We start from the raw sequence: 72,089 nt of genomic DNA on the forward strand, positions 1-72,089 counted from the left end.
AATAAATGAAATGTAACAAAATAATTGGCCGATTTAGACTAGAATGAATAAAAAAACTCTGAACTTCCCATTTAAACCTTTTTATCTTATTTTTCATACGTCAATATTAAAATGTCAAAACAAACTCCCAACAATAAATTGATCCACGTTTAAGTCAAAATAAAAAATAAATTGATCCACGTAATTCTTAAAACAACAAAAATCAATACTCTCTCTGTTCAATTTCTAAGTTAAAAAAGATTTGATGTAAGTAATAAAGAAGGTTTTAAGTTATTAGGTTTGGTCATGAGTTCGATTTCAAACTCATTGTAAACAAACAAAAAAAAAAAGATTTTGAATCCCTTGAGGAGGTGTTTAGAAGTTTGATTCTTAATTTGAGGCTCTTAAATAGGTGGTGAGACGTTTGATTTTTGATTTATGCACATATGAAAAAAAATTAATTAAAAACTTCGCACATGTATATCATAATAACACAAAAAAATATGTTGAAAGATACTTGAAATTTTACTAAAGTCTTTATCTTTATCTTTTCTCACACTTTTTAGTTTGTTTTTTTCTCACAATTTTTTCTCTTATTACTACAACTTTAGACCTCGTTTTCCATTTGCACTTTAAGGACAAAATTTGACGATGGTCATCGAGGTCATGTCTGCCTTTAAAATTTCACAGGGCAGTGTCCAATAACTTTTGTCACTTGATCTAATAAACATGACAACAACCATTTGAGTCCGTGAAACCTATGCTTATAAGTACGGGTGGGAAAAAAAAAAAACCAAAAACTGAATCGAACTGCAGAACTAAACCAAACCAAATAAAAAAATAATTGAACCATAACTAACAGTTTTAAAACTAAAATAAAACAGTTTGGTTCGGTTCATGATTATCAGTTTGGTTTGGTTCGGTTCGGTTCTCTTAATTGTTCAGTTCTTTTTAGTCAAAAGTTAGTTATAGTTTGGTTCAGAACCATAAAACCAAACCATTTTAACGGTTCAGATAAGTTATATATATATGTCATTATGTATAATTGACATTTGACACCAATAATTATACACAAATATTAAATCCCATGCATGCATGTAAGGATTTTCATGTGTGGTGTGGGCCTATAGGAAGACTCTTTTATGTGCATGCTCCGTCCGGGTTAAAATTAAAATGGATGGTTAGTAGTATATGGGTCATCTTAAATCAGGGATGACATTAAAAAGGTTGACATAAGTCCCTTTCTTAGGTCAAATGATTTAATTGAGGGCCATGTATAAATGATTTGATGAGCTGTTCATCAACTAAAAAACAAAGAGGAGCGGATTCTACTCCCATTTTATAGCATTCAATTATTTCATGTTGTTAATCAGGGTTTAGGATTCGATCTCTGACTTAAAATTCTTAGGAAGAGTTTGTCGCTCATTTGAGTCCTACAAAACTCGAGAGTCATACCCGATAAAAAAAAAGAGACCAAAACTATAATGGCGATTAAAAAGAAATAGTCATACAAGCAGGGATGGATCTAGACATGAAAATATGGTTTGGCTAAAATCTTAAAGAAAATACATTATCAAAAAAAAAAAAAAAAAAATCTTAAAGAAAATGTGACAAAAAAAAAAATTAAAAATGAAGAAACATTGTACTAAATTATACTGAAAATAAGATATAATATTGTTAAGTGATGACTTCAAGTCAAATGTGATTTTTAGAGTCTTTTTAGTCCGCTATTGAGTTTATTTCTTTCTATTTAATGTTGATTTTAGAGTTTTATTTGAATAAATTTTTCTTTGAAAAAATAAGGTGGTCATGCCTTCATTTTCTTGATTAACCAAACTTTCTGCAAACTTTTGTTTTGTTTCAATGATTTAACGCAGTGCTGAGTTTTGGTGAAAAAGCAACATGACCACTATGCGGTATTTTAACAATATCTAGAGTTGTAGATGTCTAAATGAAGTCAAACTAGTTGCAAATGAAAGCTAACATCCATAACTACAACTTTAATGAAGACACCAAAATCCAATTCGGAGTGAAAAGAGCTCAATTCTGCCATTTTTCGCCCAGGCGCGAAAATCTACGCCCATACGCTCTTCACCATCAGTTTGCATGGTCCAGTTCTGCCTTGTCACGCCCAGGCATAGCTCTGATTTTCATTTGCCACGTCAGCCACGCCCAGGCGCAGCTCTGCTACGCCCAGGCGCAGATCCTGCGATTTTGAAGTCTATATATGCCCAAAAGTCATATTTTATTAGGGCTCAGAGATTTTTACATAGAATTGAGAGAAACACTTTGCTAGGGTTTGAGAGGAGCCGCCGTTCAACAACAATCATTGGAGTTGAAGCTTCTCAACATCGATCTTATGTGTAATTCTTTCACTTTTCTTGATTCTTTGTAATTCTTCATGAGTAACTAAATTCTCTATTGTTAGGGATGAGTTGAATTTGGATGAAAACTCTATGTTATGATTTGATACTATTTATTTGAATGAATTTAAGTATGTTGTTTATGTAATCTCCGTTCTTAATGCTTTTTATTACTTGATCACTTTTAAATTGATTTACGATTCACGATTTGAAACGAGAGTGAAATTTGTGAATGCTTGAGATTACATATTCTTGCCTTTGTAGTCTAGAGATGGATGCAAACCCTTGAAATCATTATAATTTCTGATATTCATATGCTTATTCTTAATTTTAAATTCACTAAGAGATTAGGGGTTATCTTAAGAATAAAGGTTTAATCACTAAGAGATTAGGATTAAACAATCTAGGAAATTGGTAACAACATCTTGAATGAATTCAATATTAGGATCAAATTAATAATATAGAGTTAGAACCCAAAGGATACTCATCCCTGACATTTTTATTATTATCAAATTTCAAAGTAACTTTCGTTGTTATTATTATTGCTATTGCAACCAAACAAACTGAAACCTTTTGTTCAATAGAGTAAAAATCACAATTCAACAGTATAACGCGATCTTTGAGTTCGACACTCGGTCTTACCGTTTTAAATATATTACTTGCACGATTTCGTACACTTGCGAAAATCGCCATCATTAAGTACAATACATTTACAACGAAAGTCGTCTACCATCCATTTGTTGAAAATGAGCTAAAATGACATCATTGTCAATTGTTGCAAGAACATCTCTTTCTATAAGAGTTACAAGACGGTCATTTAACCATTGATCACTCATTTTGTTATATAGCAGACTCTTTACTAAATTAATTCATAGCTGAAAAAATGCGTTCCACACTTGCAGTTGCTACCGGCAAGACTAAAACCAACTTCAAAAGCTTATAAACCAAATCATATGTGTTGCACTTATTTGTTTCCATAAGTTTTGCACAAAGATCTAAAAATCTTTTTAAATTTGCAAAATTTGTGTCATCTCGAACATAAGAATTAAAGTGGTACAATTATTTTCGTTATGACTAAAAATTGTATATTTTTTAAGAAGCTACTTTCTCCTACTTTAATTATAATCAAATATTCACTTTTTACAAATGATATTTTTTTTTTTGCATTAGTCCTCTGATTTCTGGGCGAAGGGAGTCCGATAATACAGAGTCCGGCCGCGAGGTTAGAAAAATCTGGCTAAGAATTGTTCCCACTAAAAAAAAAATGAAAAATCTGGTGTGGCTTTAGCCACACATAGCCCCTTAGTGTGTCCGTCCCAGCATACAAGTGGCAAGTAAAGGATACTCAAGAGTCATCTCTGCCGTTGCGTGTAAAAGATACCCAGTTAAAAAAAAAAATCATACAAGTGGCAAGATATTTTGCCCCTTAAGAACAATTTATGGTTGGATTGGTAATGCTCAATTTTTTTAATAAAGAACAAAAACTATAATGCCCAACATTGTGTAACATATGACATGACAAGTGTGAGAATTAAAATTCTTAGAGAGAGTTTGTCGTCTATTTGAATCCTACAAAATTCGAGAGATTTAATCTGTGCAGTTGCGTGCGGAGAATATCTAATTTAAAAATAAAATAAAAAAAATCATACAAGTGGTAAAAGATTTGCCCCTTAAGAACAATTTATGGCTAGATTTGTAATGCTCAATTTATGGCCAGCATTGTAGAACATATTACATCACAAGTGTATGAAGTAAAAATGTAAAATAAGTTACGGAAATTATAGAAGCAACGACACTACACATTTTCAAGGATAACAAATTATTTTATCAATCAAATCGTTGATAATACTCTCTTTAGTATCAATTATAAACATTTCATTTTTTTAAGTTTATTAAATAATTAATATATAGCCTATAAAATAGATTAGATAAATTAGTTAATCAATAAATCTATAGAATAATTTTTTATTTATAATTGAGATCGGAGAAAGTATGTTATACTCAAAATTAATAGGCTAAATTGCATTTTTGGCCCTCTAAGTTTCAGAAACTTGCAATTTTGGCCCCTTATGTTTCAAAATAGCACTTATAGCCCCCTAAGTTTCAAAAAGTTGCGATTTTGGCCCCCTATGTTTCAAAATAGCAATTTTGGCCCCCTAAGTTTTAGTAGTTGCGATTTTGGCCACCTATGTTTCAAAATAGCACTTTTGGCCCCTATCTTTACCCCTTTTGCAAAAGGTCAATTTTGATCGAGTCAAAGTTGATGTGACAAGTCACTTAAGTGACTCAGCTGCCACGTCAACATTTTTTTGTCATCTTATAATTAAAAAAACTAAAAGAATAAAAAAATAAAAGGAAGAAGTCACATGCTTTAAATTTATTCTTTCACTACGTTCAAAAAAAAAAATTTATTCTTTCACTAACACACATATATAATCTCAAATCCTAAAAAATTAACCAAATACTTCTTGACGTTTATTCGAAAGGATTTTTCACTATACGTAAAAAAAACCTAATTCCAAATCCAAAAATAGGAAATAATGGAAATTGAAAACTCTTTGTGCTTTTTGTTGTCTTTTTAATTATGTAATGACTTCATATATGTAATGACTTGATTTGTTATGTCATTTTGATTTAGAAAAGTGTCTTGAACTTCCATTTAGAAAAGTGTCTTGAACTTTCATTTTGCAAAAGAGGTAAACATAGGGGGCCAAAATTGCTATTTTGAAACATAGGAGGCCAAAATAGCAACTTTTTGAAATTTAGGGGGCCAAAAGTGCTATTTTGAAACATAGGGGGTCAAAATTGCAACTTCCTGAAACTTAGGGGGCCAAAAGTGCTATTTTAAAATATAGGGGACCAAAATCGCAACTTTCTGAAACTTAAGGGGCCAAAAGTGCAATTTAGCCAAATTAATAAAAACAAATCACTATAAAGTAAAAACATGTAGGGTTAAGTTTGAGTTTTTTACAAACTAACCACGGATAAAGTAAAAACTACTTAAGTTAACTTTAGATTGCTTAAATCATACATTAAAATTTGATCCCACAAGAAGTAATGTAGTTTACCCATTTTAGTTCACCCCACTATAGATGATCTAAGTAGGTTGTTTAGGTTTGATCTTAGTTTTTTGCATATAAAAAATCGATTAGAAAGAAGAGAATTCACCTTGTGTGTTCTATAAGTTTATTGACAGAAATTAGTTACTGTCAAATGATCGTGAAAACTTATAAGTTTGGTAATCCCAAAAAGAATATAGTATCATTACACGATTAATAAACTTCATTGAAGTACAAATGATTTGGAGTACTGAAACAATATTTAGCCAATACGTCACAATACAAGCGAATTCCAAACTATCGAGGTTTTAGGGCTCGTTTGGCCCAGTTTTTTTTAAAGTTTATGCAAACAACTTATGCAATTTTTATATATTATTATAAGTTTGTCAAGGTAGTTTATGATAAAATAGCTTATAAAATTACAATTTTCACTAGTGTTAACTTATAAAATAACATAAAACCTAATTTATATTGCATAAGCTGTTTGCATAAACTCTAAAAAAAGTTGGGCCAAACTAGCCCTTAGTCCTAGAAACCGGAGAGTTAAGCCCATAAAAAATATGCATGCAAAACTCTTATAAATTTAGCTTCTAAAATAGTTTTATGAAGAAGAAAGAAGTAATTTTTTTGCTTTTCACCACTAGTTTAATCTGATTTGGGGGTCAGTTCTGACATCAAGTGGTTCCAGCCCCCTCCTGGTCGCAATTGCAAGGGATCGAACCGTGATCCTCGTTACCAAGTTCAACATCAATCATCACTGAACCAACTAACGATTGCAAGAAAGAAGTAATGTTTAAATACAAGGTGATGCTTACTCTACCCCTTCATAATATGAGAGTTTTTACCCATCAACCAATGAAAACAACAAGTCACACAAGTTGATTTACATATAGTACCTACAACTAACTTATAACAAACTATGCATATGGTTTGTTCTCATTGGTTGATGAATAAATATTCCTAAATTATGTGATGGCTATGAAAGAAAAAAAATGACCGATGATGGTGCATTTGATCTAGTTATGGCCTATAAGTAAAGTTCAAATTTATACCATGGTTTTAAAAAAAATAGGGAAAATTACACCCACCTCCCCTGAGGTCTATTAAAATGACATTGACACTCCCTATAGTTTGAAAACTTACATTAACCTCCCTTAAATTTATATCAAATACACAAACACCTTATTAAGTAACACCGTTAACTTTCTGTTAACTTCTTATTTATTAGTTCAAGTTCTATTTTTTTTTTTTTACTACAGTTTGTTAAAAGAATCCTAGAAACCTTACCAAAAAAATAAAAAATCATAGAAACGTACAAATTTCTAAATCAAAACAACAATCACTAAGCAGGCACCACACACAATCACAAAACTAAACTAAACAACCTCCAAAACACTACAACAACTATTGACCAATGATGATATACTATGGTAACAAATGTTATGGCTCAATCCGAAAAAAAATTAGATTAATTTTCACTTCTATCTTCTTATTTTTGTTACTGATTCGTTGATATGTGAAAATTTTAAATAATATAGTGTCAATTTGTTGATACAAGAAAACAATAAATATCCAATTTATTGGGCTCGATATTGAAAGAAGGTTAGTGTTCTTTCTCCTTCTTCAACTATAGAGAAATCCTAAAATATTAAATTTAAATCAATACTGTTAAGAGTCCCACATCGGTTGAGATATGGCCTGACTAAGTGTTTATATACTAGAGGCAATCCTCACCTTACAAGCCGGTTTTGTAAGGATGAGTTAGGCCCAATACTCATTTCTAACATGGTATCAGAGCAAATTTGGTATCCACCTTAAAAGAAAATTTTCCGCTGCAGAACTCGCGAAAATTTATTTTTCTCAACTTTCATTTTCTATCGTTCTTTCTTTTCTATTTTTCCTGAGAAATTCAATTCTCTAGTCCTGTTAATTTTCCATCTGAGAAAATCACTTTTCTCATCTTCCGTTTGCGAATTCCGTTTTCTTGATTTCAATTTTGATTCCGTTTTGCGAATTTCATGATTCCAATTCATGTTCTAGATCCGATTTCTTGATTTCTTTTCGATTTGATTCTTGTTCCGTGTTCGATTGCGATTTTGTTTTAATCGCAACTTTATTCCCATCTTTTCCCCAAATCCTAGGGTTCTAGTGTTCAAGATTCTTTGCAATTCATGATTTAGGAGTTTCCAATTTTGGCACCTTCTTGTTTCTGATTTGAGAAGCAAAATTCTAAAGCAGATAACGTTTTCGATTGAATCTTTTAGATGTGTATCGGATTTCACTCTGAATTCATCAACTATATTCATCTACTTCAGAGGAAGGTTCTACATGTTGACTGCATGGTTATGTTGGATCTGCATCAGTTCATGGAACGGCACTGAAGCAAGGTTGTTCTGCTGAAACAGTTCTTCACGTGTCAAGGTTAGTTGCACCTCCACTAGGGAAGAACTGTATGGTGAATTGTTAATCTGTGGATTTTGTCCTCATGGATTATTGGTAGTTAAAATTGAGCATGAAGCACATATAAATGAGTTTGATGGTGAATTTTATTCTTGAAGTTTTTGCTTGAGATTCAAATTGGGATTATTGTTAATTCGTTTCAGAGTTTTGGGGTAAATTTTGTTCAAGATGGTTCAAGGAATGCGATTACATGCTTAGAGTATTTCAGTGCCATTACATGCTTAGAGACTGTTGCCTTGTCTTTGACACCTTTTACTTTAGAAATGTTTATGGCACCTGAATCTCTATGGTTGTTATGTACACGATGAGTGTGGTTGGTATCAATTCAATTTTGTTTAGTTGATGGGGCTAAATACATGCATTGGTTCCTTTCTTATGCATTGTGTACTGAAGTTGAGCCACTTCATAAATTGGTGGAGTGCTAGTTTGTGAATTATAGAATTTGTTGTGATGGATGTGTTTATACCCCTTTGAAGGAAGATTCACATTCTTATGGTTTTGTGGTGTGTTGAGTATGAATCCATTCTCTTGGAAAATTGCTTGTATCTGGCTAGTGGTCTTGTAAACAAACCTCCTTTGGAAATCCACAATCATGTTTCAGCATTGGATAATTGGATTTGGCACATAAATTTTCCTTATGTGGATTTGGTTTACTAACTTCAGATTTTGCCATTGTCAATGAAGAACAGTGAAGAATGCAGTTTAATCTTTTGACTCTTGTTGATTTGATGTTGTTCTTTTAGCCTTATTGGCTTTGTTATGAGTTTCTGCCCATGGTGGTTAAGACTTCATATGAGCTTCTGTCATGGATGGATAAGCATTGTTGTTTTGGGAGCCTCTGTTTGAAGATGTGATTGCTTCTAGTTTGTCTCTGATTGTAAAGATTGAAGACTAGTTTGAGTTCTTTAATCTACTCTTTGTTGCCCTGTTTTAGGCAGGTGCTTAGCCATATTGGCTTTGTTGCTTTTATGCTATCTCTTGAGCAGGTTGTATTTGCTTGCTTTGTCAAGTGGTTAGTTGGTTTTTTGATGTGCTATCTCATCTTGAGCACAACATTGGTATTGATGCTTTACTCTCTAGCCATCAACCATGCTACTTGATCTTTCTCCTTGATTTGTTGGTCCTTAGATGAGCTAATTACCTTTAGCACAACTTGAGTATTGATGCTTCACTTTGTAGACATCGGACCCTTTTGACATCCTCTTTTTTGCTTCTATCATGAGTGTTTGGTACTCTTGATGGTTAAGCTTTGCTGGCCTTGTTGATGTTAGCTTCTGTTAAGTGGATAGGCCTTGAGTTATGGCTCCAGCTTAATGGTTAAGCGTCTTGCCTTATGGCTTTGATTTTGGCCGATGTATTTCCGGCATCTCTCATTGTATTTCCTTTGGATTTGATGTACTTTTGTATTGCTTATCCCAAGCTAGAAGTGTTGTAAACACCTTCTAGCTTGCGGGAGGGTGTTAAAGATATAGTTAGTTAGTAATTAGGAGGATTAGTTAGTAGTTTCTTGATGCCTATATATAAGCTTTGATGTAATCTTTTACACTTACTTTTCTTATTTGTAATATACAAATAATGATTGTTGAACTAAAAAAAATTAACGGAAAATTAATGGTATTAGTAGATAAGGGATATATTTGTTTGTTTGATAAAAATTTAAGGGAGGTTAGTGTAAATTTTAAATTTAGAGGGGATGTTAGTATTATTTTAATAGATCTCTGGAAAGGTGAGTCTAATTTTCCCAAAAAATTATTTACATGGGCTCTCAAACTTGATAAATAAAAATCAACAATAATTCTCTGGAGATGTTTGTTGGTGCACCTATACATTTTCTTTCACCTCCAATCTCTATCTTCTTCCAAACTAAGGAGCTATCATATCACTTTGTCATCTCTATTTTTTTAATCGACAATGCTAATCAGTATTTCAGAAGAACTAATTAGAAAATTAAATATAATAAAAGAGTTTTAAAATCTATGTACTTTACATTTTAAAAATATAAAAAAATACCCTTTTTAAAATTAACCTTTTTTTTAATCAGTGTCCACAACACTAGTTAGTATAATCATTTTTTTATGGCTTAAATGCAGTTTTGCCCCCCCTATTTTGATTAAATCGGAATTTTACCCCCCTGTTTTAAAACGCGGACTTTTACCCCCCCCTGTTTTATAATTTGTTGGATTTTGCCCCCCCCTAAAATTCTGCTTTCGAGTCACAACTTTAAAGCTTCGCACACAACTCAATTTTGATCAATAATTTACCAAAAGGATACCGAAATGACCGTAATCGAGTTATCTTTCCACATAATCAAACCCCACTGAATTTGGAGTTACAAAGAGAGATTAATTACCGTTTTAGTGAAGGTATGTCCCTCAAAATTCTGCAAAAAATTTGCTTTCGAGTCACAACTTCAAAGCTTCGCATACAACTCAATTTGGATCCATAATTCACCAAACGGCTACCGAAATGACCGTAATCGAGTTATCTTTCCACATAATCAAACCCCACTGAATTTGGAGTTACAAAGAGAGATTAATTACCGTTTTAGTGAAGGTATGTCCCCAAAATTCTGCAAAAAATCTGCTTTCGAGTCACAACTTCAAAGCTTCGCATACAACTCAATTTGGATCCATAATTCACCAAATGGCTACCTAAATGACCGTAATCGATTTAGCTTTCCACAGAATCAAACCCCACTAAATTTGGAGTTACAGAGAGAGATTAATTACCGTTTTAGTGAAGGTCTGTCCAATTACTAATTTTGCAGAAATCTACTTGTGATCTTCAAATTCAACATCGTCTACCGAACACATCGTAACTCCAAATTCGACGAAATTGAAATGCCAACAAGGGTAATTTCGTTAGATTTCCATACATGTAAATAGTATTAAAAAATGAGCTACAGGGTGAGAGGAATGACGAGAATACCAGTAGTAGTTTCATACGATAATTAATTTGAACAGACCTTCACTAAAACAGTAATTAATCTCTCTCTGTAACTCCAAATTTAGTGGAGTTTGATTCTGTGGAAAACTAACTCGATTGCGGTCGTTTCGGTACCAGTTTGGTGAATTAATGATCCAAATTGAGTTCTGTGCGTAGCTTTGAACTTGAGGCTCAGAAGCAGATTTTGTGCAAAATTTTGGTGGGGGGCAAAATCCAACAAATTATAAAATAGGGGGGGTAAAATTCCACATTTTAAAATAGGGGGGGTAAAATTCCGCATTTTTCAAAATAGGGGGGGTAAAACTGCATTTAAGCCTTTTTTTATTCATTTATAAAAAAAACATATCGAAAAAATTTTAAATCGTCGTACTCAAACACAATTTAGTTTATATTTAAACCCCCAAGTTATTATTTTCTATGCCACGTTCATCTTTGAATGTATTAAAATTACAAACAAATTGACAAATATCTTATTTATTAATTATTTTTGGTGAACGAAGCCATTTATACGTAGTCAATTTAATTATCAAAGATGTTTTTAATTAGGAAAATCAGTACGTAAAATTATGAAAAAAAAAATATATACTAAATATCTATTTGCAATTTCGATAGATTTAAAAATTATTGCAATAACGAATTACACTATCAAATAAGTTGGTTAAGTGGTGATTGACGCTAAATTTGGTAGGGAGGATCATGGTTCGATCGCCGGCAACTGCGATCGGGAGGGGATTGAAACAACTTGATGTCAGAACTAACCCCCGAATCAGATTATGCGATCCATTGAGCCGAATACTGTGGTAAATAAATAAAAAAAAGGTTGTTTGCCCATATTTTCTACCTAACTTATTTCCTTCCATTTTCTTTTCTTTCCTCCCACTTTCTTTCCAAAACCAATTATTTCCTCCCGTTTTCTTTCCAAAACAAACAAACCATACATGACATGTCTCAAAAACGATGATAAGCGGCCCCAAGAACCCTAGTTTGTTGTCGGTGTCGTTTTGACTTTTGTCTCCTCAAAATAAAACTCACATCTCTGTTTTCTTCCTCATTTTCCCATTTCCCAATATGCACTCATCCTCTTCACATTGATTCTTTCATCTTTGAAGCTCTCTAAGGAGCGCTTCCATTTTCTCACACCCTTTCTCACCAGTAACCCAATTACTCTCCACCTCCACTAAGGTACTTTTCATTCTTCTAATGTTCTTACTTGTTTTCAAATGAAGGGTTTTTCTGTTTTGTTTTGGTTCATGTAATTTTTACGTTTTTGTTGAATTTTGTGTTTTTTTTTATTTATGTTTTTCCTAATTTTAATGATGTTACTGTGTATTGAAGCCATGGCCCATTTGCAAACTAGTCAAAAATCCACAATCACTGGTTTGCATATATATATCCATTATCCATTTTGCGCCTTAGAATTTCACATGTTGTTTGTACTTTATACTGTTGAACTTTGAATTGTGCATGTTTGGTATAATAGTTGATTTTCAGTGAATTGATTCCGTAAAATTGAGTCCGGTTAAAAGTGAGTTCAAGGTAAAGTGATTTATGTTTGAATACATTTGTGTAAAAGTGAGTTGAACGTTAAATTTGAGTGTAAAAATCAATTCTAGAATCAAAAGTTTCAATTTTTAGGTTCATGTTAGAACTAATTCTAAAGGCTAAATCAATTCTACTCGAGAGGGGAATGATGGTTAATGTATTATGAAAGCTGTTATGGAATGATTAACACATTAATGAAGGTTCTGTGTCCCGCTCTCCTGATAGATAGGTTAACAAATCGGGTTACATTGAGTGATCTATTGAATTGATTACACATGTTTGTCTAAATTTTACATTAACATTTCAGATTTATGTCACTTCTGCTATTCATGTCACATTTTTTTGCCGGCAAAAAACTTTCTTATCAATGCAAATGTCTTTGACATATTGCTGTTGATAAAATCCTGACAAGTCGCCGGAAGCATAAGTACATAGTGCTCTACATTGAACAACTTCTGTATTGGAACCTCCATTGTCACAAAATTATTACTCTTCATTCTGTCCTGAAAAATTTTCTTTTGGTTTTCACTACTTTGATCTTCTCAATGGAATAAATGTGTATGTTTCTTGATTGCATACGGCCTTAGGACCGACTAATCAAAGGGGACCAATCCCACCGCCCACTTGCAGGGGCCCCATTTAAAGCCAGAGTTTTTTTTTTTGAACTCCATATCTTTGACAGAATTATCACTTGACATTGCATTGAAAAAGAGTGCTGTCGGGTTTGTTGGCTAGAAATGGGATCTGGATTCACTGCAGTGGGAAAAGCACACATTTTCATGTAAATAGTGTTGGCTGTTAATCTAAGATTAAATGGTTTAGATTACAGAATAGCAAAATCAATTTTAAATGATCTTGATCATTTTGAGATCGGACAGTTGACATTGAAAACTGCGCGACGCAGTTAGTGTACCAAATCCAGCGGGATAGGAAGTTTCTGGTCCACACAAGTACAATTACAAAAAATGCAATTTTCTAATATGAATTGAGTGATTTATTGAATTGATTAGACATGTTTGCCTCAATTTTTATATTAACATTTCAGATTTTTTTTCCTGTTCATTATTATGAAGTGTAGTGAGTGCTACTTGCGTTGAATTGCATATGTTGGCGAAAACTTGTGAAAAAGGGGATGGATCTAAGTCCCTGGGTAAGATACTGGCAAGATGGAGGGAATATAATGCCCAACTTGAAGCCTCCTGCAACGATGGAGACAAGCCTGTTCGAAAAGTTGCAGCTAAGGGATCGAAGAAAGGGTGTATGAAAGGTAAAGGAGGGCCTGAAAACTCGCGGTGTAACTATAGAGGTGTTAGGCAGAGGACTTGGGGGAAATGGGTTGCTGAAATCCGCGAGCCTAACCGAGGGAGTAGGCTATGGCTAGGTACTTTTCCAACTGCCATTGGTGCTGCTTTTGCTTATGATGAAGCAGCCAGGGCAATGTATGGTTCTTGCGCTCGTCTCAACTTTCCTAATGTTTCGGTTCCCAGATTCTCCGAGGAATCTTCAAACGATTCTCCAGATGCAAATCACTCTGGTTCCTCAATGACAGTATTGACAAATACTGAATCCATGATAATACCAAATAACTCAGGGATAGGAGGTGACGACGATACTGATATGGAACCTGTTTCCTTATCCATAAGCGTCAAACAGGAGAATGAGGAAGGTGAATCAGGATAACTTTGTTCCTTCCTTCTTGTTCATGATGTACATTTTGCATGCTGTGATTTCGATATGGCATGTATATTTAGCTCTTGTACTGCTAATTATCAACTTAGGAGTAATGAACCTTGATGTTTAGACTTGTAGATTTGCAATTGTAATTTGCAAAACTAAAATGAACTTGGTTGGAAAGTGGCCTTATGCACTCTTGATAAGTCAAGTTTTACCTTATAAGATATGAAATGTATTCTACATTTCTTCGACATTTTGTTCTTGTCTCTAGTATATGCTTTTTACTGCATAACGTATGATTTGGCCTGGTAAGATTTTATTCAATCACTGATGATCACACTGATTTTTTTGGTAACACTCATCACAGTATCACACTGATTTGTATGGTTTGGTTATAATAGGATTGTATGAAATGGCTGTTCTTTGAATGGAATAGTTAATAGTATATCAAGAAGTTTTAATTTTTTTACCAAATCTTATAATAAATGTTTTTCATGATGAATCTAATGTGATATTTAAGTTTCACGACTTCTTATCTTTTACATGAAAAGTATTATTATATTTAATTAAAAATTAACTAAAGGTGAAAATGTTAACATTTACAAGAAAGAGATTTAAGTTCTAGAATTTGAACGTGTAAAATCTTAGAATTTTAGATATGTATAGGACATTTTCGAGTTCTACAACTTGAACAAGTAAATTACATGTTCGAGTTCTAGAACTTGAACGTGTAAAATCTTGAATTTTTATATATGTATTAGGGGTGCTTATGTTGACATCTACAAGAAAGACATTCCAAAGTTCTCGACCTAAAAAAGTGGGTGTGAGTCGTTGAGGGTGGATGTTGATCAACATCTTCCAAAAGCGAGTGTGAGTCATTCTAAAACCTTCGTATGAACAACTATCTCTATAAACAGCTGCAAATTTTAGATCCAACGGGTTCGATGAAACATTCGGTCCTGTTTAAATGCGTCTCTAAACGTGTCTATGAGATGGTTTGTCTAAGCGATTGTGACCTAGGGTGATCCGGGGTCCAGTTCAAAAAAGGTTTGTTATGAATCATATCAATTTGGCATATAGCAAATGCTAGATTTATTTATGCCTTTAAGAATAATTGTTATATGGTGGGAGCTGATAGCTCCAATGGCAAACAGTTGTTAATGCCATATTATACATGCTATGATGATTACTGATCCGCAGCTATCTAGTGTTAGTTATGACCAAAAGTTAGAATGATCGATGATATCTATGGTCCTATGAATGATAGTGATTGGAAATCAATGCATTAGTCTTGCCATCTTCTAATTTCCAGCTACAAAATGATGTCATGTCAGCTGTTTTCTTTCAAGTATTCCAAACTCTATTTGGAAAGTTAGGAAAAAGGATTCTTTGCATTTATATTCCTCTCCTCATATTTGAGTTTGACATAAATGCGATAAGTTTCTTAGGAATAAACCTACAAATTGAAATCTTGTGAGCTTAGTTCAGTTGATATGACATTATATTATATATGCATGAGTCGGAGTTCGAACCCTGGTTATCCTACCTTAAGGGTAGAATTTCTAGTCACTAGGCAACTTGACAAAAATAAAATTCTAAAGATTGCAAATTTCTCAGCATTTAAAAATTCTATATTCACCAAACTAAGATATTATGCTTACATGGTTAATGAGCTCTCCTTATCTCGCGGCCGAACTCTATACGAGATATCTTTTAAACGATTCGTTATTTGGTTGAATTTGTTAACGGTTAGAGCTAGGGATTATTGGAGGGAGGACCAAATTTTGTTTCAAAAGGTTGCTAGGGTCTGGATTTATGCTACATATGTTCAAAACTCAAAAGCATTTATATATTGCTAATATTTGTAGTGAATTTCTTTTCTTTCTAACTCTTGTATTTTTTGTCCAAAGTTGCAAATGAAAATTTGATGGATACTTTGAACCACCAAACACTTTAATTTCCTACTATACGTTTAGTTTTAAATGAACATTAAATGAATGATAAATTACAGTTAACAAAGACAATGACTTGAAGTCAAAATCCAAAGTATACAATACATGAATGAATGAAGGAAAAAGAAGATGCATAATAATAAAATACACACTGTGAAGTTAAGGTTCGGTTGAGACTTGAGAAGGTATTCCGCGTTATTTTTAATGCAAAAATAAAGTTCATTGCTGCTCTGCAATGTTAGAGTAAAATTTAAGGTGAATTTAAATTACCTAGCTCTTTTATTTATATCCCAAAACCAAACTCCTACTTATAGGACATTAATTATCTGTGGGAGTGGGACCCTTCATTGCCAGATGAACCTCCTATCAAAATCAGGATTTCGATTCCCTGCTGTTATTACATCTTATTACATCGCACAATTTCGTAAGTAATTTTGACCATTTGATTTAACGTCGAACAGTTTAAACTTTGAAGACGATTTTAACAAAAACTTACTATTTAAGATGCTTAAAGAGTGCCCCCGGAACACTATTTAGCATTTTTCATTTGATAATTGTGAAAAATGAAAAGAGTGAATTTGTGGAAGTAAGACCACTAGTTTTTCTATATTAATCATTCTCATCTAATATTATTTTTAATTATACAATTTCATATATAACTAATCTCAACTGTTGATTTTGATCGAACGACCAAGACGCATTCCTGAGTGATGTAGTTATTGCGTCGGATCCAAGTCCCAAAATAAGTTTCCCAAAGAAAGGATCTTGCCCTTCACCCCTTCTCTATAAAACCCCCTTCACCCATTGTGCATTCCCTCACATTTCTTTGCTTAACATTCACACTTCTCTTCAAACTAGAAACCATAGAATCTCAACTTATCCATTACCTTAAACAACTATTACAACATCACACATTAATTAATGTTCACAATGACCAAAGTTGCCTTGATTTTTCTCATGTTAACACAGATCTTCTTGGTAGCCATGGCACATGAGGTGTACTCTGAGGCACCATTGGAGCTCAAAAATCAAACTCAAGTCCATCCAAGTTATCACAAGAATGACACAATTGCTAACTCCACAGGGAAAATTTCATCAAATGAAGAGGGAAAAAGAGAATCTAAAGCTGAGGGACCAGATATTAGAAGGATGGGAAAACATCATTCATCTGACATGGCTGGTGGAGGTGTAATCATAGGTGGTCTAGTTACTGCAACTTTTGCTGTTGTCTTTTGCTACCTTCGTGTTACAAGGAAAAAGGATGATGGTGGTGGTGGTGTTCACTGAAATGCTCTGTTTCAATTCTTTGCTCTTTTTGATGTATACATTTTAGGATTAGTTTAGGGACTAGGAAGAAAATTGTGATTTGAAACAAATGCTATGTTTGAAGGACTTTGGGTTTATGGTGCGGTCGACAACATAACGTTATATTAAAATATATTTTTAATTTAACGATTTGCAGTCGATTGCACCATAAAACAAGTCACTGATGATATATTCGAGGATTGAAATATGATGTTCATATATTGTATTGCAGATACCATTTGGTATTGTTTACATTATACTACTATGTAGGGAATATATGAAATTCATTTTAAGATTTTTGTTAGATAAGTATCTTCTTCTACTTCTTCTTCTTCTTCTCCTCTGTGTATTTCTTTTGATTTGTTAAAGTAATTAGAGTATCTTAGAATTGGAAGTTGAGCGAGTCTAACTCAATCCTACTAAATTGGATTGTAAGGGGGTAATTTTCCTCGCGCGAGGATGTGTGTTTAAGAATTTCACATTAGTTATAAGAAAGTGCTCACCAATTTTATAGAGTATAAGTAAAGTACTTTCTTTCACAAGAAAGTGTTAAAAGTTGCTAAGAAATTCACATTGCCTTTTAACGAAATATCTGGTCCTGATTCCTTGTGGTTTTCTTCATAGTTAATCCATCTAGCACCATAACATTATTTTAACTAACATGGTAGAATGGTACAATATACAATGAGTTTGGTATTGTGAATTGGTAAAGACAGAAGGATTATAATAATTTTATAAAGCAAGAAGATATATATAATAGTATCTCACTCGTTACTTTTTAAGAAAAAACAGAAAAGGCTAATGTAAAAAGTTTAGTAGTCCTATATGACTGACTTGACCATCATGTACTCAATTTTATATGTCCCTATCCATAATTTAACAATTTTATTGAATTATTTTAGTTGTCCAAGAGGGTGGGACGGTAAATTATGACCGTATCAATTTTAACTTTGTAGTTAGAAAAAACTAAAGGTCGGTGCCTCAATCACGTTGTAGAGGGAGCCACTAAATATTAATCTGCATGACAAACTAAAAAATTATTTTCTCCTTTTTTATTTGATTTTTTTTTGGTGGACCAAAGTAAAATATATGCTAGTTCAATATGGTTTACATTAATATAGTTATTATTATCAGAAAATGTAATGCCAACAGCTCATACCTCATAGTATTGATTTAGGAACTTGACTGTTATATTAAGAACAACTTTTTCTTCTCCTTTTTTGAGTTTCTTTTGGGAGTAAAGAACAATACTACTACAAATGGCACATGAGCTTAATTTTAATTATTATTTCAATATATCATGAGTTTTTAACTTACTGTATTAAGTAAATATACTCCAAAAAAATTATTGTATAACTAACAACACTATGTAGGTTTATTGTTCACATTCAAGATTTTAATTTGGACCTTCCTAAACCATGGTGGAACCATAAAGCCATAACAACATGGTCAAACCTCCATGTAGACACAATACCTAAAGTTCACATGATTAATTCGAGTTTGGATTTTCTTCATTTTTTAAATTGTTCAATTATCTAGTTCTAAAAAAATTTAGGAGGTTTCGTCAAAAAAAATAATAATTAGGTGAAATTATTTGGGAGACTCCAAATTTAATTTATGATAAAATTAATTTTTGACCAGTTTTTACTTAGTTCGTAGTCAAATTTGAAATTATCATGTCCCATCTTCATGAGAATTAAAAGGCCATTTAAAAAAAATAAATTGTAGGGGTATAGCTAACAATTTTCTATAAAAAATTTCATCATTCTTAAAAGGCCATAATATTATCCAACCCAAAACATCCCAAAAAAATATAACTTCCACAAATCAAATCACTTTGAAAATCAAAAAACAAAAAGAAAGAAAAAAGAAAAAGCATTATTTCCTCTGTTTTCTCCCTCCAAAAAGAACCATTCTTTCTTCATCTTCTTCATCTTCTTCTTGTTCATGACGCAATCATTGATCAAATCTCAAACATGGCTTATTCATGTTGGTGTTGGTTTCCAATCTACTTCATAGCATCTATAACACTTGGTGTAATAGCAATCACTTCAGCAATACACTCAAATTCCAAAAACACCCCTCAAGAAATTCCATCACAAACTCACAAACTCTCATCAAATGCAACAGAAGCTCTCAAAAATTCAGGTTTCATTCTCATGGCTGATCTTCTTCATAATTCTCCACCATTCTATCTTCCTCCAAAAAACTCAACTTTCTTTGCTATCAAAGATTCTGCTATCAAAAACACTTCACTCCCTCTTTGGTTTCTTAAAAGTCTTCTTCGTTATCACACTTTCACTACAAAACTCACCATGGAAGAGCTTCTAAATAAGTCTCAAGGAGATTGTATAACAACCCTTTTTCGCGAAAAGAATGCTTCATTAACAAAGATTGAAACTTTGCAGAAAAGGGTAGAGATTAACAATGTTTTGATATCAAACCCTGATTTGTTTCTTGGTGAAGAATTTAACATTCATGGTGTTCTTGGACCTTTTACTTCTTTACAACTTGAAGTTTTACAAGGTGGTTCTGATTTCATTCGTTCGCCTAATTGTCGATTATTCAAGAACAACAATTCAACATATGATTTCAACAATGTTATTGAATGGAACAAGGTTGTTCAGTTACTTAGTTCAAAAGGGTATTCATCATTTTCAATTGCATTGCATTCTGTTATTGAAGGGATTCAAAAAGATTCAATGAGTTTTAGTTCTGCTACAATTTTTGCTCCACCTGATGTGAATTTACTTAATTACCCTTCAAGTGTGCTTGATAGATTTGTGAGGTTTCATATTCTGCCTCAGAAATTGACTTATAGAGAACTAAGTTCTTTTCCTGTTAGGACTCTTTTGAAGACACTTGTGCTTAATGATGATCTTGAAATTGATGGTGTTCTTGAGTTTATGTCTGGTGTTGTTGTTAATGGAATTGAGATTGTGAAACCTGATATGGTTGTTTCTGAGAAATTTGTTATTCATGGAATTTCTAGAGCTTTTAAAATTGCTGAGATTACTGCTTGAAGATGATGAAAGTTTAAGGGTCAATTTTGTCACAATTTGTATAGTTTCTACATTTTGATGTAATCATGTAAATTTGTATCATTTTTAGTTTCATTTGGTTATTCTGAATACATAAATTCTTATAGTATCTTGATTCCTTCAAGAGTGTTTTCATGTAAATTCTTATAGTTTGTTGCAACTTTTGATACAATAGATGTTCAATTCAATACTTTTACATTTCATGTCATGTGTCAATGACTTAATACAATTTGAGATCTCCTTTTGCCAATCGTCCGATTACTCGCGCGTCCTTCGCGTTTCCCGTTTTACTCTTATGCTACTTAAGTAGCGGATGTTATAAAGATGAAATTTTTTAGAAAAATGTCGTCCGCTATTTAAGTAGCGGATAACGTTCGCTACTTAAGTAGTGGCGAAGGTATTTTGGTAAATTTGTAGAGCGTACCAGAAAATGGATAAGGTGGTAAAAGTAAATCTAATACAATTTCATGTCACAAGTTGGGCTCATTTGCAGCAATAGATATTCATGCATATTTCAAGTATGATCACAAAACAAATTTAAATAGAAAAGACATGTAAAATGATTCAAATTAACTGTTGCTATAAATTTAGTAATGTAAACATGTTTGACATGTCTGATATTTTGAATGTTCCTTCAACCATCACATTACCTTGCGCTCACTAAATTGTCTGTTAAATAGTCTTTCTAAAGTTTTAGTAAATCTCTTTATTTTTGGATCCTCCTTGAAATAAAAAACTTCTATTGGAGATTTTAACTTTTTTTGACAAGATATTGGAGATTTTAACTTGATCTCACCAAAACTAAAATTTATTTATATTAATTTATAATTTATTTATTTAAACACACGCATGCACCAATCATGCACACGGGCGCACGCACACACTAGTGTTAGTGGTGATGATGTCGTGGTGGTAGTGATGGTATGGAGACTCAAAATGCTTAGAGTTCTACTACAAAAAACGAAAAACTCCATCTAGGTAGTATGATCAACACGTATAATTTACTTGATTGATCTTACAAAATGCCGAAGTTTTATAAAAAAAATGAAAAATTACGTTTAGGTAGTATGATCAAAACGTAACTTGAAGTTTTATAATAGACTCTATGAATTCATTCTCTCTTCTTTTATCCAGAACTCTATATTTTATCGAGATTGGATCTGTTTGGAACAATGGAAAGAAATTGGGAGGAAGGAAAATTACGCAAATCAATGCATGAACATGGACTAAAGTTGGTCCAAATTCATGCATTGATTTGCGTAATTTTCCTTCCTCTCACTTTCTTTCCATCATACCAAAAAGAAAGGGTTTCAGATTTTCACTACTTACTCGCCATTCTTATAGCTTAATGTTACATAGCTTAAGAAATTTCCATTCTTATATAGCTTAATAAATGCGTCAAAAATTGACAAATCAAGAATCTAATTTTATGTCTATATGTCTTTTATCGAGATTAAGAGTTTCAGATTTTCACTACTGTCCACTTATTGCATCGTCACATATTCCATTCTTATAGTAGTAGCTTAACAAATTTTGCATATATGCGTCAACATAATAACGGGAATAGACTAATTAATGATTAAGTTTTGGGATGAATGGTGGGCTTGTCTATCTAAGAATCTATCTTGTATCTACTTGGAAAAATCTGAATTTTTGAAATGGGTCTTGTTAACATGTGCCCTTAGATATACCAAAATAGAAATTCAACATTGAATGATACAAGAAATTTAATGCTTCAAAAGTCAAAATGCACAAATTAGCATTTAATAATTTCTATTTTTGCTTCCTTAACATGTGCCTTAAGGGCACAAGTTAACATTCTCCTTTTGAAATTAGATTGGACTGATCAGGATTTTTGTTTTTACATATAAAGGCTATAAGGTGACATTCATAATGATGATGACCATCACACAAATTATTTTAAAATCATATTTTTGTTATGGATATAGGATTTTAAAAATATGATTGGGAGGAGTCCAGAAGTCTTTAATCCCTGCGCGATACCATTATGGTAGATTAAGTAACTTGAGATTTTATGTTATACAATATATATACTTAACCAATCATAACTTTTCTGTCCCGACCCCCCTCATTTCTTTTCTACCCCCAAAAATCTCATTTTGCTTCTTACGGTATGAAATTTTTTTGCCAACAAACTTCGGTTTATATAAATCGAAGTTTTTAAACATGAAAAAAAATTCGGTTTATATAAACCGAAATAACATATACCCCCAAAAAGAAGGAAATTTTATGTGAAAATTCGTGTAGAGCTACCTGTGGTGAATTTAGCATATCTCTCTGAATATAGGTTGTATGCTAATGATTTTTGATCCAGTGTAAAGAAGACAAAATTTACTACAAGATTGCCACCGGAATTATTAAATTTCATTAAGTATAGTATGAGAAAATCTACCTACAAGTTTGAGAAAAGTTTCTATAAAATGTTGTAGAGATACCTGTTGTAAATTTATCATAGCTCTCTGATATAAGTCGTATGCTAATGATTTTTAATCCAGTGTAAAGAAGACAAAATTTACTACAAGATTGACACCGGAATTGTTAAATTTCATTAAGTATAGTATGACCTACAAGTTTGAGAAAAATTTATGCTCTGTTTCTGTACCAGTACCCATTATTTGGTCAAACTGAACCAACTGGATAGTTAACCATCATAACAAAAATTATATTTGTATTCTTGACACCCTAAGCTTTCCAACGAGTGGTCGTTTACTCAAATCGGACATCGTTTAGTATTTCAAATAAATTGTGGAAGTTGAGGGTCTCATGCAGAATTTATGCAGGAAAGTGGAAAGCTGGAAAAAAAAATTGGAACACAATATTTCGGTTTATATAAACCGAAATTTTTTAGCATGACAAAAAAATTCGGTTCGTATAAATCGAAGTACCCCCCAAGGGCAAAAACGGAAATTCAGAGGGTAGAAAAAAAATGGGGGGGTCGGGAGAGAAACCATCAACCAATCATATCATTAATGGGCCAAAAAAATTGAGGCCCCGATATTTTGGTGGCCCTGAGCTTGGGGTCTGGTTGCCCTGGCCCAAAACCGGCCCTGATTACTACTATATACTCATTCCATTCGGTCTTAAATATAAACAAAAGTCAAAATACTTTTGCTTATATTTAAGACTGGAGAGAGTAGGATCCAATGCAAATATTAATTTAATCTAAAAACACACCTTCTAACACTCTCTATATACTCTATAAAATCCTATATCCATAGCTGAGATGATCCACACCAACGTAACTTGTGCAAACCTTACTCCATTTCAATGTCCTCTTCCTCAAATAACTCCATAGACCTTACTCCACTCCAAATTTTAGATCTATCGAAGCTTAAAATCCCTAGCAAAATCTATAACCACACAATGAGTGGAGAAACCATAAAATCTATAAAAAGCTTATAGAATCCTTGTACATGAAGTAAAAATACAACAGTATTAAACTATTACACATTTTTAATAAAAATGTTTATTTATAACATAATACAAACACAATGTGAATATGTCAACAAAGAAATGAACTTTAACATGAGGTTAGTAAAATTTTTGTTTATAATTTTCATGAGTCCATATTAAAATCTTTAAAATAAATTAATTATATTAAGATGATATGATATTTTATCATTGATCGATTTATTTTTAGTAAAATTGCGGGTAACGGGTATGGGTACTTAGGTACCCATAGGATATGGGGACAGATACAAAGATTGTTACCCACACGGGTATGGGGATGAGTACTATAGTACTTTATCCATAATCTACCCATTGTTATCCTTTGGCGCCCTGCACAGCCAGCCCGGCAGAACTCAATAAATTCAGAATATAGTTTTTAAGATTATTTTTGTCGGTCATCATTATAAGTAAGAATGTATTTTTTAAATTAATTAAAATTGATGTATATTTAATCTATATTATATATTAAATTTACTTATTCAACAAACATAAAAAATAAATTTTTATTTATAATAATAGTAAGCCATGATGAGAGTAAACAACATATACTTTCACATTTCATGTCATGCAAACGGTGGATTCATTCATGAATAGCGTGCGTAGTTTGACGACGGTAGAATATTCTTGACGGTGTTGATTGATATTAAAAAAAAATTTAATTTTTAATAAAATTAGAATATATTCAAACGTTCAAAGTTCAAAATATATAAGATAGATCTTAATATATAGTTTGATGGTGTTTCCAACAACTTCAACTCAAAGAAATAGTTGTGTGCAAATTGACATGTAATAGAGTCGGTGAGCATATATATTATGTAATGTAACTAATGAATATTGGATAAATTTAATTAATTCTAAATTTCAAGGAAAGTTCCACCCACGACTGAATTGATCTTGTCTTGCTGTAATAAATCCTAAACAATTTAGTAAAAAAAGGTTCATGAACTGACCTACGTGCAATTGTTCCCCCACGGATCCAAGGAATGGAGTACCACTCATATGTTTAACAAGTCCCCAAAAATCCTATTTAGCATGACCTAATACTTTCAAGTTATATAAGGTGAGAGTTACGCTATTTTTTAATAATTTGTAATTATTTATCTAACAACTAATGAGAACAAACTACATAAATAAATTTACGTCTGATACCTTTTTTTTTTTGACAAAAGGGATTTACGTCTGATACCTACAATTGACTTTTGATTAATTTTTACTTCATTCTTATAACTTATTTTTATTATTTTTATTGTTCAGATAAATACTCCTAATTCACCGGGTGAGCTACTAGTACTAATACCTATTTATGACGTTTGACTATTAATTATTGACCATTGAGTTATTTAAATTAAAACATGCCTGCAAAAAGAATTGAACATAAAAAAGTCAAATATTGACATATCACATATTTAATTGATATTGCTACTAATTTTTTATAATGAATTCTAACTTCCATCTACAAACTTGATTTTAGCTCTTATGTTTATCATTCAATTCAATTTTACAAAATAAACTAATTATCAAAATCCATAAATGCATAAATCAATCCAATTATCTGTTCATAAGGATAAATAGTTGTAATACATGTATAAATTTTATTCCTCTTCTAACCAATTTCAAATACACAAAAAAGAAGAAACAAAATCATAATCCATAATATAAAAGTTAACAATGACTAAATCATAAACCATATTTAAGAAGAATGATTATAGTTAATTGAGTTCATAATCCAATGCTTCTTCAAGCAAAAACCATGATTCTTCCATCAATTGAGGACTCAATCTAAACATCAAAACACAAAACTCCATTTCAGTAAGTGCACCATCACCATCAATATCACCTTCTCTCATCATACTCAAAAGTTCATCTTCCTTCAAATCTTGTAAACCCATCAATGCAGAATTTTTCCTTAAACTCTCCAAAGTAATCACACCTTTGTCTTTATCCATAAGTAACTTGAACCCATTACTTAGTTCCTTCATTAATCCTTCACCACCTAACTTATTCGCGATCACCGGTAACAAATCTTCAAAATCAATTCCTTTGCCAATTCCATCCATCACTTAATCACTTATATCAATAGGAAAAAAAAATCACTTTTTTATGAAGAATATGAATATATAAATGTGAGTTTTTTGTTTGATGAGATTGAAGAATGAAAATTGAAGTGTTTATATAGATATATAAGATGAGGGGGTTCAAGGAAATTGATGAAACGCTTATGACTTAAGAGATGACAGCAAAGGAACAGAGATTTATTAGCTTTTTGGTTGTGAAGAACAAATTCAAACATAATCGCAATTGCTTCCTTGTTTCCTAGAAGGTTGTCGAGGGTATTTTTGTCAATGTAGATTATTAATCTAATCGACTTTGACTAGGATCTTTCTTGCATGTTTTTCTAATGTGGGCAATAAATTGGAAAAGGATTTACTTAACAACATAGTTATCAGCCGTCCGATAAAAAAGAAACGGTTGAGATTGTAAATAATTAATGTTATTAATATATAATTTAGACCGTCCAATCTCATTTTAATGAAGATGTAAAATTGTGTGAAATTACGTGCAAAGTGCATTGCAGTCAATCTAGACTGCGATAAATTGTGATATAATGTTCCTATGATTTATTCAAGAGACAATTTATATATTAAATATATGAATTGCTTAAATTTAATGATTATAATTATTCATGGTTTGTGTAAAAAAAAATTATTCATGGGTTTGATTAAGTAATTGTTAGATTGAACGAAGTGGTATGTTTTGCTTACTTATTCAAGGGATAATGAGCTTGAGAAAATTATATTGATTAAAATTATCAAAATAACCAACAAAATTGGTTCAAGTGTAAGATATTTGGTAAAAATGGAAATTGTCGTGAGTTCGATCATTGACTCTTGCGTATAAGAAAAGTTTATTTGGGAGTGGAAAAAATCCACCATATGTCTTCCATATTGATTTTCTAATGAAGATTGGTCATCGTCGCTATATAGAGTGGAGACATTATTAAATATGGTAAAGGACTTCATCCTTATTTAAATAAAATCTCAATTTCGTGAAAAAAAATATTATATGAAGAATATTAAAATATGGTAAAAGAATTCACAGCTAACTTTGAGGGAAGGGGATAATCTTATTCGAGGTGCATCAAACATTAAATACAATTATTAAATCTCTCAAACATTTTTTTTAATGGCAAAGATATCTCTAAGACATATTGATATTGAACTTATGTTAGTGGGTGTCTCTTCTTCTATACTAAATCCAACTTTGACGCATGAGAAAAGTTTATTTTAGTTGTGTTAGAAGTAGAAGTCGGATTTTACTTTAACGGAAAATACTAACGAGTGTCGTGGAACTACTCAATAGTAATGCTCTATTTTAAGATATGAATGATGGAGAAACACAGCGGTTAGAGGAGTTAAAAGAGTAAGACTAGCATTCAAATTATGGTGAAGTAGAAATATACTAATATTATCAACTAAATACTAATTTTTTTGTTTTGAAAAATATATAAAAGAAAATAGTACCCCCGGACACTAATTAAGCATATAAATAAGAAAATTTTGTTTTGAAAATTGTGCATTCAATACATTGAAAATGTAAAAAGTTATCTTATTAACATTAACTTTTTCTATTATTTCTATCAACATTATGCTAACTAGTGCCTCGAGGCACTTATTAAGGATACAAAAAAAATTACAATAAAAACAACATTTTTTTTTCATTTCTTATGAATATTAACGACATAAATTCTAATATAATTTTACTATATATATTTTTTTTATAACTAATTTTACTGTATTTAATATCCTTAACTATTTTCTTTTTTAATATATGAGAAAATTCCTAGATTGACTTTCATGAATATTTTCCTTGAAATAAAAGTAAGAATAGGAGAATTAAAAGCAAAGGCAAGGGTTGAATACCTTTTCTTGTAGACACGAGTGCTGAAAAATATACTAGGATGGAGTCGAGTCAGTCTTGCCCTTTGCCCTTTGTGTAAGGTTTAATTCGTTTCTCATTAATTGACTTTCACCAATTTTGACCATGGAGATTTTTGTCAAAGGGGAACCAAAAGATTGAATCAAATATACAAAAACACATGGTCATGTCTACCGATTATTGCCCCGTAAGTGGACGGTAGAATTGTTTCCTTCGAATTAATCGGTTCTTAAATTATATACTGAGTTTTAAAAAATAAATAAAATGTTTACCGGTTATTCACAAAGGACCTTTTCAGTCTAATATTATGTGTTTCAATTACTTGGTTAAATTTTTTTTTTATCTTTATAAATATATTTTTAATTGTTTTTAATACCTCTAATTTTTTAGTAAGTTTTGTTTCCAAATATTTTTTTGTCACAATTTTTAGTTCCCGTTTTTAAGTCAACTCGTGTATAACCTTTAAAATATTCTTTGCTTTTAGAACATTATAAAGATTTCTAATTTAATTTTTTTTCCCTTAAAAGTTCGTATTTAATTAATATTTTGTTAAAAATGTTAAATTTTTGTGGAAAAAATTCTTATAATATTAAAAATATGAATATAAAAATTTATTAAAAATATAAAGAGTACAGGAAAAATTATAAGGAAAACAATTCAATTAAACTTGAGGTGTGTCATCCTTTGCAAGGACTTAGTTTTTTTTTCTTCTTTTTTGTCTCATGTTACAAAAAAAAATACTGTATTTTTTCAATTAAACTTTTACTAGGATAGCAATTTGACCCATACCCAGTGGGCGCCCGCAAAAAAACCATAACGGGTAGGGTAAAAATCCGCATTTTGGGTGTGGGCACGAGCATGGGTAATTACTCGCAAAAATCAACGGGTATGGGTGCGTACCCGTACCCGCCCCATACGCGCATAATATATATTTATTTATTTTATATATATATATTATTATATACTTACATATGTATATCAATTTTAAAAAAAATAACACTATTAAACTATTACAAATTTTTAATAAAAAAGTTTATTTATAACATAATACAAACACAATGTGAATATGTCAAGAAAGAAATGAACTTTAACATGAGGTTAGTAAAATTTTTGTTTATAATTTTGATGAGTCAACATTAAAATCTTTAAAAAAAAATTAATTATATTAAAACGATATGATATTTTATAATTGATCGATTTATTTTTAGTAAAATTGCGGATAACGGGTACCGGTATTGGTACCTAGGTACCCATAGGGTATGGGGACATGTAGAAAGGTTGTTTCTCACGCGGGTATGGGGATGAGTACGATTATTTTTTTCAAACTGCGGGTATGGGAATAAGTACTATAGTACCCTACCCTACCCATTGTCATCCCTAACTTTTACCCGCAAAAAACTTTCCGTAAAGAAAATAGTAACAGACCCGTGAGATAGCATTTGTATATAATAGTTCTAATTTAAGTATAGATTTATATGTAAATTTTGATATTAAAAGTTAGCATTAATGTTAAATAAAAAATTTGATTCGTATATGATAGTTATTTTAAATACGGAAAATGTTGAACTTTTTAATACCAAGAATTTTTCCCGTAGACATTTTTTTTAATATCAAGAATGTTGAACTTTTTATTAGTGATCATTATTATATATATTGTTGAACTTTTGAAATTTTTATTAGTGATGATTTGTCCCGTATACAATAGTTAAAATTTATCCTGTGTAAAATAGTTTTTTTTTTGAAATTTTTATTAGTTATAACTTGTTTCAAATATGATAATTATTTTGAATTTTTTATCAGTGATAATTTTTCTAGTATATAATAGTTAAAATTTATATATCAGTTAAAATTTATCCCGTATAAAATAGTTTTTTTAAAATTTTTATTAGTTATAATTTATCTCACATATGATAATTATTTTGAATTTTTTATCAATGATAATTATCTCGTATATTGGAACAAATTTTCATATCGGACAGATGCAGTATATTAACACCGCTTTTAATGTATTAAACGGTGATACTTATTACATTGAGAAAGAAAAAAAAAACTAAATTTAATTTAATTGTTATTTGAAGTTTTTGATGGTCCACATAAAAAGGCAATTTCTTACCTATTTGCCTAAAGAAAGTATCAAGAAAAAAAATAACTCCAAAAATGATGGTCCACAAAAAACTTCCCGTAAAAATAGGAATAGTATGGAGTTTGAAGTCATTATAGATAATTGTAAGAGGTTGTTGTATTCATTTAATAACTTACACACTTATGTTCGGAGAGAAGCTAATCGAGTAGCTCGCGAATTAGTTCAGGCAGCTCGTTTATATGCTAGTCATCAAGTTTTTAATTATTAACCACCTTATATCGAGACTTTTATAATGAATAAAATGCACTAAACTCCGTAAAAAAAATCCCGTAAAGAAAATACCACATTAATTACTAAAACTACACATATAGGTACCACTTTGCCTAAATGATACCTATTAATTAATTTATTTCAGATTACTATCACTTAATCACATATACTATCTTCAACATCTATGACAGCCACATATTGTCATAAAAAACTATATGACAAACCATACTATTAATGTACCCATATGCCTTTATGAATTGTGGTCCTCATCATATTCTCTTATTTCTTTAATTAATTGTACAAATATTTGAGTGTGAAAATGCATCTTTTGTTTCTTAAATCCCTTATTTAATTCCACATTTTTTTCTTTAGAGCCAGATCTCACACTAAAACTCTAGTACTATTTTCCTCTGAATTATGATGGAGGAAAATAACTCAGCAACTGATTCCAATTTGAGCGTTCCTATCATAGACCTCATACACAACAATATCAATCGTGTAGAGGTAATTAACCAAATTAAAGATGCATGCAAAAAAGTGGAGATTTTTCCAAGTGAGATTAATCTTGAAATTTCTGTTGATGTCTTGGATGAGATGATTGATGGAACATGTAGATTTCATGAACAAGATATTGAGGTAAGGACAAAATTTTAATTATACTCGTTATTGGAAAAAGAAAAATCTTCTCCATGTCTTCGTTCCTTTCAATTTTTCCTTTTGTTTTCACGTTTAAGAGCATGTAAATGTAAGTTGAAAAGTTGTCTTCTTAAACAAATGTCATTTTTAAAATAATCAGTGTTTTTTATTTATTTATTTATTTATTTTGGTAGATTTTTTTTTATAAGCTATTATTTTTGGAAGATAAATAGTCATACTAGTGTTATTTAATTAATATACATATAATTAACCGTGTAAATGCTTTTATATTGATTGTATAAAATATATATAGATGCTCAATATGCAATAGAGAATCTCAAATTGAGTAATTCATATTTCCATTTTCTAACATCTTGTTAATTTTTTTTCACCACCAGTTTAAATCTGGTTTGGAGTCAGTTCCGGTATCAAGTGGTTCCAGTCCCCTACTATCGCAGTTGCGGGGGATCGAACTGTGGTCCTCCCACATCTTGTTATGTTTGCTCGATCATTTTATTAAATTTGTTTAAAATAATTTTACACCGACCATATTAATAAATTAAATTTTTATACTCTCTCCGAACACAAATATAAGCAAAAGTGCATTTTTTAGATTCATGGAATAATGGATGTAAAGTGCATTTTTTCTTATATTTGTGTCCGGAGAGAGTATGAAATATGCATTTAAGCAGTTATACCAGATTTTTAGTCAAAAAATAAAAAGTTATAGCAGATTTAAGAAAAAAATAAAGAGTCATACTTAAAAATTAATTAGCCTATGACAAATCTAGATCTTAAGAATTTTTATCAAGTCAAATTTAGACCTTTCTTTCTAGCTATTCATACCCCCCTATTTTTCATTCATGCAAACCATGTGGTAAACAAGTTAAATTTGCTTTGTCTTTATGTAATATTTTTCTCACTTTGTATGTTAAATTTCTTCTTTCTTTTTGTTCTTGACGGTTTCGTTTCCATAGTGAGGCTTCATCCATATTTTTTTTTATTCAATTAAAAAGTCTCACACAATCCATTAAAATCCATTCAAAGAAAGAATCCATTCAAATCTATATATTTTTGAATACTACAAGACATTTTATAAATCATGAGAAATCTTAATTGAATACCAACAGATTTCGTTGGATTGAAAAAAAAATCTTGATTGTCTTAATTGAATACCACGAGATTTATTTACATTTTATAAAAGTCTTGATTGAATACCTCAAGACATTTTTATTATAAAAAAGTCTTTTAAAATCCATTGAAATCTCAATTCAATACACCCAAATAACAATCAATAAAAATTATTCAATATTAATAGTTTTACACTATTTATTTTTTTAGGCAAAAGTTTTACACTATAAGAAACCATAAAATATCATAAATATGGAAACTTGGTCATATGATATCAAAATTATATTTTGTTTATGCTGTTGTTATTTTGGTGGGAAGACTTTGGTTGCCAACCATGGTTTTCATGGCTGTGAGTAGTTTAATTTCATTTCTTGTTATGGTTATCTTCTTTGAAAAATGATTAATTGATTTTTATGGTTACGGTTTTGGGATTAAGTCTTAATTGATTTTTAGGGTTAGGGTTTTGGGATTAATTTCTATATTCTTTATTGTAGAGATTGTAGATATTGTAGATGATGGTTACTACTATTGCGTTGTTATGTCTGGCCAACGCACGGCATAACCCTGTTTTATAAACAGGGCTATGTAACATCTTGTTATGTTTGGTCGAGCATTTTATTAAATTAACAAGACAGGGTCTGTAATCATGTTGTGAATTCAATGTCAAAATATATATAGCTTAGAAATACCAATCTGTTAACCTTACATGCTAATACAAGAAGAATGAAACCATGAAGTTCTTCCAAAACTATGAATTACTCCAACATTTATACTAGCGACCTTGTTGATAACTAGTATCAAATTGCATATTGATTTCTAGTTTGCTAGAAGAAGAACTAGATGATTGTTGTTTGGTCATAAAAAAGGTTGGTTGTGTTGGAATTGGGATGATTGAAGTTTCACTGTCAAGCATTGTCAAAATATTTGACATGGTAGGTCGATCACCTGGTTCATCTTGTACACATAAGAGCCCAATATGTGCACACTTAATGAATTCATTCTTATTGCAAGTTTCACTAATAGCAGAGTCCATTAAATCCAGCAACTTATTCTCTGTCCATAATCTCCATGCCTAAATAAAATGTTCATGAAAAGTATTTTAAGTCGATGTATATAGTAGCATTTATCAAAACAAAAAAAAAAGTAACAAGAGTGTAGTAGAAGAAACATACATAACCCAAAAGGCTAGAAATTTGTTGGGACCGAAAGAATCCCGTGTTCTTTTTACCACTGAGAATCTCTAGTAGGACTATACCAAAGCTAAAAACATCTGATTTGATTGAAAAGAATCCATCCAAGGCATATTCTGGAGCCATATATCCGCTACCAAAAAAAAAAAGGATCGTTAAATGTAGGATTTTTTCGCAAGCATGTCTAAACAAAACTTAGAAATTATGAATTAAACATTTTGTATTTGCGTAAAGAACTTACTAGGTTCCCATTACTCTTTGTGTGCTTGCTTCAGTCTCTTTTCCGCCAAATATTTTGGCAAGACCAAAGTCTGATATCTTTGGAATCATCTCCTCGTCTAAAAGAATGTTGCTTGTTTTAAGGTCTCTATGAATCACTCTCAATCTTGAGTCTTGATGGAGATAAAGCATCCCTCGGGCAATGCCTATAATAATGTCAAACCGCAATTTCCAATCCAAAAGTACAGTTCTTGTTCGATCTTGCAACATTTCACATTTGAAAAAACAACGTTAGTATAAATTTATGAGTGTAATAATGAAAGTACCTTTTAAGTAAGTTATATGTGGAACTAACTAACCAAATATAAATGTGTCCAGGCTCTTGTTTGACATGTATTCATATAGTAGGATTTTTTCGGCTCCTTTAACACAATAGCCCCTAAGCCTAACAAGATTTCGATGTTGAAGTTTCGCAATCAAAACAACCTCATTTTTAAATTCGTGTAAGCCTTGAGTTGAAACGCTTGAAAGCCTCTTTATAGCAATATCTTGGCCTCCAGGAAACCTTCCCTGAAAATAAAAATCCAAATATTATCAATATTTTGCTGGTAAGAGAGTTAAGTTAACCGAACCAATTACCTTATGGACAGGGCCATAACCTCCTTGTCCAAGCTTGTTTGAATCTGAAAAATTATTTGTAGCTAATTGAATGCTTCTAAAAGTATAATAAGGTACTTCAATGCTTTCACCATCATTTTCTTCTAAACTTCCTAAGCCAATCAAACCTTTCACATGTTTTTCACTGTTGTACAAACTCTCCTGAATTTGAATGCTCACCTTATCTGAACTCAGTAAAGAGAAGTATAAAGTTATAACTTTGCTTACATTAAATGTATGAGAAATTCTATTTGAACATCGCTTTCAATTCAAAATGCTAAACCATAAATGATTACCGAGCTTGTGGCCTATTTTCTTTCTCCGTACATAAGCAAACACCATTGTACATGTTAGGATAATGATGACTATACAAATTACTGGTAGAATCAATCGCATTCGATTTGTTGAATGGTTTCTTGATGATTCTGTCCAAAACAAATGCAGAAAATAAGAGGGCACATATATCATTATAATTACACACTCAAAAACGCTTTTCATTCCGTACTAAAAAAAGTTGAAATATCGACAAAAATTTAGAGATGAGAATATGACCAATTAAAAATTAACCTCGGGTACAAGTTAAACTTGAGGCGTTCCACAAATATTTTGAATCACAATAGCACCTTGTTTCTCCTCCATTTTTTGCAATGCATGTGGAATGGGGCCAATTTATGCATTCAACATATTTATCACAATGTGGTTCGGGAGCCGGTGCCCAATCGAGCTCTATTTCATCTTTGTCAGAACACCAATTAATCACACTAAAAGGTGAACTAGTTTGATAACTACTGGAACTGGAATCACCACAACGATTTGTATCATTCGTTTGGATATAAAACTTTCTACCACCTTCATCAATAACGGTAACTCGATATGATTTTCCATCTGACAACATGAAACTAAGCTGGCCTGTCAATAAGTTACAACTGAATTTGTTGTACATAGGGTCTCCACATTTTGGCCCGGTGCTTAGAGGATAAGGAATTATATATGTGCCACAAGGTTCGCACGATTTTGCAGTTGATTCTGCACAATAATGAGTAATGATTTATCTATTGTAAAATTGTTATCTTTTAAGAATATGATATGTGAATTAAAAAATACATAAATTACCTATATCTGATCTCTTCACTAGGATTGAAAGATCGCGACCATCATCTTGATCCTCTTGAAGTGTAGGCAATTGTCGTGTCCATATCCAACATGAAAAGATGCTGCTACGATCACTATATGTAGCATTATTATACGAATAAGCATTGCACCGAGAGACAGAACACATGTTAAGGCACATAGATTGACAATTTGCTTCTGATTCTGATTGCAATCCTATGTCTGGATTTCCCACTTTTATCTTTGTTAAGTTGATGAATATCATTTCATTGTTGGCAGTGGCCATGACCTTTGGGAGACACGATGTTTGCGATTTTCTAACACATCCTTGGAACCGTTCTCCAAGCTGGTAACGAGGAGCATCATCCGACAACTTACGAAATCCTGGCAAACACTTACATGGAATCCAATTATATTTGCTGCAGCTGCTAAAGTTACCACAATAGTTATGTATGTCGCATATATCCGATGGCTGCCCCCAAATTTTCATCCATTGAAAGTTATCCTCCCACTTCCAAAATTGTATCTCACCACTAGAATTCATCACCAACCTTGATTTATCATAATTAAAAATTTGTTGTGTCATGTTTTTCTTTAGTAACTTGCTGTAGTTGGAATGTGAGGTGGTGGTGTTCTCCAACAAGCCAAGAATTATGTGAAACATCTTATCTAAATTTTGTCCATCAAATTCCCAGTAAAGTTGTGAATGGTTGTTTACTCTATAGCTTTTTTTCGCTTGTTCAAAAGCGAAGCTTCCACTTTCTGGATCATTCTCATTTCTCCAAGAACTCAAAGTTAAATTTATGTTCATTTTCATACCAGGAAGAAATGTATCTGTTGGATGTTGGAAGCTTTGCCACAACATGTAACCATCATCATCCATTAGTACTAGGTTTCCAGAATCCAAGAGCTTCACTAACCTGTTTCTTGATGAGGAAACTTTTGCTAATTCTGTGGACCAATAACTCTGTGATGCATCTGCTACTACAAGATTTCCATCCTCAGCAATTTGAAAAACTCCGTCTGAATCGACAATAGGCTTGTTTCTGTTGGCTACCCATACCACTGTGTTTTTTTCTTCCAAATTGCGATACCATATTCCCAAGTATTTCTTAAGACTAGTTGTGTTGCTACCACTTTCATTTGGTGAAAAAAAACCAAGTTGAAATTTTTTTCCAATTGAAACAAGACTCTCTTGTTGAGATATATTGTTGCCAAAGTTCAAAGTATTTCTAGCTGAACATAGTTGAAAGCATAGCAGCAAAAAATTAAGTGAAAATAGAACAATGTTTGTCATATCTAGTAGTACAAGATAATTACTTGTTCAATGTTTTCTCTCGGATTAGTCCTTAATTATAACCAGTTGAAAGGGTGATATCAACATCTTAGATGCAACTTCTGATTTGCTCACTCACTTATTCAATGATGAGAAATATCAAATATTTGAATAGTCACAACTTCAACTTAGAATTATTCGGACACGCTTATTAAATAATACTGTGATTTATGGCCCGATTGGATTTGACTTATTTTTGATCTTATATTAATTCATAAGTTTTATAAGTTGTTTTCTCATAAACTACATTAAAAAACTTATTTATTTGCATAAGTTATTTTGCATAAGCTAAAAAACAAGTCAATCCAAACGGACGCTTAATTATTTTATAAATTATTTTATACTTTTTACTTAGGCTTGTGAGAACAAGCAAATGTATTAGGCTTGCACTAAATAATAAAACAAATATTATTTTGTAAATAAAATTAGCAAATATAGAGTAGAGAGATATTTTTGCAACACACACACATGCATTTGTTTCTATCATTAACCATTAAACTTTATGTCCTGAGGCCTTAGCTTCGTGATTAGGAAGCTGATTTGTGAAAATCATCATAATCACCGTATCCTTATTAACCATGCTAAAAAATAAGACATTTCATATGATAATTTTAATTGTATTGCGTTTGATTTTAAAACTATTCTGGGACTAGGCAAATTAGAGGCCAAATAATTAACCAAAAATGGAAATTTTATTCCCCACTGAACCACGAAACTACTTGTTATCAACTAAAATGATCTTTTATCCACCAAACATCCTACGAGAAAAAATTTGATTAATATCTTAAATGTTTGTCTTGTGTTATTATGTCATGTCATGTCATGTCCATTACTTATATTTGCATATCAAACGGACACATTAACCCGAATACTATAAGGGCTCGTATGATGGCTAGGATAAGAGACAAAATATGATAATTGTATCATATTCTGTTTCAATTCAGTCCAGTTTTTGGCGAGACAACAAAATATGATAAGGTAGTCCTGAAACTTATCATTTCATGTCTTTGTAATTTATATGATTATCTTGAATTTAAAATGGGTTAAAACCAGTAGCATATGATAAGAAAATAAATTACTAATTTACCCTATAAAAAATATTTATTTAACATATATAATAAAATTGCTTATTTGATCATAATGTTATTTAAAAATATTATAAATTTATTTTGTGTGCACCCAATACCTCATAAGATAATTGTTATCGTGTTTATATCATATCTAGCGATTCTGTGTAATTCTAGACATTTTATAAATGTGAAATAAGTGTTAATATTTTGCATTTGAGTGGTTATTTAGATAAATTAATTACCGCCTCCGTCCCCTTTTATAAGAACATTTACTAAAAATTACGGATATTAAGAAAAGTTTTTTTTTTTGAACGTATATATTAAGAAAAGTTGTTAGAGTACTAATTTTGACATAAAAACGTGTTACTATTACTAAATTATTGTCCTTGTGTATTAATACATTCATTGTTTATTTTTCATATTTCAATACAAATTGATAGTATTAATAAGTGACTTTTTTTTGTGTAAAACGGTCTTACAATTAAGGGCGGAGTGAATATACCATTAATATTTTTTTCGCCACTAGTATCCGGCTCACTGGACTACCTAATTTGGTTCGGATGTCAGTTATGGCATCAAGCGGTTTCAGACTCTTCCCAATCGCAGTTGCGTAGATTAAATCGTGGTCCTCCATATTAAGTTCAGCGCTAATCACCACTGAACCATTTAACCATTCGGGAATATACCATTAGTACTCCACTTAACCATCTAACAATTGCGTGGAGTATTTAATTAAGGGTGCTGTTAACATGTGCATATAGGGCACATGTTAAGGTTTCTATAATTAGAAATTTGCATTTAATATTATAAACGAATTTAATGCTTAAAAGATATAATACACATGTTTTGAGAAAATATTTCTATATTTGTATTCTTAACATTTATCTTAGATGCACATGTTAACATTTCCCTTTAATTAAAGGGAGTATACAGACAAGGATTAATGTGGAATTGTGATGGTCAATGCATCATATTCAAGTCAATGTAAGAATCTTAGCAATTTTATTTTATTTTCTTATTAAAATTAATCTTATAGCCACTCGTTGATCAGTTGATGGCTTGATGCTAATATGAAGTCAGTCAAACCAACTTACTTTTCTTCTTCAATTGTCCTTTCCTTCGTGGGGCATAAGCTCATCCTTGGGTTTTGGTCTTGGACTATTTTGTTTTTGTTTAGAATAGAAAAATAGATGTTTTCTCTCCCGACCCCCGTGTTTTTTTTATACTTTCTGAATTCCAATTTTATCCTTGAAAAAACATCGGTTTATAGAAATCGAAGTTTTTTTTTGCCTTGAAAACAATTTTCGGTTTCTAAAAACCGAAATTTACTCTGAATTTGCACTAGAAAAAATTCGGTTTCTACGAACGGAATTTTTCTACAAGGGCAAAATTAGAATATTGGGGGGTATAAAAGAATCACGGGGGGTCGGGAGAGAAAGCATCGGAAAAATATGGATGAAAACTCACTGTGGAAACGAAATGCGGGCCCCAAGCAAAGCCAGCCCATCTCAAAGATTATATGTCCTTAAGTTTGGGGGGTCTAAATAGTAAGCCCAAATTCTTGGCCCAAGTGTTTATTATAGCTAGGAGAAAACTTGCATGCTGTTCTAACCATCCTGTTTTTACTGTTCTCCACTCAAAAATTGTCACGTGTAATATTTATTTAAATTATTTAAAATAAAATAACACTGTTTTCATCATCTCCGTCTTTCTTTCTTTTTTCTTTGGCTTAAATGCAGTTTTACCCCCCCTATTTTGAAAAATGCGGAATTTTACCCCCCCTATTTTAAAATGCGGAATTTTACCCCCCCTATTTTATAATTTGTTGGATTTTGCCCCCCACAAAAATTTTGCACAAAATCTGCTTCTGAGCCTCAAGTTCAAAGCTACGCACAGAACTCAATTTGGATCAATAATTCACCAAACTGGTACCGAAACGACCGTAATCGAGTTAGTTTTCCACAGAATCAAACTCCACTAAATTTGGAGTTACAGAGAGAGATTAATTACTGTTTTAGTGAAGGTCTGTTCAAATTAATTATCGTATGAAACTACTACTGGTATTCTCGTCATTCCTCTCACCCTGTAGCTCATTTTTTAATACTATTTACATGTATGGAAATCTAACGAAATTAACCTTGTTGGCATTTCAATTTCGTCGAATTTGGAGTTACGATGTGTTCGGTAGACGATGTTGAATTTGAAGATCACAAGTAGATTTCTGCAGAATTAGTAATTGGACAGACCTTCACTAAAACGGTAATTAATCTCTCTTTGTAACTCCAAATTCAGTGGGGTTTGATTATGTGGAAATATAACTCGATTACGGTCATTTCGGTAGCCGTTTGGTGAATTATGGATCCAAATTGAGTTGTATGCGAAGCTTTGAAGTTGTGACACGAAAGCAGATTTTTTGCAGAATTTTGGGGGACATACCTTCACTAAAACGGTAATTAATCTCTCTTTGTAACTCCAAATTCAGTGGGGTTTGATTATGTGGAAATATAACTCGATTACGGTCATTTCGGTAGCCGTTTGGTGAATTATGGATCCAAATTGAGTTGTATGCGAAGCTTTGAAGTTGTGACACGAAAGCAGATTTTTTGCAGAATTTTGGGGGACATACCTTCACTAAAACGGTAATTAATCTCTCTTTGTAACTCCAAATTCAGTGGGGTTTGATTATGTGGAAAGATAACTCGATTACGGTCATTTTGGTAGCCGTTTGGTGAATTATGGATCTAAATTGAGTTGTATGCGAAGCTTTGAAGTTGTGACTCGAAAGCAGATTTTTTGCAGAATTTTGGGGGACATACCTTCACTAAAACGGTAATTAATCTCTCTTTGTAACTCCAAATTCAGTGGGGTTTGATTATGTGGAAAGATAACTCGATTACGGTCATTTCGATATCCTTTTGGTAAATTATTGATCAAAATTGAGTTGTGTGCGAAGCTTTAAAGTTGTGACTCGAAAGCAGAATTTTAGGGGGGGCAAAATCCAACAAATTATAAAACAGGGGGGTAAAAGTCCGCGTTTTAAAACAGGGGGGGTAAAATTCCGATTTAATCAAAACAGGGGGGGCAAAACTGCATTTAAGCCTTTTTCTTTTTTTCAATCTCTATTTTTGTTGTGCCTCAAACAACAATCCACCGGATTCAATTCCCTGTGACCTTCATCACCTTGTTCGGATTTGAATCTTGCGGCGGCCAACGACCATACGACTAACGCCGATAAGGACAGTTTGCTGTTTGCTATCAGATTCACAGCAGCGACGGACGAACGAACACGGAGCGGGATAGAGATTTCCCTGGTGCCGGATGGAACAATATAGGAATTGATTGAGGAAGCGGAGAAGATGAATAACATCATATCTAGCCATCGGAAACATAACGCCAGAGTCAAGGAGAAGAAGTGTTGAGCATATTGTTGAAGAAATATTTCATTCTTATTATAGTCTGCTGAGTTTCTTTTTAATTTGTTTTTTAGTTGCAACAGTGGGGCATTGGATTATGGCACATTTGATTGATTTTCACAAGATGTTTTATAGGACAATTATAATTTTCACCTGCACTGCAACTATGGTGAAAGTAAGATTGTAGCAGAATTGTGATAAGGATGAATGATGAAAGGGGTTGAACGAAAAGAAAAAAAAAAGTTAACGGAGTTATTGTGTGATGTGGCAAAGAGTCCACCTGGCACACTATGATAGGCCAACAGTAGGAACAGGATATTTGGAACTGTACCTAAGTTTTATCCTTATAGCTATATTTGAGGTCCCGAGAAACAACTGCATTGTTTACGGTTGTTTTTATTGCATGTACTAAAAGTACTGCAATAATTATAAGAGACTTACTTTTGTCATCTTATCGATTCTAGGGCGCGTCCTACGAAATTATCAATATATTATGTCCGCTATTTAAGTAGCGGATTATATGTAGGAGGGTGTTGTTTTCTCAAAAATCTCATTTTTATAACGTCCGCTACTTACTTAAGTAGCGGATGTTATATAACATTTATATTATCCGTTACTTAAGTAGCAGACGTTATAAAAATAAAATTTTTGAGAAAACAACACCCTACCAAGATTTTTATAACATCCGCTATTTAAGTAGCGGACGTTATAAAAATTTGAAATTTTGAGGAAAAAACACCATGCCATGAATTTTATAATGTCTGCTACTTAAGGCGCGAAAGTGTAAAATGGGAAATGCATATAGGAGGCGCAAGTAACCGGTAGAGTGGGAAAATAATTCTCTAATCATAAATGTCATATACATCATAGGGTCTTCACAATATCTTGAGCCATTCAACTTTGAAAAATATCTTTATCCAATTTTGTTGAATTTATCAAAAGATGCTTAAGAAGGATTTTTTTTGGAGAATGTTAACATGTGCACCAAAAGCACATGTTAAGGAAACAAAAATAGAAAGTATTAAATGTTGAACATTAAATTTTAACTTTTTAAGCATTATATTTTGTATCATTAAATATTAAATTTCTATATTAATATACCTTAACATGTGCCCTATATGCACATGTTAACAACACCCTTTTTTTTCATCCTCCAATAGGCCAACAAGTAAATATAAGTGGGGTCCACAAATCAGTAGGATCCACTTTTAATAGGTCCCACTAATCTTCACTTGTATCTATCTTTTTTCATATCGAGGAATAATAAATAGAGTGAACCTAAACTCCTTTTAAACTAAGCTCCATACTAGATTCCAAATATAGTTATGATTGGTTTTTTTATTGTTCATTCTTTCGATTGTCCATTTTAAACTTGCTCAGAGATAAAATTTTCCACTCTTGGGATGTCGTTCTGGTTTCTCCATGAATGCAATGATAAAAATTTTGCAGCGGTTTACAAAAAATTGTGATCATTTCTTCATTTCTTGTCCATTTGAATCTTCTCATAGGTCCAAGCTTTATCAATGGATGGGTTTGATATGTGGTAATGCCGCTGGGTGTGTGAGCATTTTTTGGGTTGATGTTGGTTGTATTGTTTCTTGGTTGTATCGGGTATCTCATGTACTCCCTCTTAATATACTCCCTTCATTCTTATATATAAGAAAAAGTTAACTTTTTAGATTCATTGTGGAATTGATGTATCTAGACAATAATATAATCTAAATACATTCATTCTACGATGAATCTAAAAAATGAAATGTTTCTTATGTTAGGATTTTTGGGTCACAATAGTAATATTACATGTGTTAGGGTCATTATGTAATTAGCCAAAGCATCAGTGGTCTAATTAATAATATATAAGTCTATGGCTAAAAGCATAAATATCATGAAAGACAATTTATTGTGTAGATACCATAAGTCAATATCTAATTTGATGAGGGGCCAAATTAGAAATTTGAAATAAATAGGAAATAACCCTAAGGTTATTTATAGGGGTTATGGTCCCCAATTGCAGAATAACGTGAAAACGGCGCTCAGTCAAAAAGTTCTCTCTTCATCCCCATCAGAAGAGGTTTTAGGAGCCAATAAGGAATTCTGCGGTTGGATGATCACACATACCCGTGACCTTTGACCTTTGATCTTCACATATGGCGAACTCAAACTCAGGTACGCTTCCGCTTATGGCTAAAGTATTTTCTTGATGATTAACATGATCGACTCTAGGGTTTATGAATCAATTGAAAACTAACAAGTGGTATCAGAGCCTATCATGTTTGATCATTTAGAAAACAAGATTTTATACCAATTTAATTTTATTGGTCTCTATTTGGTTTTCGGCAATTTCCGTTCAGTGTGTTTATTTGCTTTTCGTTTCATGATTATGAGTTATATGCACTGGTGACTGGTATACTATGTTTCGGCTGATTGCTTTTGCAACACAGTTTTATCTTTCGGCTTATGTGATTTAATTATAATCACTTTGATTTTTATCATCATTATTTTATTTAAATTTTGTGCTGTGGTTTGAACTCTTGTAATAAAGTCATATGAATTCAGCCATGATTTTGTGATGCACCGTCGATATTCTCGATATGGTCTTCAATTAATTTATTTTTGTTCATAGTAAAATAATGATGATTTGGTTTTATTCATGATGAGGATTCAAATCTATTTGGGGCTGCGGTTTTGGTTTCAAGCATGAGAGAACTTAAGTTTTTGCTTAATTTAATTTCATGAGAATTTTAATTTATAATGATACGGCAGTACCAGTCTATTGATATATATGGTATGCACTTATCGTTTTTTCTAGTTTTGCAGAATGAAACAAAGAGTTTAAGTTAAGGTATTTTTTTGTTTTGTTTCATATGTGCTGCAATTTTCTTTGCTTCAAGTTGATCTCATATATTATGTCATTTGGTTCCAATTCAATACCGATGGATTTTGGTTTTTCTATAATTTTTATGGGATTCAATTATTCTTTTGCATTATGAACTCAGTGAGGAAAACTTGTTCCATTTAACAAATCAGATTCATGTTATTATGATTTTAAGACTCAGATTGAATGGAACAAGATTAAGTACTTGACTTTTGAATCATGAATTGAGTGTAAGCAAGCACTCTTTTGGAAAATTGCAAATTTGCAAGTCATACTTGCAAACTTGGTTATCACTTTGGTTAAGTAATTTTAATTTTTTAAATTCAAATATTTGACGGTTTAAGTATATATTTTGAAATAAGTTGATTGAAACATAACGTTGCCAAAGTAATCTCTTTTGTGGAGATTAACTTATTTTGAAATATAAAAAGATTGTGTGCTTGTAACTTATGTGAATATTTAACCGGCCCAAAGGAAGGTAACTATTTTACAGAATTATAAGTGCACCTGTGGTGATAAACGTGTGATAATTATTCGGTTTTACGTGTGAATAATAAATTGGCCCAAAGGAAAATTTGTTATTTGACATGTTCTTATTATCAGTGTTTGATTACTGCGCCAAGGTATCACTGAAAAATTAATATTTTGTCCAAAGATAGAATGTTAATGGATTCCCGATATCTTGTAATGGGGTTTACCTTTATTTGAATTTAAAGTTACTTTTATTTTGAGGTTTACTTGAGCATGTTTTGCTTGATTTTTGTTCTCTCTTCAGTTATGAATGACATGTTGAAGTTTACTTTCAACGTCAATTTAGTTAAATGGCTCAAACTTCAAGTTCTAGAAAGTAAATCTTTTGATAGTTCTTGAAGTATGGATCTCGACGTTGCGTTAAGGACTGATTCTCTCTCACCTCGTACGGATGAGAGTACCTCTAAACAAAAGAGGGAAATTGGAAGGTGGGAGAGGTCAAATTGCATATGTTCGATGGTCATAAGAAATGCCACTATGGGAACATTCTAGGGTAGACTATCTGAAAAGATAAATACGGTAACAGTTTTCATTAAGGAAATTTGAAAAGAGGTTTTTCAATAACGAAAAGTTTGATATACTATGCTTTTGGGAAACCTTAATTCAATTAAGTATAAGGATAAGCTGCGGATACAATGCCTCAAAAGGAACAACAACATAAATAATTTAAATCAGGTAACAATAGCTGTTTCTTTTGTGGAGCTAAAGGGTAAAGAAGGATTACTTTAACCGTCAAACATGACGTGTTAAGGGAATGCATTTGGTTTGTTTTCAGGTTGATTTAACTTTGGTATGTAGACACACATATGTTGGATAGATTCTGGTGCCACAACTAACAACAGTGTGTTTATGTAATGTTTTATGAGTTGTCGGCAACTAAGTGATGGTGAAAGATACATCTATATGTGGTTGACGACAAAACAGTTCAAGTTGTGGCAATTGGAAAATTTAGATTATTGATAAAAACTAAATTTTATTTGGATTTTGATGAAACTATTTTTGCACTGTCTTTCAAACAAAAATTAAGTTCTATTTTTATTTTGAACTTATTTGATTTTTCTTGTTTATTTGGGAATGAAAACTTAAATTATTTCAAAATTTAAAATTAGTTGGTTTTGGTTCTTTGTCAGGTTACAATAATCTCTATTCAATTTAACACAATTGCTTCATTTAATTAACCAATGAGAATTCAGGTACATTTGACACAAGATATTGGGTGACATCTCCAAATGGAGAATAAAGAGACTTATGTCAAATGAAATCTCAGACTCAGGTTTTACAGAAAAGGGAAAATAAACCAATAAAGGAGATATGAGGCCAATGAGACTTTGGATGTCTTTGAACTTATAAATATTGATATTTGTGTGTCATTCTTTCCGGCTGTTTGGAATGGTAAACAATATTCATAATGTTCAAAGACGATTTTCTATATGCTTCATTTATCTCATTCATGAAACAAGAAAGTCATTGGACGTGTTCAATTTTTATCCAGACTGATGTTGGGAATCAACTCGACTAAAGAATCAAAAGAGTTAAGTTTAACCGTGGTAGTGAATACTATGGTAAATTTAACAATTCAGGTGAACAACTTCCAATAATTTTATTTTTATTTTTCAATTAAAACTGCAGCATATGCCCTTAATGTTCGGTTAAAGCAAGACCTTATAAAGTTATAATACAAATGAGAAGAAGGTACATGTTTTATGATCCCACAATTAAATTTCGTTTTTCTATCAGGAAATGTCAGTTCTTTGAGGATGTCGAGTTTGCAGGGGGAGATATGGTTATGGAGGAATATATTGATATTCCCACAGGTGTTTAACTCTCCATACAAGAAATTGTTCCAGATGAACAAACTCTTACACCTCAAGAACATATGTCATTCAGGAGACCCACGAGAGAAAATAGAAATACAATATCAGATGATTTTATTGTATTTATCCAGGGACATAAGGTTAACATTGGAATGATGGATGATGATCTAATCAGATTTCATCAAGCAATGGAAAGTTCTAACTCTCAAAGGTGGATCGATGCCCTAAATAAAGTGATAAATTCCATAAATGACAATGACATTTGGGATTTTCTCATTGCCATAAGGTACGAAACTCATTGGTCTTAAATAAAAATTTAAGACCAAGAGGGATTCGATAGGCGATGTGGAGAGGTAAAAAGCTTGTCTTGTCACAAAAGGATTTACACATAAAGAAGGCATTGATTATAAAGAGTCTTTCTTTTCAGTTTTTTCGAAAGACTCTTTTAGGACCATAATGACATTGGTGACACATTTAGAACTTGAGTTACATATGATGGATGTAAAGACAACGTTTCTAAATGGTACATTGATGAAACAATGTATATGGTGTAGCCGCAAAAATTTGTTTCAAAAGATTCAAATATACGATCTGCAAATTTAAGAAATCCATCTATGAACTCAAGCAAGTATTTCAACTATGGTATTTCATAATTCATCAAGTGATCATCTCGTTTGGTTTTGAGGTGAATTTGGTTGATGATTGTATATATCATGAGTTGTGTGGGAGCAAATATATTTTCTTGGTTTTGTTTGTCGATGACAAGATGGTAAACCATGTGGCTAAGGGAGACAAGTTTAGTCTCAAACAGTGCCCTATGAATAACTTTAAAGAAAAGTAAATGCAAAAAATTCCTTATGATAAGTAGTAGGGAGTCTAATGTATATTCAGTTTTGTATGCGTTCAGGTATTGCGTACAATTTTTGGGATGTTGGGCAGATATTTAAGAAATTTAAGATTAGACCATTTGAAGCAGCCAAATGGGTCATACAGTATTTAAAGAGAACAAAAGACTGCATGCTCATGTATTGGAGGTCAGATTTTTTTTTTTGAGATCATTTGGTGTACTGACTCCGATTTTGTTGGATGCAAAGATAACATATCATGAGGCATCTGATTATAGAACTTTGTCACGGGGCTGCACATAGTGGATAAGGAATTGAAACACCACTAAAGTTATTTGTGACAATAAATTATTAGTTCTATTTTCAATAACAAGGAACTCGACAAATTCAAGAATATAGAGATCAAGTTCTTGTTATTAAAGATTAAGTTCAGAGTGAACGGTTGTCTATAAAGCATATCGGTACAAACTCCATATTTGCGGATCCGCTTACTAAAGTTTTTCACCCAAAAGGCTCAATGAGCATATTTCTCTTATGGGTGTCAAGTCATTAAGTGATATTAAGTTTTAGTGGGAGTTTGTTATTTTTAATGCTTTTATAATATAGACACACTTCAGTTCAAGTAAGGCTTAAGAATATTTTCTGCAGAAATAAAGTTTTGGTATTTTGATACTCTGACGTTGGTTAAGGTTTGATCTCACTAAGGATTAAAGAGGACCAGTTGAAAATCGACATATACAGACCAATTTCATGTGATTTTCATGCTACACATTTCATGATGGATCTATGTCATTTAGTTGTGTCACTATTGGTGATCATTGATGGGTTTAGTTATGATTAATGTAACGAAAATCACCTTGGTTCTATATATTGACATGACTAATGGACGAGATAATTTGGATATGCTTAAGGAATATAATGGCAAATTTTGAGCTCATAAAGTCTAACACATGTGTATAATTACATATGTGACCAGTGGGAGATTGTTAGGATTTTTGGGTCACAATAGTAATATTACATGTGTTAGGGTCATTATGTAATTAGCCAAAGCATCAGTGGTCTAATTAATAATATATAAGTCTATGGCTAAAAGCATAAATATCATGAAAGACAATTTATTGTGTAGATACCATAAGTCAATATCTAATTTGATGAGGGGCCAAATTAGAAATTTGAAATAAATAGGAAATAACCCTAAGGTTATTTATAGGGGTTATGGTCCCCAATTGCAGAATAACGTGAAAACGGCGCTCAGTCAAAAAGTTCTCTCTTCATCCCCATCAGAAGAGGTTTTAGGAGCCAATAAGGAATTCTGCGGTTGGATGATCACACATACCCGTGACCTTTGACCTTTGATCTTCACATATGGCGAACTCAAACTCAGGTACGCTTCCGCTTATGGCTAAAGTATTTTCTTGATGATTAACATGATCGACTCTAGGGTTTATGAATCAATTGAAAACTAACATCTTATATATAGGATCAGAGTTGAATGGTGAATCATTTAGAGAGTGTATTGATGGTACTCATGTTCTTAGCTTTGACACTATTATGATGGATATGTATGCAGTTAACCGAACACTATTTTGAGTTTTTGTAACCGAAGAAGTTCAATATAGTTTTTCGTAGCTTCCAAGTTATTATTAATTTTGGTGGCAAAATCAATTCTATTCGAGAACCAAACATGTCAAAAACAATTTTAAACCTTCATAATCAATTGTAGAGGCTCCAAACGTGGAACCAAACATAGGTTAAGTTTGCATGTCTTGTCATTTTTTCTCTCTGCAATGTTGTTCTTATTACTTGTCTTTCGTGTAGACTTATAAACTAATTTACGGCGTGTCTATATGAATGATAATGGGGAAACCACCATTTTAGTTTATGAGTGTGCATATTGTTGTCATAGTCAGTTGCAGTACCAGGATGGGGCTGAGGATGGCCACGACCCTTCCCACCCTAAAAAAATAATTTTTTTAAAGGTAGAGTATTAATACCGAGTCACTCATTTTGGGACGAATGGAGTATAATTTACGACTATAAAGCAAGCAACTCATGACTATCTTTTTGCATTCTCTTCGTTATCATTCATTTTGAAATATTAAATGTTTAAAAATTTCCAAGAAGATGTTATAAGAAAATATCATATATTTAACTAAGAAAAATATAAAAAATTAATTTATAAAAAAAGAGAAAGAACAGTCTATGATGTAAGTCGATATGAATCATCGCATTTCCTGTGCGTACAATTGTAAAATCACACTCACAATTGAATTCTTAGTCACACTCACAAAATTTTAATTTTTCATTTATTCTTTTAATTATATCATAAATTTTTAAAAAATTATGTGAGTATGTTTATATAGTTGCCAGACCATAGAAATTTTACTCGATTGCTTTTTAGTCAGAAAATTTTTTGATGGTCTCTTTCTTAACACTTCATCTTTAGTCACATTGATTGGTCTCTCCCTTGACATTTCATCTTTAGCGAATCTTATACATTGTTTGGATATACAAATAGATTAAAGTGGTTAATAAATTCACCTTAATACAAATTGTTTAAAAAAAATTGAATTCAATTTTTTACATGAATATTTTTTTTATCAAAATTTACTTATTTCGTGACTGAGCTCTAAATTAACTAATATATTTCCCTATAATTTGTGGTTGTTATAGATTTTGGTGGAAGATTTTGCTTGAATTATGCAATATGCACATGCCATATTATTGTTACCATAAGGCTTGTAACCTTACCCCCCAAATGTAGCGATCGTGCCATTGTAAATGAATGTCATATGCTTCCCTTCCCAGCATACCATGCAACCTCGCTTCCTTGGTGTTTAGTTCCTCAATTTGGACATGAGAGGTGTTTGGGTGCTCATTTGACTTGAACCTCTTGTATATAAGAATTGTACCATTAACATAAGTTTTGACTAACATGGAAGACTTGATCTGGTACGAATACAAATTTTATAAAATTCACTATTGGATTGAAAGTTTATATCATATAGATTATCCATAATTTTTTTAAAAAAATTAAAAATAATTTGATATGTCATTGAGATCTATCAAGATTAACAGTATTCAATAAAAATTCATAAACTGTTAATTTTTATCGGCATTCAATGAATTTTATAAAATTCATAAAAATCCATAAAATGAGTTATTTTTCTTTTTGAAAAGTAAACTTGTACGATAATATTAATTGTCAACCATAATTACCGTAAACTCCCTCAATGTTTTTTTTTTTCTAATCTGAAATTGTGTAATTTAAAATGGTGGACCAAAATTACACTAGTTTGATCAAAATAGAGAAATAATTATTTTAAAATAGATATATGGATAAAAAAATGGAACAATAATTTTGTAGATAGAGTAGAAGAGAATAACCAATGGGAATGACTAAACGCAAGTGGTTATCACGTGGGTGTAGGTCCAAGTTGGATGCAAAGTATAACACAGTTGTTGAATGATGAATATTTGGTAGAAGAGAGAGAGAGAGAGAGAGAAAATCAAATTCTATTCCATGAATTGAAGATGAGCACATCCACATGGCTGAGTTTGAACCTAGTGAATGAAATCAATCCACCTAAGCAAATCGTAATCTCAAAGATGCTTATATGACACGTGGACATAGAACATATCACACCGTTGCTTCTCTTCTCTTATATGGTCCAAGAATAAATAAAACAAGATATAAAGAAAAATATCCCATGAGCATTAAATATTTTTTTTTATACTAAGGTGTGGTGTGGTGTGTGGGGCTATAGTTATTAGAGTATTTTCTTTGTGAGAGTTTAACACTACACCACACAAAAACAAAAACTTGTTGTTCCCTTGATAGCAGACACCTGGCATCCCGGCACACCACAAAGTCATTTTCCTGAATTCTTCATCATTTTGCTTCTTCTTTCATTCTTCCTCCTCTCATTTCTCACATTTGTATTTTACTCACTCATTTTTTTTTCTTTTTTTATAAGAAAATGCAATATTAAATAAGACAACAACATCCTACCTCAAAATTAGTTCAATTGATAGCTATTAAAAATACCGTTAGAGAATATATATATATATATATATATATATATATATATATATATATATATATATATATATATATATATATATATATATATTTTGTATGATTCTATCGGTTAAAAAGTTTTTTTATAGGTTGTGAGATTATTTAAATAGGTATGTAATCATCACTTTACAAATCGATTTTGTATAGTTGAGTTAAGCCTACACCAAATTTTAAGATGGATCAGAGCCTCCTTCACGATCCGTTGAGCCGCTTGCTATCAATTTTTGATCGGGTCATCCACCATTTATATCTGCGCCCTAAGTTCAATAACGCTGAACGCGAGGGAGTATGTACTAAGAAGTCTCACATCAATTGCGAGATAACCTGAATATGTGTTTATAAAGTATAAACAATCTTCACTTTACAAGTCAATTTTGTACGGTTAAGTTATGCCTACTCCAAATTCTAACACTAACTTTGAATTTTTCATTTATCTACATTTATAGTATAATAGTTGTAAATTATTCATGATGTTTATAACTTTGTTTGCAAATCCTCAAAAGGAATATCACTTTTTTATGTTTCAATTTTTTTGTAATAATTTAAACTTTAAGTTAGTTTTATTTTTTACAAGATTAATTTTATCTTGATACTAGTAATTTAAAAAAAGAAAAACACACATAATATAGATTTATATTTTTTATTCTAAGAAATTAAGCACATGCAGCCCAAATTTGTGGTTAAGATAAGACCTTCCCGTACATGCAGTGTGCATACATACATTGCACTTGTGGTGCAGTGCTGTGGCTTTATTTATTTGACATATTTTCACATTTTTTATTTTCGTTCTGTATGGGCATTTCTTTTTCTATATATCTTATCATTATGAATATAATTTATATTTTATATTTCTTATAGTTAAGATACACACACACACAATTTTGGCTAACTGGTGTCAATTTTGATGCCTCTTCAATACTACAAAGAGTTCTTATTTTAGTTTTTTTTAATGGATTTTTTCGATCGGAGATATTTATTTTGGAAACACAACTACTATTTTTTAAGTATATAATGATAGAGAAAAACTAACATGTGCTCTTAGGGTACTTGTTATGTACTAATAAAAGAAATTTGATATTGGAACTTGTGCATTTTATCTTTTTATAAGTTAAATATTAATTTTTTCAAAATAAAATTACTATTTGAAGTAACATTAACATGTGCCTTAAAGACATATGTTAGCATGACATAATGATATCATGTAGAGTGAAAGTAAACCTAGTAAATATGTATATATATAATATTAAGAAACCATACACCACTATTCTACTATAATATCCGGCCTATAATTTATTTAATTTAGAGTGTTATGCTCGTCTACTTTCATCAGAAAAAATAGTTATGCTTGGAAATATAAAATGGAAATATAAAACTGAGGTAGGATCATACTATAATATCATATGAGAAATGCTCAATTTATACATATTATTTAAGTGAATTTTTACTAAGCAATATGTAATTGAGAATTGAGAATTGAGAAATAGGAATAAATAGATAAATAGATGAGTAATGATTTATTTTGATCTTATATACTTTTTTGACGACTCAATTCAATATAAAATTAAAACTTAAATTAGTTTCTAGTATTTTCAAATAGATGATAAATTATTTTCTTTATTATTTTTTATTTCTTTTGTTTACAATAAGTGGGGATCAAACCCATAACATATAGTGTATTACTCAAACCCCTCATCACTAAATCAAATCTAGTAGTTTAATTATTTTCTTTATTATAACAAATCATATACTAGTTTGTCAATTAATGTCGTGAATTAATTAATTTAATTTTTATTTTTTCCAAAGATTATATTGCACTAGCTGTTAAAAATTGTAAAAGACTAAATATATCTTCACTCAAAATTGTAATTTAATAGTATAAAATTATAGTCACCAAATAAGAGATCGACACGAGTTCTTTTGAATTATAGTACCTCCTATAAAGCAACCATCTAACTCATGACTATCTTTCTGCTTTCTCTTCTTTATCATTCATCTTTGAAATCTTAAATGTTTAAAAATTTATTAATAATTAATCCAGTAAGATGTTATAAATATCATATATTTAACTAAGAAAAATATAAAATTTAATTTAACGTTCAATAAGGCTTTGTTTGGTAACACAAATAAGCTATCTTATAGCTTATTATATGAGCTTATAAGCTTGTTTCAAAAAATTAGAGGTGTTTGGTAACAAGCTTTTTGTACTAGCTTATAGCTTTTTTTCAAATGCTATTTCAAGTAGCATTTGAGCTTATAGCTTATAGCTTTTTACATTTTATTCCATTTTTACCCTTTAATTTAATAACTACTCACTCTAAAAAATAAACTACCCACTATCAATTATGTAATTTTATATTTAATAACCACTTTAAAAGCTAATTTTACCAAACACTTTAATTTAAATAAGCTAGCTTTTCAGCTATCAGCTATAAGCTAGCTTTTCAACTATCAGCTAGCTTATCAGCTATCAGCTAGCTTATAGCTTATTTTTACCAAAGAGACCCTAAAAGTTTACAATTAGGTTTTTTATTTGAAGGGATAAATTAACGTTCAATCCACTAAAGTGCTAGTGGTAGTTATTTTTTTATTATAATAATAGGGATAAATTAACGAACTAAATGAGAGGCAAGAACAAATTTTTAATTCAATACTAAAAGTGCATGTAAAAAATTATAATCTGGAAGAGCTAAAATTAGGAAGACAGAAGCATCAAATCATTTTTTTTTCTTCCTAATAAGTCTGCACATGAGTTGGCCTCTCTAAACCAATATTGAACAATAACATACCAATCCTAAATGTGTAATAAATTAAGAACCTCTTCTAAGAGAAATTTGAGATAAACGATGGTAGAACGATTAACGACAACAATTGCACCAATGATAACGTGTTTTCAAAAACTTGTTGTTCCCTTGATAGCAGACACCTGGCATCCCGGCACACCACAAAGTCATTTTCCTGAATTCTTCATCATTTTGCTTCTTCTTTCATTCTTCCTCCTCTCATTTCTCACATTTGTATTTTACTCACTCTTTTTTTTTTCTTCTTTTTTTATAAGAAAATGCAATATTAAAATAAGACAACAACATCCTACCTCAAAATTAGTTCAATTGATAGCTATTAAAAATACCGTTAGAGAATATATATATATATATATATATATATATATATATATATATATATATATATATATATATATATATATATATATATATATATATATATATATATATTTTGTATGATTCTATCGGTTAAAAAGTTTTTTTATAGGTTGTGAGATTATTTAAATAGGTAGGTAATCATCACTTTACAAATCGATTTTGTATAGTTGAGTTAAGCCTACACCAAATTTTAAGATAGATCAGAGCCTCCTTCACGATCCGTTGAGCCGCTTGTTATCAATTTTTGATCGGGTCATCTACCATTTATATCTGCGCCCTAAGTTCAATAACGCTGAGGTAGGATCATACTATAATATCATATGAGAAATGCTCAATTTATACATATTATTTAAGTGAATTTTTACTATAAGCAATATGTAATTGAGAATTGAGAAATAGGAATAAATAGATGAGTAATGATTTATTTTGATCTTTTATACTTTTTTGACGACTCAATTCAATATAAAATTAAAACTTAAATTAGTTTCTAGTATTTTCAAACAAATGATAAATTATTTTTTTATTATTTTTTATTTCTTTTGTTTACAATGAGTGGGGATCAAACCCATAACATATAGTGTACTACTCAAATTCCTCACCACTAGTTTAATTATTTTCTTTATTATAACAAATCATATACTAGTTTGTCAATTAATGTCATGAATTAATTAATTTAATTTTTATTTTTTCCAAAGATTATATTGCACTAGCTGTTAAAAATTGTAAAGGACTGAATATATCTTCACTCAAAATTGTAATTTAATAGTATAAAATTATAGTCACCAAATAAGAGATCGACACGAGTTCTTTTGAATTATAGTACCTCCTATAAAGTAAAGCAACCATCTAACTCATGACTATCTTTCTGCTTTCTCTTCTTTATCATTCATCTTTGAAATCTTAAATGTTTAAAAATTTATTAATAATTAATCCAGTAAGATGTTATAAATACCATATATTTAATATTTAACTAAGAAAAATATAAAATTTAATTTAACGTTCAATAAAAGTTTACAATTAGGTTTTTTATTCGATAGGGATAAATTAACGTTCAATCCAGTAAGGTGCTATTATTTTTTTATTATAATAATAGGGATAAATTAAAGAACTAAAGGAGAGGCAAGAACAAATTTATAATTCAATACTAAAAGTGCATGTAGAAAATTACAATCTGGAAGAGCTAAAATTAGGGAGACAGAAGCATCAAATAATTTTTTTTTTTCTAATAAATTTGCACATGAGTTGGCCTCTCTAAACCAATATTGTACAATAACATACCAATCCTAAATGTGTAATAAATCAAGAACCTCTTCTAAGAGAAATTTGAGATAAATGATGATAGAACGATTAACAACAACAATTGCACCAAGAGTATAACGTGTTTCAAAAATAATATGATCAAGGTGAAGATAACAAGCAATCCACATAGATCTATTTATGCTTCTAAAACCTAGTATCTTTCCCATTTTTAATGGACCAAGATATATTAGTTTTTGCATCTTCCCAAACATTACAAATAACTCACCAAATATTTGAACATTTTTGTCTCATGCGAAGATCAAGAGAGCATTAGGGCCACAAGCATACTTAGCCTTCATCACCCGGACCCAAAGTTTGTCTTAATTAGCAACAAGATTTCAGGCTAGCTAGTTTTAACATGAACTTTAGGTTCAGCATGCACATATTTTTAAATCCAATATGTCTCATTCCTCTTTAGGTAGACAAATTTTACTCCAAGAAATGAGACGACACTTGCTCGTACATGGATCCCCAAATAAAGTTCCTGTAATTTCTCTCTGCGGCTTCACAAATAGAAATAAGAATAAAACAAATTTGTATAACATTACCACGAATATAAGTCAAAGAAAATAGAGCTTAGATAGTTATTTTTAAAGTATAATTATAATATTGTCTTATATTAAAATACCAAGTTTTCTTGAATCACCGATTTCCCGTTCATGCAACTGTAAAATCTAGGGCCCATTTGTTACATTTTTTTTTAGAAATTTTTTATTTTTTACTTAAAAAAATCACTTTTTCTTAAAATTCATTTTGTTAAAAAAAAAATTTGTCTTAAAATAAAAAATTAATTCTAATAGTTTTTCTAAAATCTATAATTCTATATACTCCGTATTTATTTGATAAATAATATTTTTTTTACCAATATCTATATATTTATTTGACGCATAATGAAATTAAATGTAAGAGTTTCGCATTCTTTTAAAAATATTTTATACTAAACAAACAAGAGTTTAATTTGTATGTATTGTCGGTGTATTTTTTTTTTTACACATGCATCCAATAATGTGTTGCAACATTATTTAATGAATGTGACACATCATGTATTTTTAAACACAATATATAATGTATTGGTATATTATTTGAGAGGTATTCTTCTATAGGCACAAAGATAATAGACACAAACTTGAACACAGACACTCACAAATCCAAAAAATTAAAAAAAAAAAGTAATTTAGTCACATCAAATATCATCATTTTTATTATTTTTTCTTTAATTTTTATATTTTATGTGATTGTGCCTAAAACTATTTTATTTGGGTTTGTGTCTATTGAAGTATTTCTCCATCGATTAATATCAATTTAATTATTTTAAATTTAATTTTTAATCTTGATCGTAAGTGTGTCTAAACTAAATTTATTTAGGCTTGTGCCCAATTTCCCTATATATATATATATATATAAATTAAATTCAACAAACAATATCAATAGCTGGATAGGATCACAAAGATTGACAATTCTCTCACTCTTATTTGATAATCTCTCATTTTTTTAATTGTTTATAAATATCAGCAAGGGGCATCTACTTTCCTCTTCTCTTTCCTTCCTTCTTATTACCCATTCTTCTTCCATACACACCAAACCATCACAAGAGAGAGAGAGAGAAAAAAACCCAACAAAACACGAAAATTCCGCAAAAAAAGAACAACGAAACCGCGTTGATATCATGAAGAAGAATTGTGAACTTTGCAAACTTCCGGCTAGAACTTTCTGTGAGTCAGACCAAGCTAGCTTATGCTGGGACTGCGATTCTAAGGTCCACGGTGCTAATTTCTTAGTTGAGAGACACACAAGAACTCTCCTCTGTCGCGCTTGTCAATCTCCGACGCCTTGGAAAGCTTCCGGTGCTAGACTCGGTAACGCGCTTTCGTTGTGTGAAAGATGCGCCGGTGGAAGAAAAGTTGATTCCGTTCAACAAGATGAAGAGAGTGAAGGTGACAATGAGGATGATGTTGAAACTGATTCCGATGAGGAGGATTCTGATGAGGATGAGGATGATGTTGACGGTGATAATCAGGTTGTTCCTTGGTCTTCAACTGCGATGCCTCCACCGGCGTCGAGTTCTTCCGGTAGTGAAGAGTCGGTTTGCAAGTGTAACGAGAACGATGAAGTTGTTTCGCAGTTAGTTACAGCAATTACCTTGAAACGACGTCGTGTGGATCATGATTTTCAGGTAATTGATTATTATTTTCTGTTTTAATTTTAAATTATCAATTTTCTTCTGCATCTGAGTTTTTAATTTATATTTTATTTTTGTTAATTTGTTTTTGTATTAAAGTGTTGATTTTATGTTTCAGGATTCGGATTCTAAAAACTGGAAAAATCAACGGAGAGAGGAGGATGATTTGTTAGGGTATGTCGGAGAACCGTCGTCAAAGGCGGCGATACGGCGTTATTGTGACGGAGATGAAACGGAGCATTCTCAGCCACACGATTGATGAGGACGTACAATTAGAGATATTATTTTATTTGTGATCTCTTTGATTAACTTCCGCTAACAAAACTCTTTAGATTTTTATAATGACTATCCAATATTATTCCAATGTATGCATTAGTTTATTTTTTGTTCTTTTTTTTAATTATTATTTTGAGGATTATGGTTGTAGTAATATTTTTTTTTTAATTGCGAAAGTGATGAATTGTATGTTTTGGAAAGAAAAGAAAAACCATATGATGAAATTGTAATGTATGTTTATTTTTATACACTTCAATTTAGCTTTCATATATATTTAAAGTTTATTGGAAGTAAGAAGTCAATTGATTAGGTGATGAATTTTGACGGGGACGAAGAAATTAGGATGAAATTAGATATTTTGCATGTGTTTTTTCTCAATCTAAAGAAAGTTTAGTTAAGCAATTTAAGAGTGAGATTTCATATCAAACAAAACCAAGTGTTTTACAAACATTTATAATAACACGTGTATAGGTATATGAAAATAGGTTTGTTAGGTCGATTACCCAGTCTAAATCTAATCTAAATAGACAAAAGGTTAACATTTTTAAAAGTTTGTTTAGTTAAAATGTAGTATGAGTGTAGGCTATCTTTGATATGAGGTGATTAGTAAGGGTGATCACGTTGATAATAAACCCTAATAGATATCAAACAGACCTGAACGGAGTACTTAACGGTGAGACTAGCAACGCTATCATGATGCATAATGCGATGCGAGATAACGAATTTGGCGAGTGAATTATCTCTCCAGAAGCTTCTAGAGAGCGGGTTTCCAACTACGTCCTTCAATTTCCATGGTGTTAAGAAAGCTTTGGTTACCATATCCCTTTGAGAGGCGACCGAGTTCCAGACTCGGCATACGCAGCTCGCTCGGGAATTGGAAGTTTCTCGAAGACGATTTGGAGGGTGTCGGTGGAGGATAGTGCTGAGAAATGAGAATTCATCGGTGAGATTACTGTTGAGGTAGGTTGAGGTGGAGATAGGGATTCAGAGGGTGAAGAAGGATTCATGAGGTGGCGGAGAATATCGTCGTCGTCTTCGTTGCAACAACAACCCATAAAGAAGGTTGGTGGAGATGATGAAGTGGTTTGTTGCACCTTCGGACCAAATTCATCCACGAATCTTATACACGTGGAAATAGATATTCTGAATCATTATTACATTAGTTACTACAAATATGACCAGGGTGGTCGATGTCGAGCATCGTTACATTAAGGTTGAAGTTGGTGATGAAAATATCGATGCTCGGGTCATTAAAAGGTTTGTAGTGAATGGTAATAGTTTTAGAGATTCTGTACTTTGGTTCTTCTTAAAAAAGGGTATATATAGACCCAACGCAAAGCCTTTGTCATTGTTTAAGAGTAGACGATTATGTGATCCTCTTCAATGGCACGAGGGAATCAAGGGCCCCATTAAGGTCTTGATTGTCCGAAAGGTAAGCACATACTTGATCATTTATTCAGTCCTTTGGTATTTAATGAATTTTCGAAGTGGGCATGTTAGGTACTTCGAAATTTGGGTTGAGTACATCAGGAAGCATGAACTCTAACCTAATCCAGAACAACCACAATATCAAGATTGACGGGATGACAAATTCTTTGCACATCTCTCCAAACCTTATCATACACATAACCTTTACTTTGAATTAATAACCAACTCGAGTAATATCAAAACACAAATTTTTAAATTGGTGATTGGTGATATTAATTACATTTATACATCAAAATTATAGTAATGAAGATTGAAAATGTCGATTTCTCTTAAAAAAAAATGAAGATGATATATGCACTCACTAGCCGACATTAGTTTTTTTTTAATATTTAAAATATTATTATTGAATAATTTAAATAGAAAACATATAAATTGTTATTAGCTTGTTAGTCTATTTTAAAACATGTCATACTCCTTATTTAAGGGCGATAATTTGAAATAGATCTTTAAGAATGTCATACGAGAGTTTGAAAAAGAGTCAGAGTGTCAAACTCAAACTAAAAGATTAATGTATGACATGTTACAAAGTTTACAAATTAAGTCATGTTTAGGCTTTGAATTAATTTTTTGAATTAATCCGATTTTTTAAGTATTTTATTTTATATAAAGTTTAACTCAACATTAAGACAAAAAATAAAAAAAGTTTAACTCAACATATATAACTATAAGCCTATTTCTACTTGTACATGTAGATTGTAGAGTATCATTTCTGAAAGAAAATTTGATTCCAAAATCATATTTGTAGTAACTAATAATCATGTTCAATTAAAATCTAAGATCAACTATACTATTTATCGACAAAATTGAATATGCACGCCTCAATCTAAGATTTGGAGCGACAAAACTATGATAAGAAATTGGTTGTTTAGGTTGCTTGAAACAAAGTACATTTGGAGTCAATAGCAATTGTTTTTAACCAAGAAAAGATAGAAACGTGTCAGAAAATATCATCACTAGTGGTTAGACACATTTGTGGTTCTTAAATAGCAACTTCATTCATTCAAAGTGTATGAGGAAATTGCATTGAAGAAGAGGTTGTGTTAAAGCCTAAAACTAGTCATGTGCCTCACTAATCTATAATATATATGAACAAAACATGTGAATGAATTAGTAAGAAAGTAACGTAAACCTTCCAATCCTAATTTAATTACCATGCCATGTTTATTTCGTGTGCAACGTTTTTAAAATCATACCAAATTATTTGGTATGCACAATAATATCTGATGTCACCACTTTATTTAGCCAAACAAGGGCAATGTCGTAACTCATTGCCTAGCCACATTTTGATATGCACTATAGTAAATTAAATACATTGTTTTCATATGAGATATTTTCAATTTTTTATTTTAATGGTAACCACTAACCAAACATCTGGGAACTATGATTATTGCCTAGCCCGAAATTAGTTAGTTGATAAAAATACAATTGATTAATTATACATGTATTAGTTGATTAATCAATTAGTTATTAGTTAATTCATTCATATAAAGTTTGATTCGGGTTGCATGAATTGAGGATTATCCTTTGAATGAATAGTTGGAACAAATCATGACTTGGTGCGGCCGGCCATCACATCAAGTGAACATGGGAATGTGAATTCACCTTTACTGACATCTCACATCTTATAGAAAAAAATCTAACAATTATCTTAGGGGGAGTTCGATATTGGACTCAGATGATCTGAATGTGTGTTTATAAGTGGGGATAATATTTATTTTATAAGTCGATTTTGTAGGGTTGAGTGAGGTTCAACTCTCAAGTCTAAGATGATATTAAAGTCTTTCAAAGATCCGTTGGGTCACCCCTATCGGGCGACTCACCATTTATATCCACGCATCAAGCCCAATAGTGTTGGACATGAGCGAGACTGTTAAGAAGTCTCACATTGTATGTGAGTTGGTCCAGACAAGAGTTTATAAGTAAGAGACAATACTCACCTTACAAACCGGTTTTGTAAGGTTGAATTAAAACCAACTCCCAAATTTAAGATGATATCAGAGTCTTTCTACGATTTGTTGGACCACCTGCTATCAGGTTTCCGCTATTTGGCCATCCACCGTTTATATCCACGCACCAAACTCAATATTACTAGGTGTGAACGTTTATAAGTGAGGACAATCCTCATCTTACAAGCCGATTTTATTGAATTAAATTAGTCCTAACTCTGAATTCTAATAAGTTATATATAAGTCTTTCATAAGCATCTAAATGCGGTTTATAAAATAAGTTTTAGTTTTTCTTTTGTATAAAGTTACAAATAATTTTTAAACATGTTATAAACTATTTTTATAATTTTTTAAAATTGTGTAAGATAAAATCTTTTAAATAGTCTGCAAATGCTATGCTATAGTAGTGTAACAAATAAGACCGATCCACTAACACATAAAACATTGAAAAAAAAAAACCATAATGATATTCTTTTGAAAAATATGAATTCAATATTTTTAAAATTTAAAAATATTTTCTTGGATAAAAAATTTCTGTTTTTTTTTTTTTTATATTTAACTAATGTTTTAGGATACTTGTTAGTGTAACTAAAATTGAAAATAATGAAAGATTAATAAGTTAATGTTAATTAAAAAAAAAAGTCGTACTAGGCTAGTAAAGCTATATATTTTAAGAGCCACAAAAAGAAGTTGTGGCTGAGGACGTTGTACAATAAATCAACCATCATTATCAACCAACCATTCGAATTTAGAATCACGCATGGTAATGAGGACGCAAACTAGTCTAATCAGATATTTTGAGTTGGTAATTATATTTTAATTGGTGTATTAATCAAGTCACCTACAATTGGGACATATGAAAATGATAAAATAATAAAATCCATAAAAATATTACTCTTGTCAACATAGAACAAAATAAACAAATAAACAAAAAATAATATAATAAAGGGAAGGATCAATGTGTGTGGCTAAAATCTTGTGGTGTATAATTGTTAAGAGTATGTATGGTGTGCATGTGGTGTGTGGTATTGGTTCCATACTTTGGTTTCTTCTAAATATTTTTGAGATTATTATTTATTTTTTCTTGTCTTTTTTTGATGCATCATTGCATCGTACGAGTGACCTTGTGGGTGTGAAAATGACGTTGGAATTTTAACTGACTAAATTCTTGGTATTTTCATGTAGTATAGTAGAGTATAAAGACTGTGTTGGTTGATTCTTCTTTGTTTGTTTTTGGACACGTTCAAAGTTTTGTGTCTAGGATGTGACTCAACACCATTTTGAAAAATGGTTCTCCATTCTTCTTAATTTTAACTTTTCTCAAATTAAGGACTTGAGGGATAGCTTTTTTATGTGAATGAATGGACTTGATCAGGAATAGTTTTTTATAGATGAAATGGTAAAGTTAATATAAATTTATACATAATAATTAATAAGTGAAAGAGTCGAGTTTCAAATTTTAATAATAACGTTAATGTTCGGCTTAATAATTTCAATAATTTTTGTCATTTGAATTAGGATTTGAATTAGGACTTGTGAATAAACTTAAGGAATAGTTAATATCACGACTTGTGTGAATAGACTTAAGGAATATACTTAATATCATGACAAAAGGGATTTAATTGACTCATCAATATGGATAAATGATTACGAGAATTTGATAACCATGAGATACTAAATTTATATTTTCTCAATTAAAATATGAAGAATACTTTATTATGATTATTATTATGTTTGATGGATGAATACTTTAAAATTGGGATGTACCGCATCATAAATATATAGGACAAATTTGATCCTTAAAAATAAAATAAGATATTGGATTAGACAACTTCAATTATACTATAGTTTTGATTTTAAAGTTGTTTTAGAGACTGTAAAAATATGGGATAAAAGACTAGACAAAAACAAAATTTTTGTGATTTATTGAAATTATGAGACAACTTTTGGTTCTTATCACATATTATCTAAAATACCAAAATAATATTTTGTTCACAAAATATCGTATAAGACAATTTGATCAATGCTTTAAACTTTATTTTATCCTATACTATTATGTGCTTTTATATCCAATACTTATATTTTGTTGATCAGTCAACTCATAAATATTTTGTATATACACGCAAATACGTATGAGTATAATTTTTTTTATCCAATACACACAAATTATACATATAAGAGTCAACAAAGCATAATTTGGTTTGACGCATAGTTTTAAAAACCGGACCGGACCGGCCGGTCTGACCGGTCGGACCGGGAACCGGTGGGGTGGCCGGCCCGGTTAGCATGCAGAACCGGTTCTGCTTTAAAACCACCGAAAACCGCTGTGACCCGGCCGAGTTGATGGTTGAACCGGGAACCGGGTTAACCCGCACGCGTGAACCAGACCGGTTTGAAGAGGAAATCAATTATTTCAAAAAATTGTAAATATGTTGTATATGGGAATTGAACTCAGGTCATTTGGATATAGCAGCATCACTACTACCACTAGGCCACTCACATTTATGTGATATTCTAAATAACTGAAATATATTTAATACTACTATACTACTATATTAGTTATAAAACATCATGGCATGTATTAATAAATACATTGATCATTTTTTTCCTTATTATTTTTAATTTAATATATATTCACTGTTTTATTTTAATATAAAATATTAAATTATGTATTATTTTTTTTGGACTTATAAATTATGTTGTTCTAATTAAAAATTATGATATGATAATACTTTTATCGACTAAATTATAATATTATACGGTTAGATATGTGAATCAAAATATAAATAATGATGAAATAAAAAGCTTTTGTGTTTTTTCTTTTAAATATATGAAATTTTATTGAAAAAAGTTTGAAAGAAATTTTTTTTATTAAATTTTATTGTTATGAAATTCAAGTTAATATATTTAAATTTGTTATAAAAGCAGGGTCAATAGTCATGCGGTCTGACCAGTGACCCACTGGTCTGACCAGTGAACCAGTGACCCAGTGCTTTGACCGGGTCGATCACCGGTCCGGGTTTTAAAACATTGGTTTGACGTTATTTCTCACATGAAGACTAAATGTGTGTGTGTGTGTATAAGAGAGTACTAGTGGAGCTGCAGAAAATAGAATACAAATAAGAGTCTCCAAGCCAAAAACAATACGCCGTCCCTAAGGCTAAAAAGATTTGAATAGTATGTATGAGGTTCTGGGTTCGATTCTCTGCTCCATTGTAAACAAAAAAAAATCACATAGAATAAAAGCCAAAACAGTAGCAGGACAGAGAAGAACTCCACAAATTAACGCCGGAGGCATTTTTCGGGGTCCCAACTCCATTCATAAAACATACAAGGAGACACCTTCAATCTAGCTAAACTCCACTTCCAACTTAAAACTTTAATTTCATCCACAATTACCTTGGGAACAAAAGAGCAGTTTGCAAAAATAGAACAATTCAATGCCTTCCAAAGGGACCAAAAAGTAGCATGGTAAATCATCAATAAGCCTTTGTGGACCTTCAAATTTCTCGCCGATCCTCTCATTACCTCAAATAGCGTAAACAATGTTGGAGGGATCACAATCATCACCCCGAGCCACTTGAAAATTTCACTCCACACCATCATAGCGCTCAGACAATGCAAAAAAGATGAATAGTTGATTTGACATTCCCTACACACCCCCAAACACTCCCAAAGGACATCCGTAGCATGAATACAGCCGAGAATCAAGAATACTTCTAGTGGGAATCCGATCTAGAAGAAACTGTCACGAAAATGCTACAACCTTTGATGGCACCAGACTTTCCCATATTTGCTCAAACACCACCGTCAACTCATCGTCCAATGTTTGATCCGACCGGAATTCCTCTAGAAGGAGATTATATGAGGACTTTACCGAAAAAAACCCCTTCCGGGTCCGGAACCCAACTCCAAGAATCATCCTCCGTAGATAAAGACACCAACTCCAAGAGTTCACACAACCGAGCCACAAGTTCTCTACACTCAGGGACGGAGCTACGTTGGCTCCTATGCAGGCATGAGCCCCCACTAATTTTTGAAATTCTTGATACCCCATCTTATACAATACATGTCCACCCACATATATACTAGTATTACTCCCGCATGTGTTTCTTATTTTATTTTTTATTTATTTAGCTTCAAATTTTTTAAACATCCTTCTATAATATAGTATTTTATAACTAAATTAAATCCACTTATTAATTATTTGAAATAATAATTTTATTTTAGTTCTTAAAAATAAAAATAAATTGTTTTCATCCTCCAAAAAAATTTCTATTTCATTTTTTATTCATAAATTTATGTTCATGTTAATGTTAATATTGTGACTCTTTTGTGTTTATGATGTGTTCATCTATTATGTCGAACATCTTTATGTTCAAAATATATTACGAACATATAAAAATTATATTGATTTTTATGGACTATAATCATAGTTCGATTGCCCCCACTGCTCAATATTTCTGGCTCCGTCACTGTCTACACTCTCATTTTTTTTATATAGGATCTATTCTTGACTTGGTGAAATTGCTCTCATGGTCATGCATGAATTAAAGTCAAGGAGAAATGGTTTGCTTTTGATTTTCATCATTGAAGTTCGTACACTCTCGTTTGTTTGGGTGCCGCTTAACCATAACGCATTATGTTATAATTATTTTGTTGTTTAGTTGGGTTTCTTGATTTTGTAATTTTGAGTTTTTTTTGAGGATACTCTATCGGCTACAGTATCATATAGTTGAATCAGACATGACTGAGGATGTATTTTGGCTTATTTTACTCTATAAGCACTTGTACGTAATAACTCTATAAGTACTTGTAAATATTTAGGAGGACTTTTGAAAAACAGCTTATAACTTGTTTATAAGTTGTTGTCAGCTTATTTTAATAAATCCTGCAACTTATAAAAACAACTTACCACTTGCATGAAAATAGTTAAATTATATTCCTTATTTGATTATTAGAATGGCTTATAGATAAATACTTATATGATAAACAAAATCCATAGTGAAATTCATGCAGATTCCCACCTAATTATATGGTTTTCCTTCCATATTTAATGGCACCCTTCTCAAAATGATAAAAATATCACCCAATAAGTTTAAGAAATAATGTTAGAAAGTATAGTGCAAACACTTCACTGTAAAACCTATAATCCCACAACAAACCCCAAATGTGTTTTGTTAATTAACATCATCCGAGACAAATGAGAATTCATAAATTGTACACCACAGTAAGGGATATTTACAAGACAAACACAAGACAATCTTTTATATTTTATGACACAAGACAATAAAACAAAGTTTTCATTGTTTCTAAATCTACACTTTGTTTCCACACATGAACTGGATCAGCTTCCAAATCCATTCACCGAAGTAGAAAGACTTCAAACCCGTCAATATTGAAGCGGTATAAAAACAAACTGATCAAATGCATACAAATTCCAACCGACCAAACAATGCTTCACAATGTAGTAAAAGTTCATACTCTTCTCCATTTGACGTACCAGTTTTCTGGAAAAATACATTAAATCACCAATTAATTTGAATGTGTATGCCATGATACATAAAGAGCATGAAAAGAGGTGACAGATATCAATCAATATATACATTTTACAATACGATCGAAGGTATTAAACTCGAGGAAGGATAAAACGAGTTCACAAATTGCAAATATCATTCATATGCATTACATTACCTGAAGTTAGTAGGATATTTATATTGCTCTGTGATCTCATTAAGCATCTGTTCACAAACCAAAAATAGACGAGTTAAACAAGAAGAAACTTATCAAATGAAATATTATGATATACTACAGATTGCACAATCTCTACAAATAGATAAAATCATACAATGTTTTGGTTTTTATGATTTGATGGCATATATGAACAAGAATGTTTAATATTACTCATACAACTGCAGAAAACATTTAAGCAAGATAGCATTTCATTCTAGAACCTAGAAAAGAGCTTAATGATCTCTTTCACCAAATAAAACTTTCTTAAAATGTAAATTAAATATACTTGAGGATCAATGTTATGGTTTTGGTTTGGAATCTCATATTTTAAAAGACTTCAGTTTAGTAACATTTTTCTGTTTTTGGTAAATAGCAAATGGGATTCAACCTAAGTCCTCAACTAAGTTTAATAAAATTGGCTGTTAACTTCAAATTGTGTTGTATCAGTCATATAGAGAAGAATACAAAAGATCAAAGTGTGGGGCAAGTTGTGGATACTATTTTAAACATATAAAGGCAACGCACAAGTATAGAAATTGAGATTGGGTTTAAGTAGACGATTACACGTTGACGTTTGGTGCTAACGATGTCTCAATTGTAAAGTTGACAAACATTAAGAGTGATCTTCTTAACAGAGAAATGTATTTGATTTCTAACTTAAAAAAAGAAAAGGAAACTCTTATAAGTTCATATGTGCATATGGAAAAGCTAGATGGGAGAGCTTATGTAAAACTTAATAAGTTAGGTATGGAAGCTAATCTCATATTATTTAGAAGACTTGGCTAACGCATGATCATTACAGTTTCTTTCCTATATGTACTTACTGAAAAATTTATCAAAACAGAGTCGGTAAAATTAATCATCATTGTTGGTTCCAAGAATTCCACCACTAAGCATATCAAACATGAGAAAAGTAATACAAAATTCATATTCAAAAGTGAAATAGTAACTATTTGGCTTTGACAAACACTTCAAATGCAATATAAACTTTTGCGTTTGAATTCAGCATAAAAAAGAAGAAGAAATAATCAAATCAGTCCTCTGATGAATGACAAAGGGCACAATTATTAGTTGTAATTAAAAAGTTACTCCCTCCATTCTTAATTATAAGCAAAAGTCAACTTTTCAGATTCATTGAACAATTTATGTATCTGGACTATAATGTAGACCAAATACTTCACTTTTTCAATGAATCTAAAAAGAGAATTTTTTGCTTATAATTAAGAATGAAGGGAGTAAGGTGCTATGTTATTGTAGAGTAATATTGTTCCTGTTATTTTAGATCACCTCCTAGGCTTCTTTTTTTACTTCAATGTTTTATTGGACCTTCTCAGTTCTCCTAGAGTTTTACTCAGTGATGCTGTTCTATCTCTACTTTGGTACAATTACACTGTTATATTATTGTCAGAAAGTTTTATGACCCAATATATTCTCTAGAGCTATGATCCTATCTCCTACCCTTTGACATCTAAAACATCTTTCATCTAATACTTATCTACAGACTACAATAATGCATGCCCATTTTCCAGGTGCATGTTTTTTTTTTTTTTTTTTTTTTTTGGTGGCCCGAACAAACATTTTCCTAAAAGTACAAAGAGCCAAGCTTTTTTGCCTACACCGGAACATGTGAAAACAGATAACCATACATTAGATCTCGTTCTTCCTGTAAACATATGCTTAAACACTGATGTCTCAAATTCTTTAGTCTTCTCTTGTATTCACTGTTTCTCACTATTATTTGACTTGGGTCAATTCAGCGTTGTCAAATATTGACCATAGCGGATTGCGGTGGCGGATTACTTGAAAACCAGCATGGCCAATTTGTGAAGGATGGTGGCGCCAGGGAGATTTATGGTTGCTAAAAACAGTGGATGCGGACATCCGTAATCGATAACACGGGCCCATTTTCTTGTTAGTTACTAGAGCGGGAATCTTGGCACAACAACTAGAGTGCCTGTTAGTTTTGCTATTACACACATCCAAAGCTCTATTGGATTTGGATGCGAATGCAACAAATAGTTCATCCTAGTTCAACACATGCTCAAGGAAAATGGACGCAGAAACAAACACCGTGAGTTGTTGTCTTGTGTTCAATTAATGGAACCAATCTCTTGCTTTGTAAATGCAAGGTAGCATGCTACCTACAACAGAATCCCATTGCAGGTCCAAGCTCAACCCTTATCAATACCCTCCCATGGTGGGAAAGGGGTCAAGGCATCAACCTGGTGGCAGTATTAGACAGCCAGGGATGTATTGGCACATGGAACAAGACGAGACAAATTTTGAATTGGGGGCAAACAATTGGAGTGAACAGTTATTAGTATTTTTCCCAACTCAGGTTTCTTTTATGAATTATTTCACATCTCAGGTGCCAAGAAACAAAATTAAATCATAATACCCTGAAAATGATGGCATTCCTCTTCCACCTACACTGCACTTTTTTTTTTCAAATAAAAAATAAATAAAAATAACTGGTAAAAACATGCTATTGCCGGTCATATAATAGGTCCAAGATGGACCAAAACATAGAATTTGTCCATGCTAAACGGACCCCATGCCCATTTTCCAGGTGCGTGTTAGTTTTTTGCGGTTGGTGGCCCAAACAGACATTTTCCCAAAAGTACAAAGAGCAAAGCTATTTAGCCTACAATGTGAAAACAGAGAACCATACACTAGATCTATATATTACCCACTTTGTTTCTCGCTATTATTTGACTTGGGTCATTTCAGTGTTGTCAAATAGTGACCATAGTGGATTGCGGTGGCGGATTACCTGACAACCGCCATGGACAATTTGTGAAGGATGGCTGCACCATGGCGATTTATGGCGGAAGTCCACCATCGATAACACGGGGCCATTTTTTTGTTACTTACTAGAGTGGGAGTCTTGGCACAACAACTAGAGTGCATGTTACTTTTGCTATTACACACATTCAAAGCTCTATTGGATGTGAATGTAACAAATAGTTCCTCCCACTTCAACATGTGTTCAAGCAAAATGGACGCAAAAACAAACATACCGAGAGGAGTTGTCTTATGTTCAATCAAATGCTACCTCCAAAAAATATCCCATTGCAGGTTCAAGTTCAACCCTTTACCAATACCCTCCCATGGTGGGAAGGGGTCAAGGCATCAACCTGGTGGCAATATTGTACAGCCAACTTGGATGTATGGGGACATGTTGCGAGTCTTGTAGTAGCAATGTAAACAAGACAAATTTCGATTTGGAATTGAGTAAACAGTTATTAGTATTTTTCACATCTCAGGTGCCAATATACAAAATAAAATTATAATACCCTGAAAATGATGGCATTCCTCTTCCACCTAAACATATTATTATCATAGCAAAATGCCAAAAATGAAAATGCAGAAAATAAAACAAAAAACAAAGAAAGCAACATGGCCTTCACCCAACCCGTCATGTAACTCCAAAAATCTAAAACAAGATGACAATCCACTCCATGCCAAAATGCCAAATGAAAAATCAATGAAGAGTTAAGGGCCCGTTTACTTTCCTGCTTTCATTTTTGCTTCAACTAATACACATGATAGAATTAAGATTCAATACCTTTCTCATTATATTCTGTTACAATTTTCAAAAATAAATTCAGCAATTTAAGAATTTTTTAAAATCCCAAAAACACTGTTTGGCCGTCTAGGTAAACCAGAGTTCGGCCATAAGGTAACTAAAGTCTGGCCAAAAATTGTTTTCAAGAATGAAACTTAGGTTCTCCGAACGATTCTTACTAGAGAGAATTCATTAACCACCTGAGTCCAATTACTTGGTCACTGTTTTTATCATTTCTAAAAATGCATTATCCTTAGCTAACCTATATCTTCTCTCTATCACAACTATTCACTACACAATCTTCCATCTTGTTGTTACCAATTTAAATGAACAAAAATTCTAAAAAATGAATTTCTTTTTTACAAGTTATTCAACTTTTCATAAAAAACATAAAATTAAAATGCTTGCAAGATTAAAACTTAAGGTAAAAAAGGTTAAAAAATCAAACCTTTATGTTCTTCCGAAGCATCATGATACTCCTCCTCATGTTCAACTTCTTCCTCAGGTACCGGATGAAGTTCAATCTTTTGTCCAACACCAACACTATCTTTCCCTTGAATTCCACCACCATTACTCTCCTCCTCCGGATAACGAACAACAACAACAGGACAAACACAGTGATGAACACAATAATCACTGACACTTCCAAGTCTACCAGTAGAAGCTCTTTTGGAAGCACCAAATCCACGACTTCCCATAATCACAGCACTCAATCCAAGCCTCTCAACTTCCAAACACAATCTCTCTTTCATATCATGATCTTTCACAATGTGAATCTTGAACGGAGTTTGTGATTCCACTAATGGTTGTGCTAAGTCCGTTGCTTTCGTTGATGTGAAATTGTCGAATTCGTCTTCCATTTTCTGTCGCGATTCCTCTGAAGAATCACCGCCGTCACCATCGCCGTCACTGGTTAGGGTTTGATCGATGGAACCCCAATCGGCGCCGTAGAGGACACTAGTTGGACGGACGTGGAGGAGGATCACGGTGTCGCCTGGTCGGAGATAGTTTTGAACCGCCCATCGGACGGCGTAGGCACTTTCGTCGCTGAGATCAACGGCGATCGCGATTTTGCGGTTTGAACCGGATGGTAAAGCGAAACGAGCCGGGTGATCCGGTTCGGGCCGAACCGGTGATTGTGGATTCATGTTGAAAATTACGGTTTAGACTTTTAGAGAGAGTTTGGGCTGAAATATAGGAAGAGAGATTTTTCGGATTAAATCGAAAATTTTGAAGATTTATTTATTGGAGTTGATATAGTAACGGAACGGATCAAAGTGTGAGGAAATGTTTTTTTTTTCTTCTTTTTCTTGAAGTTATTGAATTTCTGTGTTCTTTTTTAGACTGTTTTATACATTGCGTCAGCACAACAGTTTGTGTCTGTTGAATTAAATTAAACTGGATGGCCTTTTGTAGTAGTATGTCAAAGGGTGTAATAGTCTTTTGGGAACTT

General features: G+C 31.7%; 8 protein-coding genes across 13 annotated transcripts; 5 read left to right on the forward strand and 3 right to left on the reverse strand.

Annotated features, from left to right (window-relative positions):
• The first annotated feature begins 11,775 nt into the window (after positions 1-11,775).
• LOC123899513 (putative dehydration-responsive element-binding protein 2H) lies at positions 11,776-14,276 on the forward strand. 2 transcript variants are annotated; one of them, XM_045950662.1, is made up of 2 exons: positions 11,776-11,989; positions 13,428-14,276. In XM_045950662.1, exon 2 carries the CDS (start codon positions 13,454-13,456, stop codon positions 14,027-14,029), a length of 576 nt encoding a protein of 191 aa, XP_045806618.1. In that variant the 5' UTR covers positions 11,776-11,989; positions 13,428-13,453; the 3' UTR covers positions 14,030-14,276. The 2 variants fall into 2 exon arrangements, with proteins under 2 accessions (XP_045806618.1, XP_045806617.1); XM_045950661.1 differs by having other exon boundaries at positions 11,777-11,989; positions 13,423-14,276.
• Positions 14,277-16,799: 2,523 nt separating this feature from the next.
• Positions 16,800-17,583, forward strand: LOC123899514. The gene has a single exon (XM_045950663.1). The coding sequence runs from the start codon at positions 16,897-16,899 to the stop codon at positions 17,260-17,262; it is 366 nt and encodes a 121-aa protein (XP_045806619.1). The 5' UTR covers positions 16,800-16,896; the 3' UTR covers positions 17,263-17,583.
• A 1,673-nt stretch (positions 17,584-19,256) lies between these two features.
• On the forward strand, positions 19,257-20,303 carry LOC123896549 (fasciclin-like arabinogalactan protein 21). The gene has a single exon (XM_045946925.1). It carries the CDS (start codon positions 19,257-19,259, stop codon positions 20,301-20,303), a length of 1,047 nt encoding a protein of 348 aa, XP_045802881.1.
• Positions 20,304-25,328: 5,025 nt separating this feature from the next.
• Positions 25,329-26,096, reverse strand: LOC123898373 (calcium-binding protein PBP1-like). Its single transcript, XM_045949310.1, has one exon. It carries the CDS (start codon positions 25,847-25,849, stop codon positions 25,502-25,504), a length of 348 nt encoding a protein of 115 aa, XP_045805266.1. The 5' UTR covers positions 25,850-26,096; the 3' UTR covers positions 25,329-25,501.
• Positions 26,097-30,357: 4,261 nt separating this feature from the next.
• LOC123899170 (deacetoxyvindoline 4-hydroxylase-like) lies at positions 30,358-35,433 on the forward strand. Of its 3 annotated transcripts, none has more exons than XR_006805527.1 (2): positions 30,358-30,717; positions 31,116-32,534. XR_006805527.1 is itself a non-coding variant. In XM_045950240.1 (2 exons), the coding sequence occupies exons 1-2, from the start codon at positions 30,499-30,501 to the stop codon at positions 35,310-35,312; spliced, it is 228 nt and encodes a 75-aa protein (XP_045806196.1). In that variant the 5' UTR covers positions 30,358-30,498; the 3' UTR covers positions 35,313-35,433. The 3 variants fall into 3 exon arrangements, 1 of the variants encoding a protein (XP_045806196.1); XR_006805526.1 differs by having other exon boundaries at positions 32,343-32,534; XM_045950240.1 differs by lacking the exon at positions 31,116-32,534 and adding an exon at positions 35,304-35,433.
• LOC123899169 (G-type lectin S-receptor-like serine/threonine-protein kinase At4g03230) lies at positions 32,467-36,485 on the reverse strand. Its single transcript, XM_045950239.1, has 8 exons — positions 35,028-36,485; positions 34,482-34,940; positions 34,211-34,339; positions 33,897-34,099; positions 33,617-33,827; positions 33,280-33,517; positions 33,021-33,171; positions 32,467-32,920 (listed from the first exon to the last, which is right to left on the reverse strand). The coding sequence occupies exons 1-8, from the start codon at positions 36,319-36,321 to the stop codon at positions 32,621-32,623; spliced, it is 2,985 nt and encodes a 994-aa protein (XP_045806195.1). The 5' UTR covers positions 36,322-36,485; the 3' UTR covers positions 32,467-32,620.
• Positions 36,486-56,862: 20,377 nt separating this feature from the next.
• Positions 56,863-58,135, forward strand: LOC123898040 (zinc finger protein CONSTANS-LIKE 2-like). Its single transcript, XM_045948886.1, has 2 exons — positions 56,863-57,619; positions 57,744-58,135. Exons 1-2 carry the CDS (start codon positions 57,113-57,115, stop codon positions 57,882-57,884), a joined length of 648 nt encoding a protein of 215 aa, XP_045804842.1. The 5' UTR covers positions 56,863-57,112; the 3' UTR covers positions 57,885-58,135.
• An 8,349-nt stretch (positions 58,136-66,484) lies between these two features.
• Positions 66,485-72,011, reverse strand: LOC123898042 (universal stress protein PHOS34-like). 3 transcript variants are annotated; one of them, XM_045948887.1, is made up of 5 exons: positions 71,085-72,011; positions 70,637-70,640; positions 67,030-67,076; positions 66,839-66,845; positions 66,485-66,724 (listed from the first exon to the last, which is right to left on the reverse strand). In XM_045948887.1, the coding sequence occupies exons 1-5, from the start codon at positions 71,782-71,784 to the stop codon at positions 66,700-66,702; spliced, it is 783 nt and encodes a 260-aa protein (XP_045804843.1). In that variant the 5' UTR covers positions 71,785-72,011; the 3' UTR covers positions 66,485-66,699. The 3 variants fall into 3 exon arrangements, with proteins under 3 accessions (XP_045804843.1, XP_045804845.1, XP_045804844.1); XM_045948889.1 differs by lacking the exon at positions 70,637-70,640; XM_045948888.1 differs by lacking the exon at positions 70,637-70,640 and having other exon boundaries at positions 66,485-66,845.
• Between the last annotated feature and the right edge of the window lie 78 nt (positions 72,012-72,089).

This window comes from Trifolium pratense, linkage group LG7 (assembly GCF_020283565.1).
Source record: "Trifolium pratense cultivar HEN17-A07 linkage group LG7, ARS_RC_1.1, whole genome shotgun sequence".
In the NCBI taxonomy this organism is placed as follows: Eukaryota; Viridiplantae; Streptophyta; class Magnoliopsida; order Fabales; family Fabaceae; genus Trifolium; species Trifolium pratense.

Coding starts and splice junctions, on each gene's coding strand:
- LOC123899513 (XM_045950662.1), top strand. CDS start 13,454: ATGTTGGCGAAAACTTGTGAAAAAGGGGATGGATCTAAGTCCCTGGGT.
- LOC123899514 (XM_045950663.1), top strand. CDS start 16,897: ATGTTCACAATGACCAAAGTTGCCTTGATTTTTCTCATGTTAACACAG.
- LOC123896549 (XM_045946925.1), top strand. CDS start 19,257: ATGGCTTATTCATGTTGGTGTTGGTTTCCAATCTACTTCATAGCATCT.
- LOC123898373 (XM_045949310.1), bottom strand. CDS start 25,849: ATGGATGGAATTGGCAAAGGAATTGATTTTGAAGATTTGTTACCGGTG.
- LOC123899170 (XM_045950240.1), top strand. CDS start 30,499: ATGATGGAGGAAAATAACTCAGCAACTGATTCCAATTTGAGCGTTCCT.
- LOC123899169 (XM_045950239.1), bottom strand. CDS start 36,321: ATGACAAACATTGTTCTATTTTCACTTAATTTTTTGCTGCTATGCTTT. Junction 34,340..34,481: donor AAGTTTAACTTGTACCCGAG/GTTAATTTTTAA, acceptor TGTTTTGGACAG/AATCATCAAGAAACCATTCA. Junction 33,172..33,279: donor CAAAGAGTAATGGGAACCTA/GTAAGTTCTTTA, acceptor TTTTTTTGGTAG/CGGATATATGGCTCCAGAAT.
- LOC123898040 (XM_045948886.1), top strand. CDS start 57,113: ATGAAGAAGAATTGTGAACTTTGCAAACTTCCGGCTAGAACTTTCTGT. Junction 57,620..57,743: donor GTGTGGATCATGATTTTCAG/GTAATTGATTAT, acceptor TTTATGTTTCAG/GATTCGGATTCTAAAAACTG.
- LOC123898042 (XM_045948887.1), bottom strand. CDS start 71,784: ATGAATCCACAATCACCGGTTCGGCCCGAACCGGATCACCCGGCTCGT.